The 60,948-nt window shown below is 35.9% G+C and overlaps 2 protein-coding genes across 2 annotated transcripts; one reads left to right on the top strand and one right to left on the bottom strand.

The window, feature by feature from the left end:
* Window positions 1–561: 561 nt before the first annotated feature.
* On the bottom strand, window positions 562–25,186 carry LOC140157052 (phosphatidylinositol 4,5-bisphosphate 3-kinase catalytic subunit alpha isoform-like). The gene is made up of 18 exons (XM_072180116.1): window positions 25,131–25,186; window positions 21,098–21,830; window positions 19,828–20,037; window positions 19,136–19,383; window positions 17,271–17,504; window positions 16,568–16,762; window positions 15,053–15,352; window positions 13,910–14,022; window positions 12,594–12,675; window positions 11,708–11,872; window positions 11,202–11,305; window positions 9,890–10,058; window positions 8,974–9,202; window positions 8,223–8,301; window positions 7,333–7,503; window positions 6,465–6,582; window positions 5,623–5,771; window positions 562–5,028 (listed from the first exon to the last, which is right to left on the bottom strand). Exons 2-18 carry the CDS (start codon window positions 21,441–21,443, stop codon window positions 4,764–4,766), a joined length of 3,177 nt encoding a protein of 1,058 aa, XP_072036217.1. The 5' UTR covers window positions 21,444–21,830; window positions 25,131–25,186; the 3' UTR covers window positions 562–4,763.
* Window positions 25,187–43,068: 17,882 nt separating this feature from the next.
* Window positions 43,069–47,900, top strand: LOC140157051 (cytochrome P450 2U1-like). Its single transcript, XM_072180115.1, has 3 exons — window positions 43,069–43,664; window positions 44,262–45,206; window positions 46,733–47,900. The coding sequence occupies exons 1-3, from the start codon at window positions 43,301–43,303 to the stop codon at window positions 46,912–46,914; spliced, it is 1,491 nt and encodes a 496-aa protein (XP_072036216.1). The 5' UTR covers window positions 43,069–43,300; the 3' UTR covers window positions 46,915–47,900.
* Window positions 47,901–60,948: the final 13,048 nt, after the last annotated feature.

The raw sequence follows: 60,948 nt of genomic DNA, 5'->3' as shown, positions 1-60,948 counted from the left end.
GAGAATAATTATTTCAGTGCAATGCGTGTGTAAATGCTTCTTTGGAGCGGCAACTTCTGTGCGATTTGTACTTGCCAAGCGCAACATGCTCTTTTGGGTTGCATTTTTTTAACACGCAGTGCGTTTGACGCAAAGCATCGACCCCCAATGCCACAGATTTGGTTAGTACTTCCAATTGAAAACTTTGTCACATTGGAAAGGTATTGTAGCGCTATACGCTTAGAGCAAATTAAAACATAAATTTGTTTTCGATTTTGATCCATACCCTATGCCCATACTTTACTTTCTGATAAAATGCCCCATTTTGTGTTATCGTACTGTCAAAAGACCTGTTTTATTAAAAAAGAAAAAAAAAGAAAAGAGGAATATTTTTGAAATATTATGAATACGTTGTAAATTACAAGATTTGTAATTAATGATGATTAAAATAAAATGTTCGCAAATTTTAATTTGAAAGAGTCATGCCATTCTCATTGTATTGTCTATGATGAAATTACAAATTGTTAGCGTGTGTCTTCACGGACCAACCATGTTAAACAAACAAAAACACAAACAAGTAAATACTATTTTCCATTTTTAATTTGCATAACTGCAGAATTATGCACAAATTGCAAATAATAACAACATTAATTAAATGGGCTATTCCAGCTGAAATCCATACACCCACTACAATGTAAGATATGACCTTAATCTCTCACACACAGGGGGTGTAGATTTCAAATGGAGTCATCCATTCAGTAACTCTATTTGAAATTCACACCCCCTGTGTGTAAGATTAAGGTCATCTCTTCCATAGGGGTTGTGCTTTCAACTGGAATAGCCTAGTGCAACATCACATAACAATTGCAATGCTTTTATAATAAATTATATTTGCAAGATCTGGTAAAAACAGGACACTGTATTTTCTTCAAAACTTACACATTTCGTTCCATTCATTTGATTATACAAAGCAGGAGAGCGACTATTCACCCCTTGCATGGTTCCGCCATGTTGGGTAGAGCCTCAAACTCAACAGACATAAAAGGAAGAATTATGTAATTCTACTGTATAAAGTTATGTAATTGTTGTATAACCGATTCAATTCCGATTCATGTATGTTGCCCGTTTCGAAGCTCTACCTAAAACTTGATGACCATGAAAGGAGCGAATAGTCCATCAACTCAGAAGTACAACAGAGATGCCAGTGACTCATTGCCAAAAAATCTGAAAATTGGCGAAGTGTAATGAGCGAAGGGAGTGGAGCTCTCGTGCCATACAACCAGGGGTTCAGGAGCCCGCTTTTTTTAAATACAAAATCAGAATTTTTGGAGAAATACTAAAAAAATCAGAATTCTGATTAAAATCGAAAACTGGCATCTCTGGATCAAATAAATAGACCTCGGAAACTTGAGGTATGAGAATAATTATTTCAGTGCAATGCGTGTGTAAATGCTTCTTTGGAGCGGCAACTTCTGCGCGATTTGTACTTGCCAAGCGCAACATGCTCTTTTGCGTTGCATTTTTTTAACACGCAGTGCGTTTGACGCAAAGCATCGACCCCCAATGCCACAGATTTGGTTAGTACTTCCAATTGAAAACTTTGTCACATTGGAAAAGTGTTATCCAATCAGAGACTGATATTTAAAGGTTGTCAGCAGACAGGTTTTTTTTAGCGGCAAAGGAACACAAGCTGGATGAGATAAGGCCCCCAGAATAACACTGTTGTGTTGCCCTTACCCGACCGACCCAATTTTGGCAAAATTATGAGTCGGATGTTTTTCTTTTTTTTAATGTGCCTTTAATACGAGATACAGTACTGCAAATTGAATTCCAATGTTAGAATATTAGTTTTTTGCTACTTTTTCAAGTGTCAAACTTAGCCATTCAGTGCAGTCTATAAAACGTCTCTAGATGCAAATTTATGTAGGTTTGTACTATTTAAAATACATGCACCATATCGTCAGCCTGCTACGCTAAATGCCCAAGTCATTCTTTCATGTTTCTCATTTGCAATTTTGATTTTCTGAATAATAAACCCATAATTCATCAAATTTCCAGCAGCATTTTTCATTAACTTGTGGAATACATCTCTTTTTATTATTCAGAAAATCAAAACTGCAAATGAGAAACATGTAAAAATGACTTAGGCATTTAGAGTAGCAGGCTGACGATATGGCAACTGAAGCGATTTGATTTTGACATATTTTCATCATTATTATGTTTTGTTGAATCCAAGTGTGTAAAAATATTGGATCCAAAACATAATAATGATAAGATTGGATTCTTTACGCCCAATATTTATTGGTCTCGCTATGACTTGTAAAATATTGGACCAATATTTTAAAACTCATAGCTCGACCAATAAATATGGGCTCAATCGATCCAATTTTATATCACATTTTTCTTTTGTTTGTAACCATATGGTCAGTATGGCTTTATGTTATAAGTTTATCACTGATTTTTTAGCAGTGTCAAAAACATTACACACATTTACACAAACACAATACGGTGCATAATTTATACAGCAAGAGTGACTGAACAATCAGCCCTCATTAATATTCATGAGCTATCATGAATATGCAAGAAACACAGGTCCAATGCCAGCACAGGAGGGGGCACATGGGGAGATATGCCCCCCTCCACTCTCAAAAAGTTCAAGAATTTTAGGAAATGACCATTATGGGTGTGAATTTTAATTATAAAATTAAAAATTTCTAAAGGTTTTTTACCACTCTAGTACCTCAACTCAAATGGGACAAATCGGTATATGCACAAGTTACCACATAGAACGGGAAGGTGGGGTTGGGTTGATAAATCACTTTAAAAAAAACCCAGCATTATACAGATAAAAAGCAAAGATGAATCTTAGTAGCACCATATTTACATAATAATAACTCTTTTTAACACCTGTCAGAATCAGCTGTCAATCAAATTAATCAGATTAAACTGGGTCTATAAGGGTCAGTCTATAATTTGATGGGTTAGTGCTATAAGGCCCAATCTGAAATAGCTGCCAGGTGCATATCTTTATATTAGATGTGTACAATATGGAATGCAGAAATTATCATATATCTATAGGGCAGCTATTGCAGATAGGGACTTAAGGTCCGGTCATACTACGCCGCAATTGCTTTGCGTTGCCGATATATCGAGTACTTTTAGCCGCAACATGTCGCATTTTCATTGGTTAAAATGTATTTGACTTCATTGCGATACCGCAATGCAGTATTTTGCAGTATGATGCAGTGCGGCAACTCACCTCAAAGCAATTGCAGTGTAGTATGAATGGGCCTTTACACTAAACTCATACATGTATGAAAATAAAACAGTAGCCTTTTTAAGGATCTTTACCTCAAGAGTGAAGACACACCTTAGCCTTACATTGTGCTATTCCAGTTTAAATCCATACACCCCTTATGGAAGACATGACCTTAATCTCTCACACAGGGGGTGTAGATTTCAAATGGAGTCACTTACATGCGAGTCAACCATTCACTTTTACATTATACTTTTTCTCTTTGAATGCTACCATGTACAGAATACAGCTCTTATATGTTAACAAAATATACGTTTCAGTACTGATGACTTAATATACAACATAATAGCAGCAGGTAGGGTAAAATACTATTCAGGTTTACTTTCAGCAACAGATTATTAGAATAAATAAAGAAGTAAATAAATAAATAAATAAATAAATAAATAAATAATTAAATAAATAAATAAATAAATAAAAGTAAATAAATAAATAAAAATAATACAATAACTAAATAAAAAATAAGCAAAATAAATAAATATATTAGAATAAAATAAATAAATAAAATAAATAAGAAAAATAAAAAAATAAATAAAATAATACAATAAATAAAAAAATAAAATAGTACACTAGTTTTGACCATCATAATTATTAACAAAGCATAAATTTTAACATTTCTAAAATGTGCAGTACTTATAATTAAATAAATATTCATAATCTTGCATTGTTTCTCATGTCAAGTTTTACATCATATTGGCAAGTGCACCTTGCTATATAAGAACTATTCCCAGAGCATTCCGCATAAAACCAAGCTTCAGTCTTTGGTCAAATCACACAATACACATAAGCAAACTCCATGTTTGATGGCAGGCATGGCATATCCAGTCTATTGAGCTATTCCAGTTGAAGTCCACACATCCCTTTTGAAAGACATGACCTCAAAAGGCCTATTCAGTGATTTCAAAATTTATTTTAAATTTTAAAAATCATCAAATTCCCAATTTTGGCACATTTTGGTCATAGATGTGCTAACATAGCCTGCTGGCGGTTAAGCCGAAAGAATTTGTAATTCATATACTTGGGTACCGGTAGAGAAATTAACTACATTATATGTATTTGAATGGGGCTTCAACTTTGTCAATACTGCTTGTTTTGCCAATTTGCCTAGCTTTTTGCCAATTTTTTCATAGCAAATATACCTAATGATAATATTAATGACTTATCCTTCACTTTAGGCAACTTCAATTTTTTACCCCTTCCCTGGGATCACTGAATAGACCTTTAATCTCGAGCTCCACACAGGGTGTAGATTTCAAATGCAGTCACCCATTCAGGTAGTCCCATTTTAAATTCACATTCCCTGTGTGGGAGATTAAGGGCATGTCTCCCAAAGGAGGTATATAGATTGTAACTGGAATGGCCCATTTGGGTCAACCATCATCCACCTTGGACATCCAAGGTCGAACATATGTAGCATTCTGGATACAATCAAGTTTCAGACTTTGGTAAAATCAATCAATCAATCCACATATCAAACTCCATGTTTGATGGCGTGACATATCCAGTCCACTTTGGTCGACCACCCTCCGCCGTGAGCGTCGTTCAGTTGCTTGAGGAAGTACTCCATGGCTTCGCTCTCCGTTTTCTCGATGGCCAGGGTCTTGCGGAGGTAGCCGATGTCGTCCATGGACGGCAGCCCGGGGATGTCTGTGGCAAGCATCATGGAGAACAAGCTGATGAAGAGGTTGGCATTTTGTCGGAGGATGAGATATGCTTGGCAACACAGCTCCTGGAATCTGTAAGATTGTGATCACAATAATAAATAATACAACTATTATTATTATCAGTGGATCACAGGTATTTATTATCATTATCAACTTGAACAGGAACTATTAGTAATATAGGAAAATATAAGAATTCAAAATACTGGAAATATAAGCAATATAGGGCCATTTGAAGCCCTGATTTAAGGAGAAAACATTCTCTCTTCATATCTACCATCTCAACCACTGGCTGATATGTTCTTAACAAATCGTCGGTCACATCACATACTGTTCTATACGAAAACTGACAAAACATGTTTTACATACAGAGCTATACAATACTGGTTTTAGATCTAGCCTCAAACTTACCTAAAAGGATATTTTTTTATGAAGAAGACACCTGAAAGTTACACCTGAAAGTTCTAATATTGGTGAATAATACATGCCAATCTTTCGAGTAACATTGTGTAACATGGTATTAAAGTTATGTCTCTGTATGTGAAATGATTTTGTTTAAAATGCTATTAAACTTAAAGGTCTGTATGTGATGTGACCGACGAAATATCAGTGACTTCAAATCAATTGGTAAAAATTGATGGTCATAGTTTCCCATATATATGAGCATACCTTTTGAACTCTGGACTCTTGCTGATGTCTACTCCCTTGGTAATGACCTTCAAGAAGTCTTCAGTTAGCACAAATGGTACACGCTCTCTCTTGATGCCATACTTCTTCTTGATGTGGCCTAAGAAGTGGCCAAAATCTATGTGGAAAATCTGCCAAAGGGACAAACAAGAAAGTTCACAATGAATTTCTGCATTTGTAATCAAATTGTCTGAATACTGAATTTGACAATTGCATGATTTCGGATGTAATCTATCAGGCCATAGACAACTCTATATGTGACCACAAGTATTGATAATGCGTAACGTATGCTTGTAGAAGTGCACGTATATAGCGTGTTGCAAGTGTAGACCTAGTGGTAATTATAAATACTTGCACATGCTTGCAGTACTGAAGACGTGAAGTTATACACAAGTATAGTTCATATTAGAATAAGGAGAGTTTTCATAACATAAAGTAATTCATAGTTATTAAAATAATATTTAGCTAACTAAGAATGAGCATAAACGATAGGAATTATTGTTTTTACTATTCTGCCATGTGATATATGACAGGCAGGTCCAATATTTTATTGTAGTGGACACTGGCACCTATTGTTTACTCCCTAACTATTATATACTTCGTCCTAATTATTGCTTCTGTCCATTGCTTGACTACAGAAAATCAAGCTGCTCACCTAGACTAATTAAACACAAAAGTATAATTGACAACTTAAAGATTTGAAGGCATCTAAGAGTTTTAAATGTGAGAAAACTACTTTGGTTTTTTTTTTCAACATTCTAACATAATAAAAAAAGGTAAGGATAAGACATTTATTTAGTGGTGTGGACTCGACATGTACCTACCTGTCCATTTTCGCTGACCATAATATTGTCATTATGTCTATCCCCTATACCTAATATGAATGTAGCAACACAGTAACCTGCACAGGATTTGGTAAATGTATCAATAGCTATATCATATCTGAAAATTAACAAATAAAAAACAAAAAATCATTAATGGGTGCAACTAAAATGACAATACTTGCAAACTTAATACCATAGTGAAACAGCTGAATCTCATTGTCAGCAACATGCTTGAATTGCATAATTTGTATTTTTTTTTAAATTTCTGATCAATAATTACACAATTATAGAAACAAATTCTTTAAAAAAAATTAAATCTAATTGATATTGTTTGGTGACACTGCAATGCAATATCTATGCTCATGATCCAGTAGCTCAATTCCTGTAGCCTGCACAGTGCAAACTGTGCCAGTGCCTACTAGGCTCTCTTTCTTGCAGATTTCAGGGGGGAGGGCACCAACTGCACCCCTGATACATGCCTGATGTGGACATTCTGGTCTTCTTTTCTGAGGACAAGAGGCTCAGTGTCATGGCATAATATGCAGCACTTTGAGACATTTAATATTTCAAGAACTTGGTATTTTCTCTTTAGATTATGCTATTTTGGCACAATACACAAAACTAATTTCACAGTATCCTGTACTGTTAAATAATGGGAGATGGAACACCTGCAGAGAAGTCCCCAATTATCCCTCTCTGCAAAAGTGAAATTATTCCACACTACCTGCATGGCCATTCTCCTCTATGGTTGTGAATCCTGGGTGTTGTAACAGGACATGGAGGGCAAGCAAACTCAATACTTTTGCTGCCTTCAACTTTTTGGATTATGACAGATTTGAATTGAGTAAAATGAATATGCATCACTTACTGTGCCCCTTTGTTTTTCTCTTTGACCCAGTCATGTAGCACACTGCTCTTGAGTTGCAACGTTCCCATAATGCCTTGTTTTCTTTGGATCTCATAGATTGTGTTGGAGTTCCGCACTACCTCCAGTATCCCTGTCATGTTCCCGGTTGCTAGGCAACCATATGGAATCATCCTGGAAGAGCAACAAAATATGAATTTTCATCACAAAGAAATATTGTTTGTAACATTAAGAATTTGATCGATTTTTTTCCTATGGTTTATTTCAGATTGATATTATGTTTTTGGCCCAATTTGTTTCAACTAAGTTTTGAATCCAGGTTTGCATTAATTTGATTGGTTTAAACTTGATTGTTTCAAATTGGACTGTTTTCAATCAATTACTTTTCAAATTGCAGGGGTGGTAGTTTTGTTTAATAGAGGAGCATATATTCTTAATTCTGTTACTGTTACTCCAAGATACCGGTTACTTGACAGACTAAAAATCACAATAAAATATGATGTGTCCTAATTGAGAGCATGAGGTATGTAATGGTTATGTATTCATTTGTCCATGTTACCCACTGCAATGGATACAAGTACATATTTGCCTTGATATTGACACAAAAACTAGTATTTTCTCTTAAGATCATTCTATTTTGGCATAATACAAATACCAATTTCACAGTATCCTGTACTGTTGTATAATGGGCGCTCGGTTGAAAAAAAAAACCAAAAAAACCATTCAAAATCGCACCTTAACTGGCGAAATCTATATGCAATATCTGTCAAAGGGACAAACAAGTTCACATTGAACTTGTTTATTTAAATGTATATCAAAATTCAGATAAATTATTTACACAGGATACTGTATAATGCTATATTTTCATTAAATAAGACCAATTATTCTCTTACTTGAGGTCCAGTCCTGTAACCTGCCACATCTTATCCATAATTTCTATCATCTGTAACGTCAACATATCTTGACGAAGATCTGTAAGAATAATAAGCAAATAAGAGACCTTTTACAAGACTGGGTAAGCTGAAAAGAGCACAAAGAACTGAATTATATTACAAAATAGTGATTGAATTCAAATGCACTACAGATAGATATGAAGATAAACTTGTATCACAAAACTTTCAACATTGTTTTAATTCGAAAACTGCAAGCATTTTACCAAGAAGTCATGAAAAGCACAAAATAGGTTCTGAATTGGACTCCAAATGAAAATTAGGTTGTTCCATTTTAGCTGCCTCAATTCCAACTGCATGAATCAAACTTTTACTGAAATAAAACTGAATTCTGTTTTAAAACTGAAAATTCTCATGCCTGTTGAATGTTAAATTCAGCAAGGAAGTATTTAGCTCTGTTTCATGTGGAAATCAAACTGAATTCTGTGAAATATCAAAGTAATTTATCCTTATTTACGTGAATCTTGTTTGGCACTTTAGAATCTTCTATACTTTTTCCAATGTTTTTGGGTCAAAATATTTGCATCTGGAATGACTCAAATCATCAAAATTCCATATGTAATAGCCTATTTCCTTATGCTGCAAGAACGCCCTCTGGAGTGAAGCATAATGGTGAAAATAAATTAAGCTTTTGAGAAATTAAAAAAAAGATTTCGGTTTAATATGAAAACAAATAAAAAGCATTGTATCCTACCATCTCCTCGTTTAAAGATAATCTTGATATCTTCATACAAAGCCTCCGCCATCACATCCTGATTCTCCCACACTAGCCACAGAGGGCGCTTTGCTGAGGCCTTGATGCGACATCCCTCGACTTTGAGCTTGCCCAATGTGAAGGAAGGATTGAGAGGTAGTGGAAAATGCTGGAGGGCATCAATGAAATCCGGCTGGTTCATTTGGTCTGCCAAGTACTTTAATCGATCCTGTAGGAGGACAAAAGGTACATTGAGTGGTCACACTGTTTAGTTTTTTCTCTTTCAATAGTGACTCTTCCCTGTAATGTTGCTATCGGTGGGTCACTGCTCCTCTACACAAGCTTGTTACTATTCCAGTATAAGTCGATATGTATTTCACATGGAGAAGAGCAACTTGAGATAAAGCACTTTCCTCAAAAACACAACATGTAAAAGCTGTGCTCGAACCCTTAACAGCTCTACCTTTAGACCACACATGATGTCACAGGACAGAAGAATATTTAAAATTGATATGAAAATAAGTTTTGAGAGTGGGTAAAGTTAAGATTTATATATTAACTCTGTAATTTTGTGAGGAGGGGACTGTCTTTCATTTCAACATGTTCGGTAACTATTCTCGAATAATTTGAGACATCGCCCTCAGAAATGTTATAGTAAGGTTCCTTAAAGTAAGTACACCATTATATCAATATACCGACACCCTTGGTATAGCCATCAATTTCCAGTTACAATGGATAAGACAGTCACACACACACACATGTAAATGCAATGTTAGATACATTTGAAATGCTCAAATGTCATGCAAACCATTTTTTTCTTCAAGTAATGTAGAAAAGTAACAAGCACTAAATACTTTGATGCACTTCCTGGTGATCCTATATCATAAGTTCTACTATGGTAATATTACATACTTACACTACTAGTATCTGCTTTACGTTCGTTGAGTGATTCTGTAAGCATAGTGAGTTTATCCAAAGCTTCCACCTGTTTCACTAACAGTTTGAGGTATGGCCCCAGGGCCCTCAGGTAGGCTTCCAACATCAAGCCAAATCTCAGTGTTACCTTGGGTTTGTGCATCTCAGATCTGAAAGGGGAACAAAAGATTTCTTTTTATTTAAAATACAAAATCTGTTAAAATATCTGTTAAAATTGCAAGCACTGGGTACCCCCTTAGCCTCCCTGCTCAGGGTTATGGCGAAGACCAACGGCAGATCTAGTGAGCTAGCACCAGCAGTTAGCATCGGTAGTGAAGGCGGATGAGTTACGACCTCCAAAGTCAACAACAGTCCACTGGCGGATGAACAGAGGAGAAGGGAAATGGTGGTCATCTTAGTCCACCCTGTAGAAGGCTACAGTATTAGCCTAGAGGTAGAGGGTGGTCATGTAGTTTGGTGTGCTAGGCTATCGGTCGGAAGGTTGTAAGATCATGAGCTTTCTCATTTGTCCTTTATCCCACTCATTGTGGCCCTAAAGGTGCAGACACCACAGTGGGTGCATAGTATGCTGTGGTTCGGAGAGTCACATAAAATGGTGGTCCCATGAACCAGAAGAGTAATATCTGGACATGTAAAAGTTGCAGGCCTTTTCGTAAAGAGCAGGGGATCAGCCCGGGCCTGTTGTCTGTCACACTCAGCATTGAGGTCAACTTGCGCTGCCCTTTGGGGCTTGGCAGCAGTGTTCGAAATATGCCTCAAAGAGTTACAGGCCAGCCGGGCTTGACCTTAAAAAGTTACCGGCCAGCAACAAGATGCAAGTTAGAAAAGTTACCGGCCAGTCCAAAAAGTTACAGGCAAATGGCCGGCTGATCGGCCCTATTTCGAATGCTGCTTGGCAGCATATCGACCGTGGCAAGCTTTGAGGAATCTGAGTATTCAGAAAGCGTGGATAAATGCTGTTTTATTATTATTATAATTAAACAGACCTCTGAATCTACCATGTTCAAACATGCACACAGGAAACATTATAATGAGTGCATGATTTGTTGTGCTATGTGTGTAATGGCTAATGCACACATGTGACGAGCACATCAAAATGGGGACTTTGCGGCAAAGTGCTTTTCAAGATATAGATTAAAATAGAAAAAAAAAAGCAAATGAGGTGTCATTTTAAAGCGTGCAAAATGCTTTCAAAGCAGTAAATATTGAACTTAAAATTGACTTCACCTGCAAAGTTCCCACTTTTTTTGTGCTGCATCACACATGTAATTTGTTTCACCTTTTGACCTTACCTGAGATGCCAGAAGAAGAAGTGACCAATTTTCTGATTACACAGCGCCCTCCTGAGTAGAAATCTAGCCAGTGGGTTGTCCAAGTATGACTCGTACTTCAGAACCTGAAACAAACATTATCAATCTTCATATCATTCAGCTGAACTTTGAATCAATATAGAGTTATTGAAATACTAGGTTTGGAACATGCAGTATACTGTCCCGAGTGATTTTATTTCTTTTAAAACTAGTTTTTGACCAAGCAGCATAACTATAGGACAGTAGAACACTTTCTAGAATATGATGACCTTTGAGCAATATAAATACTAAGACATTTATAACTAAATTTTAGTGTGTATGTATCTGTGCACTTGTAATCAGTCTCAAAAGATGACATCCACTTCATTTACACCTGTGGAAGTGGACACTTTCAGAGCGAGTAGGGCCACATAATTATGTGCAAATGGGTTACCAGGATATGCACATCGGCAGAGACAGAACATCCATAACAGGGATACGAAGCGTACCTGTACAAGTTGTAATAGATACTGTGAGAGTTGTTCATCTGTGAGGATCTCCTCCAAGCATTCTACGGCAAATGTCCTGACGCCGAGATCAGCGTAGCTACAATCTAACAAGCCCAGAGCGGTTTCTATATCTACAGTGGGCCAATCTTTAAGTAGCACATACAACTATGGAAAGAAAGAAATAGTAAAAAATTGAAAACTGAAGAAATGTCTACAACATAAATATTTATCTCTAAAGTTATCAATTTATTATTATTATAATTAAAAACACAAAAAAACCCAATTAGCTTCTAACAGTTACATTATTAAAGTCTCCTCAAGTCTTTAGTAATTGAATATAAAGTAATTGTGCATTTAAACTTAAAAATCAGCATTTTTGGATTGCACTTCATCAACAAACAGACAAACTTCTGATTGCCAGGAATTTTGCTCCAAAGAACGTAAAGGCTGGTTACATGTCTGACAACACTGCAGGGACATGAACCCAGACCACAGCAATCTCATAGTCAAACGCTTCGCTAGTCCTAAGATTTGCTAGTTTGACAATTGACTTTTCGACTAGCAAACCCTTTTATTTTTCGGACTAGCGCACCTTTTTCTAGACTACCGAACCTTATCTTCTGATTAACAAACATAATATATATACAGGTAGGACTAGTTAACCTTATGTGAGTGCATCATGCAAGTCAAGGCTAGTGCATCCTACAGGGACTGCCTTTTGAGGAGAGTGAGAGCAATCACTTTCTACTGCTCTTCTTACATCTGATATAGGAGAGTGATTTTTAGCTTAGTTGACAATTTTCTCCTTACATTCTATTGTAAATGCTTTAAACAGCTCACCCTACTCCTCTACACCAACCTGTCCTCCCATTTGTCATCAACCTACCTGTGCTACGTCATCTCTACTACTCCATTTGACAGCGTTGAGAAGCTTTGGCAATGAATCGGCATAATCTGCACATTCTCTCCTATTGAACATCAAAAAGATAAACAAAATCATGAGAAATCAGTTAGCTTTAAAACTAATATTGCATCTACCAGTGGAAAGATGCCCTTGTCACAGCATTAAAAAAAAACACCCCAAAAACATGTTTGTTTGTTTTTCCAGTTCTCTAGGTAAATGGTCTCCATTAAGGGATCTGGAATGAGTGTTTTGAGCGTTTCGACAGTATTTTTTGTGGGACATGAGAGCACATCAGACATATCAAATTGCATTCTAAATACAAAGAATGTCTTTCTGATATCAAATAATTTTCATTTTTTGAAATTCACGATATAATACAAATTTTATGACAAATTATTAAAATTTGATATTTTTCACATTTTTGATATATAACAGTCCTCAAAGTAAATTTTATAAATCTAATGATATATTGCCAAATTTGGGTGCTACAATGGACAAAAATGTTCACAAAAATAGGGAGCCTCCCTAATAAATAGGGAGGGTTGGCATCTCTGATAACAGTCCTTGAAGTAAATTTTATAAATTTAATGACATATTCTTAAAGTGTATGTAGCTGGGAGGAAAAGCCGACGATCAATTGAAAATTTTGACCTTTTATATTGAAGATATGGATTTTTTCCCAAATTAAATTAAGTAAATTAAAAAGTAAATTTTATAAATCTAATGATATATTCTTAAAGTGTATGTAGCTGGGAGTAAAAGCCAATGATCAATTGAAAATTTTGACCTTTCATATTGAAGATATGGATTTTTTTCCCAAAAAGACCTAATTTTTTTGGTGTTTTGGGAAAAATCCATATCTTCAATACAAAAGCTTTCATACGGCTTTTCATCCCACCTACACACACTTGAAGTATAAATCATCAGATTTATAAAGTTTACTTTGAGTACTGTTAAATATCAAAAATATCAATTTTTAATCATTTGCCATAAAATGTGTATTACATTGCGAATTTCAAAAATCATTTGATATCAGAAGGACATTCTTCGTATTCAGAATGCAATTCAATATGTCTGATGTGCTCTAATGTCCCACAATAAATACTGTCCAAATGTTCATACCCCACACCTTAATGTAATCATGTTTTTTCAGCCTGATCATTTGTATTTATTGTAGTTTCCATTTGTAGGCCATTTATGTTTGTAGGAATATTGTTGAAATGAGCTGATAATATCCCTCCGATTAGGTTTGTTACCACCCTCTGCGTTATGTAGTGATGTAGGGCTACATATCTTACCTCAATCTCCACACCAGTTCTTTTTCTTGTTCAGACATCTCATGTAGTCTGTCTCTTATAAGCACCTCTTTTAACTGTTCTTGGTCCTCTTCTGTAGGCTCCTCTCCAACATTCTAGGGGAAATATGAGAAAGAGATCCAAAGTTTATATGCACAATTGTGTGTGCGAGTCTAGCTGTCCAAGAAGAACACAAAATTGAGATAATAGGTTGTCATGTTATCTTATCCACCATATTGTTATACAAGCATTTGTACAAAAGAAACTCTAAATACTTACAATAAATCATGGCAAGTATGTGCTTCGCTCAGCCCTCGAATTAAGGATCTGAAGGGGCACGGCAACTTTTTTAGGGCAAGTTGATAATTGCCTTGGATTTTCAATGAAAAAGCAAGGCAGCACGGCAGTTGGTAATATTTCAAAAGGCCACCATGGCAACTGTTGTAAATTTGAGAAGGGCACCAAGGCAATTTCTCAAAAGTGAAGAAAACACACACAAAAATAGATAGATGATTTTATAATGAAGGGGCAGGGCTGGGGCACCGACAGCAACTTCATTAGAGGGCACGACAAGTGACTGCCTTGGGTAAAGGACATATTTTGAGGGCATTACGGCAATGAGGATGGGCACACACGGCAAAATGCCATGGGTGCCGTGGGTTAATTCGAGGGCTGGCTTCGCTATTATAATGCTGATATAAACAAAACAAGTCGCTATGCTTATAATTTGCTATTATCAATTCTCTCAGACATTCTGATCAACAGATGTGAACCCTACTCACCCAGAGCAAGTACTGTGCCATTGGGGAGACTGTGCAGCTTTCAAAAGCACACTCAAACCATACACTTTATATAGCCTGTTTCAGTCAGTTCACTCTCTTTGGTAAACACAGCTGCAAACAATAATACACACAGAAACACCATCCCCAGACACACACACACATTATATGATGCAAAAATCTGATTTAGTCCACAATTTGTGGTATGACCACAATGTTATATTGGAATTCACTTAGTTGCAAGTCTTTGCTATGGAAAACAGCAGCCTCACCCCTGCCATGCTTGAGGCCTTTATGTTTTCAGCATTGTGATCCTGTACTACAATTTGTGGACTGAATTAGATATTTGCATTATGTGGCCACCGACCTGCATTGCACTTTCCCTGGACGAAGTAAACTCTAACTCCTCTTGCAGAGCCGAAACGTATATTGCATGCTCCCTGATTTCCGAGTACACCGGGAATATCAGATGGTATCCGAACCAATCAAATTCCAGTTCTAGGCACGGTGCATCCTTATTTGGATTGGATCCTGTCTGTCCAAACGGATTGAGTAGGTCATCATTGCCTTTTGGTGGGGGCCATAGGTAGAGGCGTATGTTGCCCGATTGAAGGCGGTTTGTGTAGTCAAATAGGTTGACGTTGCCCCACGCCAAGGCACAAATTTCCTGTGATGTCAAAGAAAAGAAGATTCAAACAATATTGTATGAGACGATTCAATGAATGCAATAGTTACCGTTTTGAAAATTGAGTTACCAACTTTGTAATGGTGATCATGGTGAAACATCTATTTTTGATTTTTTTCTGATGTTTCCCACTATATTTTTGCCTATATTTCACTAATTCAAAATTTCCAACGGAGCCCCAGTAAATCCAATCATGGTACAATTTCAAAAATCACCCCAAATCATTCCGTTTGTTAACAAGGGACAGTCTGTGTAGCTCAGTGGTTAGATCATTGGACATACAATCCCAAAGGTCTGTGGTTCAAGTCTCCGCACAAGCACTAGCAGGTGTGTCCAGAGTTTTTTCTCTGGTTTACCTGTCTATGCATGCTATATTTCCATTATTAATTCATGTTGAAATGTGCTAGTGTGATTCTTCTTTCCCCTGTACATTGTCTTTTAGTAAATTGATGGGCTCCAAGTGACCCCCATTATATCAAGGCTTCTCAATAGATGGCGTGTGGGCCAGATCCAGCCCACAGACTAATGGTAGTCAGTCCTTGAGCAACACTTAAAATGTACAGAAAATATTGTTATTTTAGCCTCAATTATAGTCAATTTCATGCACAAAAACTGTTAATTTCTTCCATTTTCCATTCATTGAAAAAAGGGAAAAGTTACCATTTTAAGCAGTATAGCTGTCCTATCAACCTCCATTGTCGATACTTCAGGTCCAATAATTATTTCCAAGAAAATCGGTCACAATCCATTGAGCCAAATCAAAACAAGCTTTCACGTGTGCAATTGTTACGATGTCAGCGCCCTGGAAGTCAGCAGAATTCTCCTCCGTCAATCTCTTACACAAGTAATACACAACACGCACAAGCTATCGTTTCACCGCTATAGCGAGAGCCAGTCGGACAGCGCCTACGTGCTGCCACAGAGGACGCGAAACTAGCGAAATATAATCGCTTGAGGCGCTATTTTTTTTTCCCCTGTTCCAGGCGGGTATTTTCGAGAGAAAATAGATACAAAGACACAGAAAAAAACGGAGAAAAAAATACATTTTCGTAATCAGAAAATTACGGGGAAAATACGGAAAATACAGAGATTTTTGGGGATGAAAAAAAATACGGAGAAATTACATCCCTGATGTTTGTTACTTTGTAAAAAGTACCACGATTTAAAGAAATATATTATTTCTAGTATAAATCTCACCTCTTTCTTCTTGTCTTTGCGTTTTCTGGAAGAACAAATGGATACACACAATCTAGCACTACGTGGGATGTCATGTATGGCAAGTTCATAGGTCAACCACTGATTCCATCTCGGATTCGAACATGGCACCTGTTCTGATAAGACAAGTGAGCACAGTGGCTCTGAACCATGGAATATTCCTGTCCTCACATAGATCTGGAATAAAACAAAATAAAGAAGCAGACTGTGTTTAGTATCATCATTTACCACTAAAACTTGAAACTGCAATTTTATTATGAACTTGCAGGATATGTCATATTCTGATCGCTTGTGATAATATGTATTTAAAAACAAGGAAACATACACAGATGTATTCTTTGTGCACACACACACATTTTTAATCAAAATATTTTTGAATATATATTTTGGTCAAGATTATCGAATACCGTATTTTTTGGGAGTTGCCGAACCATCATATTTTTCATGTTTTACCATAATAAATATGGTGAAACCGTACTAGTATATTTGAAAGTACACTGCTATATGTAGGCCTATTGTGCAATGCAAAATACAAGAGACTTACTACCATGAGACACTTTCATGCAAAAAGTGTTGCTCCTGGTCATGTTACATAAGAGGCTAACCCGGATCTCTTTCATTGTAACCAGCAGGCAAATATACAGCCTAAATTCTACTTATAGTTCCCTTGTATCAAGTAACTCACCTTATCCAACTCCTTTACGTTCACATACGTAGCACAATTGATTTTAATTCTAAGCGATTCGCTGATTTCCCACAGACACCGTGTCTGTACATTGCTTCCTGGTAGCACCGCTGGACCACGTCGCATGTAGGCAGGAATGGGGAAGGCTACCTCCGGTAGACTGTTGAGTAGGCTATCCTTGGACATCAGCATCAGTTGAGGGCGCTTGTCCTTCAGGAGACACTGTCTGATATACTGAAATAAGAATTCAATGTCATTTTAAAGGTCATCACTATTTAGGAATATTTGAATACTGTGCAGCTCATCTACGATCTGAGCAAGACTTAATTAAATGGACTTTAATACCCCCAAAAGACTTTCCTCGCATAACATTGCCCTGTCTGGGCTCTTCTCACCTAAAACTGGTACTTTACAGTAGGTTTCTAATAAATTGCGGTGGAATTTACTGACCATATAATATATTTAGATTTAGAGTCTACATGCACATCAAGTACCTCAGCAAAGTTACCCAACACTGACATGAGGGTGGGTGTTTAAGTATAGTCTAAGTGTAAACTTTACAAAAAGTACGACTTGAGATTCAAGACTATTTATACACATTCAAGTACATGCCATATCCAATTCAGTACTATACTGCCCTACCATGGTGAAAGGGCCAAACTAACAAATTGATTTTTTCGTGATAATTGATTAAAACTGTACTCAGCCTGACTTGTGCATGGTAACCCATCCTACTTGGGATGTAGTGTTTGTGGGTTAGAATAGAAGTGTTTTATGTTTTCAATAGGTAGGCAGGCTTCCCGTTAGTGTGCGTCATTGCGTCCAGACGCGTATTTTACAAATTTGGACGCAAGTTCACATGGCTAATCAAGTATTTTATGTCCATGTGGGCCTTGAGACAAAACTTTCGAAATTTAATCATTAATTGATGATAAAAATAAGAAATTGTTTTATTTTTACGATAATAAAAGCCCCAAAATTTTGACCAACCTGCTAAGAATTGAAGTAAATTCTGCAACGTTTGTAAATGCAACGTCAGGAAATCGTGCACTTTTTGCATGCTTTCCGTCGCGATCGCTGTTTGATGGGGAAAGTCCCAATTGATGCAATTGTTTGTTTACAAAGCATGCTGAACTGACGACGTGCAGTTAATGTTTATTTAGTTATTTATCACAACCTGACAATATTCAGTTTTTAATATTTTAAGTTTATTTTTCATAAATAATCTACGTTTCCTTTATTAGTATTATTGTTATGATGAATAAAAGCAATTTTAAAGACAAAATCCAAATGATAACCTTTTTTTTGTATTATTTGTGGCAGCGCGTGTTTTAGCTTTTATAGCATCATCAACAACACGTGGATCGAAGTAAAAGTAAAACCCGGAAGTAAAAGTACGAAAATTTGCTAAAGATTGACAGACTTTGCGCATGTTTTTGGAGCTGTTTCTGACCATGTTTCGGACAAAAACTGATGCAGAAATGAGAAAAATTATCATTGCGACTGGAGGTGGAATATCACGGCGAAAATTGGATTTTAACAATCAACATTTGATGAGGTAGACCGGGTACGTTTGTTAGCAACGAGGGGTTGCCGTTATGCTTTCCCGGTATGATTGATCGTGAATTTCAGATGGGCGCGCACAAAAATCTGTCTGGACGCAAGTTTTTTCAATCTTGTCAGCAAACTTGCGTCACACATGACGCACATTTTAAAACCCTTAACAGGAACCCTGTAGGTAGGTATACTGTAGTATCCATTGACCTTCCTGTGGTGAAAACTCCTTTTCTCAAAAACTGTTAGTTGGGCCCTTTTGCCATGGGAGGGCAGTATAAACATTGTACGAAACACAAAGAATGCATTACCTTGTACTGTGAAATGAAGCAGTTCTCCAGCAGATATTCTTCGCATCCGCACACCTTCAACACGTATGTGGCCCTGTACTCTTCCACACACCTTTGCTGTTGTTGCATGCTAAGCTCCATACTTTCTGTACGCTTCCTGATGGTCTCTGCAATGATCTCTTCAGGGAAGCAGTCATGGGCAATCTTGACGGTGTATTTCTGCTGGTCTCCGCCAACGGATACCACCCATATGGAGATGATCACACGGCCTATGAATAGGATAGAGATGATTCAAACACTTATGTTTAATTTAGATAGGGCACCTTATACGTCCAAATTACTCCCATCTCGCCGGAGTGTTAGGTTTAAAGACCCATGAGAGCATTGTTGGCATGAACTGACATAATAGGTTATCCTTGTTCTATAACTTGCATATCCTATCAGCGACTGCTATAGGCCTACCTTGTTTAGGATTTTCAAAAGAAGTACCTGCATATGCAACCATGACTTTTTCAAAATAGCCCGCTAAAGTAATACCAATGCAGGTAACTCTGAGGTCGTGCATTGAATTAGTTTGAATAAGAAATACTACGGGAACCAGCGCCTTTTGTTAGAAGTCACACATGAGTAACATGGATAACCTCTATAGACCTTGTTATATATATTGTAAAACACACATAAATAATTGAAAATGTTCAGTTACTCTTATCTACCTCTATCAAGTTTCTGCATGATGTGTTTTGGCAACTCTGAGCTCATCTCTAGGTTTGGTGGATACACATACATGGCATGCTCAAATTTTCCCTGCGCTTCTCTTTCCTCCACTACCTCCTTACACAGCTGCAGGATATTCCGTCTAAAGTCTATCACTTCTGGGTCTTTTACTTGGTCAAATTCATAGACAGGTGTACCAGTGGCCAATCCTGAAGAAAAAAAAAAACCCAAGTGAACAAAAACAGTGATAACAAAGAAAAGTTACGTAATTTAGCAAAAGTCACATTCAGGATACTGTAAAAGTGGACATTTGTGTGTGTAGTTTTACGAGCTTTGCCAATTTTGAACAGTTTTGATTCTCTTTTTAATTGGAGAGTCAAGGTTTCTTAAAATGAACTATACCCAATTTAAGGAATATATTCGCACATTGTTATTTTTGTGTTAGCTGTGTGGAATGCAAAAAAGTGCGCAGATAAATGTAGCGGCAAAACTTCCACTTTAACAGTGGTTTCCCAAGATTAAAACAGTGACGAAACAGTACATTACAACTTCCCTCTATGAATGTTTCTCAGTAGTATTACTGTCATACATTTTCTAATCTAATATGAATCTGAAGAACTTGCACCTGCACTCATATTAATTAACAGCATAACCAGTTGAGGATGCATTTGCTCCAACATATTTATTGAAAATGGAAGTGACAAACCGCCCGTACACATGCGTATACTCTGCAGGATTAGGTTGGAGCACACTATTCCATACTGGAACAGCCGTAATATGCACACCTATTTGCAACTTATCCTTTCGCACTGGTGCAGTTTATGGTGTACACATCAGCCGGGTTCTAATTGGCTAATTGAATCACATCATCATCACCTTATTCGCAGATTAATCTACGTAGCATTGTGTCATGTGATGCTGGTGTGACCTAATTCTTTTTTACATTCATGATCGGTTGGCTAGTGCGAAAGGTCAAATCACTATTAAGCTCTAGGTGAAAATGACATACTGTTTTGTTCAGCATTGATCATCATCATCATACAAGAATACAATATACATACTTTTTGCCCTTGAACATGGATGAAGCAAACCATTCAATATAAAGTCTACGCCTACAAGGCTTTATCCATTTTCAAGGGCCAACAGTAAATATGAGGTGTTTCCTGCATGTACTTTTTGGCCCTTGAACATGGATGAAGCAACCTCTTCAATATAATTCAATATAAAGTCTACAACTACAAGGCCCAGTGATGATGTGTAATTCCTTACCTATATCATAATTCAACATTTTCTCTTCCCTATTCCCAGCAGGTTCCACCACTTTCAAGATTGGCTGAAACAGTCTCAAATCGCACAGCCTCCTTGCCTCGTCATACAGCTCCTCTTTCTCCGCATCCTGGGTGATAGTCACAAAGATATAGGATGATGCTTCACCCAGCAGATTGGCTAACGGATACCTCTTAGCCTCCTTCCACAGCACAGCCTTTATGTTCTCTAAAGTGGCTTCTCGCACACATTCCATAGGAACTATTATGCCAGTAGGGAGCAAGCATTCCAGCCGTATCTTGGCTGGCATGAAATGCGAGCCCCATAGTTCTCCTGATGACGGCGGCATGATTGCTCCTCCTTATTTCACCTAAAAAATCACAGACGATACTGCTCAACAACAAGATCAATCAGTCACAGAGTCATGCCATGTTAGCTACATTATTAGTGTTGTATGAACTCAAAACTGCAATATAAATTTAGGCTTGACACACAAATACCACTGAGGTAGCAAAAAGTGCACTTTTTACATTTTCCCAAATGTGTTGTGAACTTGTGAGCTTGGATCTCAAAATTGGCAAATTCTAGTGTCTTTTTCAGTACTTCTTCGCCTTCATTTCTTTCACATTTTTGTTGTCAGATAATCAAGTATGCTGATTGGTGTGTCCAGGTTGAAAATATACAGATGTACCACAAACTTCCTTCAATGGCTGCCACTCCACAGTATGTCAGCATCCTGTTAATAAAGGAAAAAATTTAAGATGTTCAGGTAAATCTAAACTGGTCACATAACAAGAACAGGGTTCGATTTACTTTGAAAAATGTGAGTAGCAATTTTTTAGCGAAAACCTTATTAAGGTGATACGTCTTATAATATTAGCATATATGTTTACATTGTAAAAAATGTGTAACCGTGTAAACTTATGTAATTTTTTTTAATTTTAATTTTTTTATAAATTTTTAAAGGATTTTTTTTTTTTAACGGTTAACAATTTTTCTAAACGGATAGTGCATTTAACGGGCGGTTACACGTGAAACGTTTAAACGTAGACACCCTTAGTTGAAAGACAGCTGGAATGCTAACGAAATTCGAGTTCCAGTTTCTTGTTACCGGACCCGGTCCAGGAAAATTGCTGGTCAAATAATTCATTACGGTATAGGCCTATTTCAAAATATTTCATTATAATAAAAAATGATATTTTGTCAAGGTTTAGAAAAACAAAAACTATTTTAAACTATTCCTCATCAAGAAAAAAAAATTATTTTTCATTTTTCATGATATCACCCCATTTTCTTACACACCCATTACCAACATTTTGTATTTGCATGACACAAGACCAAACATGTTTATCTAAGATCATATGCAAACTTGAGCAAATACAAAACAAAAGAGAAATAAACTGCAGTACATGTGCTTACAGTTATAGCGAAAACAGGATAAAAGTACTTGAGGTACTAAAAAATAATGAATGAAAAAGTCCCTACTCAATCTTATTAAAAAATTAAATTGGGAGAATCCTTGATTCCCGCAAAATTTACGTATAACCTTCTGCTGCCCAAAACAATGATTGAAAAAATTGTTCACGCAACCGAATGGCTGTTTTTGTTGTTTATGACCCTCTATTTATTGTACAGTATTTAATGATTAAAGTAACTAATTTTGGGGTTTCGGTTGCTTTTAAAAATGAAGTAAGCTATAACTTTAAAATTTTAAAATAAGTACCATACAGGGTTGTAGCTATGCTGGGCGGTGGCGGGCGGCCCTGCCCGGCACTCTTAATTTTCACCCGGCACTCAAAGTTAATTTTGAGAGCAATTCTTATCAAATTTTTTTTACCATTTCACCATACCCGGATGCAGTACATTGTACAATATTGTTTTTAATATTGTACGCGTATCGCGTACGCCATTGCGTGTCACCATGGTCACGGCAGCTGACAGCACTAAACATGCATCACAATACAACAACACAACAACACGGCCACCTTACCGGCTGACAGGAGATTTTATAAACAAGTAAAACCACAAACTTAAGCCTAATTTGTGGCAATTCTGGACGATGAATAACCTATGAAATATAATCCACGTCTACAAAGAAACATTTATATTTTCCGAATTTGTCTTTGGGGAAGGAAAGAGCAGAAAACAAGAAGATCAAAAGTTAAGCTTACATGTACATGTACATGTAGGCTAGACTAGTCCTGCCAGCAAGACTTCAGTCTTTATCATATAACATAATGACATCTACTGACGAGTTACAGTTACTGGAACTAAGGCTAGACTCGCTTGCCAGTCATATACCAGATTTAAGCAACTTTGAAATTTGACCCCTGTGTTGACCTTTAACCTTGAATATGGCGGAGTGCCGGAAATATTTTTGTTAACATCTTGAATGTATTATAGGACCATAAAAGGAAGCTAAAAAGTTGGTTTGGTAGAGTCCTGGGGGGGGGATGCACATTAAAACCTGGTAGATACCCGACTAATGGTACCGGTACCGTGTCCCCCATATCCGTGTCCCAATATCCGCCCACCAGCATGCTCGTTAGCATAATTAATCACAAAAATAATTAGAATTGGTGGAGAAGGCTGGCTTTGGTGTCAAATGAAAGAAGAAAGAATAGGCTTTAAAATGATATCAAAATGAAAGCTGTAGGTGTTCATCTTCATATCAAAACAACTAAAATCATTTCATATTTTTAACAAAATGTCACACCACCCACTTTTAGTACCCCCACCTGGTAACGCAGCTGGCCATATAAAAGTGGTACCAACCTTATTACATGTATATGTGCTTGCTAATTTAAGACTCGGTTGAAACAAAATTAAGGATCAAATGCATTTTAGTGTCCAAAAAGGCAAAATTATCTTCAAAGTTCTGCCGAAATCTGCACCCTTGTGAAGCCGAATGGTTCAGAATTCGAATCGGGAATAAAAATATATCCGATCTTTGCAATCAAAAACACAAAATTACAACTTTAAACATTCTATTGGCAAAAGACATTATTACCAAACAATATAGAGTAGAAAATTTGACGTCAATTTCTCAAAATATTAAAGAAATATGCTCACCAGACATTGAGAAAGTACGCAATCCAATTCCATGCATTCAATAAACACGTGGGAAACTGAAAATGCATTTCATGATAATCCCCTCTAGTGTAGGCCTACATATACGCATTGAATTTTCATTTTACCGCAGAGAAAAAGCCTGATATAAATAATAATACTAATATTGAATCAAACAATATGGCTTATTTTTGTGTGATGGAATAAGGCCAAATAAAAAAATAAACATGTTTCACGTCCCCTCCCGCTTCCTTTTTTGAGGTTTCCTCAAATATATTTTTATTTTTTGAAATTCAGTTATAACTTTTCAAAAAATATGTCTAGGAAGTTGGGATGCATTCTATAGCCTTGTTAAGATACAAGAAACACTTTAGGAAGGTTTTGTGATCATTAGAGGGGTGTAACTCTCAGAACAACAAATAAAAAAGGGCCTCCTCCTCTTTCCAGGCATTATTGTATACGCTAAAACAGCTCTAAGAATGGGTATTTACACCAATTTTGCGATAAAAAATAGAAAATAAAAAGCCCCCTCTTCCTCCTTTTTTTCGAAAACCCGGACGTGAAACATGTTTTATTTTTTACTTGGCCTAATATATTATATTGCACTCGATAGAAAAATATTCTTGTATCTCACTCAAACTCAAACAAAGCCATTCAATATTCATTGATATTAAATATAATGCTACTATACACTATTGTATATCACAATGACATGACACAATAGACATGAACATGGTGAAGCCATACCAATGCAATGCATTTCAGTGAATGACCATGGCATGATCAATGATGACAAAATCAGCATGATCAGTAAGCTTACTCAAAAAAAGACAAAAAAATTAATTACAACGTGGAATATTGTAACATAAAACTTGTAAATACCGAGCACCGAGTCCATTAAATATTCATATAAATTCTCAGATAATTCATTTGTCTGTAACGGTACCTTTGTCTTTATTTACACTACCTGATTTGAGCGAGAATCGTTTCCACTTCGCCGCCATGTTGTGAAAGTTGTTTACTAGACCAGAATGCTTTGCGGTAATTAACTCATTTCCAGATGGCAAGGTTTCAGTTTTTGTGCCGCGTTTTTGTTCAGCTGAACTGGTTCTTTGCAGGTGTGAAAAACAAATTTCTAAACAAAGTTTTTAAGATAAATAAAATAAATAAATAAATAAATAAATAAATAAATAAATAAATAAATAAATAAATAAATAAATAAATAAATAAATAAATAAATAAATAAATAAATAAATAAATAAATAAATAAATAAATAAATAAATAAATAAATAAATAAATAAATAAATAAATAAATAAGCATAAATAAATAAATAAATAAATAAATAAATAAAAAAAAATAAATAAAAAAATAAATAAAAATAATAAATAAATAAATAAATAAAATTAAATAAACAGGCATTAATTAATTAATTAATTAATTAATTAATTAATTAGTTAGTGCTCAACCATTTGGGAGCATTATAATAACAAGGAACAAAATTACATTGCAGTTTTGTTCCTTGTTTATAATTATAAATATTTAATACTTGTTCAATATTTTAATTGTTTTTATAAATAAATAGATAACTAACTAACTAACTAACTAACTAACTAACTAACTAACTAACTAACTAACTAACTAACTAACTAACTAACTTAGAACTAAATAAATAAATAAGAACAAATTAATGAATTTATAAATAAGATAAATGAATAAAAATAAATAGACAACAAGTAAAGTAAACAGTTTAGAACGCAAGTTCTATACCGTTTTTCGACCCTTATCAACATGATCAAGATGATCAATTTGATTAGATTACGATTTTTAAATCTAATGGATTGAATTTCAACGCCATTAAATTAGATTTTTAATCTTAATATGGATTAGTATTGGATTAGTGTCTATTAGATTAAGAATTTTAAGCTTTTAAACGTAAGCTTCGATTTTCCCTCTTCATAATTAAATCTATTACATTTTTAATACATAGGTAGAGATTTTAATCTATAGGAATTTACCGTATCCGTACCACCTTTACATGTATTGTATATGCACCCAGGAATTTGCTGATGTGCGAAATGGGGGGGGTCAGAACAATTTTCAATTTCAGCTTAGTGGGTCACATTAATATCTTGGATCCGCCCTTCCAAAGAAAACAGGCAAACACCCGAATGAAAAAATTAATCATTTAAACAAACAATAAGGTATTTGAAACTATTCGTATGCTATGTGTTTACTCCAAGTTTGCAAAAAGGCAAACAGAATATCCATACATCATATTATGTTAATGCTTGTAGGCTACATGCCCAAAAACGTTCACCTAGATGCAGTGGGATGTTCTACTTAGTTCTATTTGGGGTTATATTCTCGCCACTAAGTTTTCGATATGATGGAAAAGTTATGCTTTGTCAATTAGAAGAAAACCCGAAGCTTTCATGATGCAAATGCAGTCACGGTGATTTCTTCAAAGAACGCTTGGATCACATCTATACAGACCAAGATTCATGATGCGATTTTGTAGAATCTGAAAATGGCGGCCGACACTTGTGCGTTGGACATGCAAACATCGTCAAAAACCGAAGAAAAACTCACCCATTTAAGTAAGTTATGTATATATTGTATGTAGGCCGAATTTCTGAGATACCACACACTAACACAAAATCCACACATCCTACATCCACCCCACGCAGCACACACCCAAAAACAACACCAAAAGCTACCAAAAACCACTAAACACATCCACCCTTCACACAAAAAAAACACCTCAGAAAATCTCAGATAAACTTAGTGTTCTTACTTAGTTGTTCTTAGATAAATTAGACAATTTAATAAACCAAGTGTCGCAAGTAAAAACTTTATTATCGGGACTTATCGGGAGATTGTAACTCTATGATGTGCCTCCGGGAGATTGTAACTTTATGATGTGCCTCCGGGAGATTGTAACTTTATGATGTGCCTCCGGGAGATTGTAACTTTATGACGTGACTCCGGGAGATTGTAACTTTATGATGTGCCTCCGGGAGATTGTAACTTTATGACGTGCCTCCGGGAGATTGTAACTTTATGATGTGCCTCCGGGAGATTGTAACTTTATGACGTGACTCCGGGAAATTGTAACTTTATGATGTGCCTCCGGGAGATTGTAATTCATGATGTGCCTCCGGGAGATTGTAACTTTATGATGTGCCTCCAGGAGATTGTAACTTTATGACGTGACTCCGGGAGATTGTAACTTTATGATGTGCCTCCGGGAGATTGTAACTTTATGATGTGCCTCCGGGAGATTGTAACTTTATGATGTGCCTCCGGGAGATTGTAACTTTATGATGTGCCTCCGGGAGATTGTAACTTTATGATGTGCCTCCGGGAGATTGTAACTTTATGATGTGCCTCCGGGAGATTGTAACTTTATGACGTGACTCCGGGAAATTGTAACTTTATGATGTGCCTCCGGGAGATTGTAACTTTATGATGTGCCTCCGGGAGATTGTAACTTTATGATGTGCCTCCGGGAGATTGTAACTTTATGATGTGCCTCCGGGAGATTGTAACTGTATGATGTGCCTCTGGGAGATTGTAACTTTATGATGTGCCTCCGGGAGATTGTAACTTTATGATGTGCCTCCGGGAGATTGTAACTCAATGATGTGCCTCCGGGAGATTGTAAGTTCCCTTTATAATGTTAACGATAACTTAATTTTGCAATCGAGATCGCTGATTTGAGTTATTGGAAAGCATAATATGACTTTTCCAACATAGCAGCTCTACTAAACATGCTAAAGCTATACTAAGAGCTAGGAAGATAATCAACAACCTCATCTTCTCATCTCATGGCCTTATTCGCACATCGTCCCCACTTATTCGCCTTAAATGTTTGCTATCAGTCATATCAGTGGCCTGATCAGTGGAAAGCCAATATTTTGCGCATCTTGCACCAAATTCGGTATTTCAAAGTTTGCCATTGCGTCAATAACCATTAATTTTTAACTTATGACTTGTTTAATCTCCAGATGTAGTGAGTGAATGGTACTATCCAGGATGGCCTTTTGGTTCTCAAATAGCCCCAACCCCAGCTTGCGGTGACCGTATTGAAATGAGTCGTAGTTTGTGGCCACTTGATTATCGACTTTGGGGATTGCTCCTTGAACGTGACACCGTGGTGATCTTTGGTGAGGAATCGAGATCAAACTGGGGTGTAGGAGAAGACCTAAAAATAACAATGACGTCATTGTTTGAAATAACAGGATGGTCTGCCATACGGATCAATAACAAAGAAGATGTAAGATTTGACTTGAAAGGACACAATGTTCCAAACAAAGAAGTTGTGTGGATGCGGTACAGGGAATTTGTGGAGACTTGGCCGAAGCATATGTATAAAAAGACCAATCATAATGAAGCATTTGTTAATTTTTGTCGATATGGAAATCGGTTCAGTCACCAAGCAAATGTTTATCCGGTAAATTTCCCGCAAATGTGGAGTGAGAAATGTGTTATAATGTAACAATAACTTACAAGAATGCGTAAACAATAGTAAATGACCAAAGTACTATTCCAGAAAGTTGATACACACCCCTATAGAGTTTGGATTTCCGGACTTTTTGTCCAGCGACCAGCCGAGATTGTTGGAAAATCCGGCAGAAAATAGTTCAAAATCAGATACTTTCAAATTATTTGTGAGCTCATTTTGAACATTTTCATGATTTTCATTCATTACTTTTCCATGCTTTTTCAAGTAATATTCAAGTTGGCAGCTGGAATGGCAGTCGTTTTTAGATAGCAACTAACTTGGAAATCCAAACATTTCTTTTATTGAGTTACTCCTCTCACTCAGGGGCTGTGTACTTATTTTCTGGAATAGCCCAATGCCAGATCAAATCCTCTTTTGGCTCATAAAGCATGATATGAATGTAGGGGTGTTACTGACGTGACGTCCTTGAATGTTGCCACGTCGGAACGCTTGTCGGTGAAATCACGTTTGTGTCGTTACATTCACATGTTTGAGCCCTCCTGTTCCGATGGGGACCAAGTCGCAACTACAAAATCAAGTACGATATCAATTTTCAAGATTACATTTCAACTTTTAAGGCGAAAGAGTACGACAGTGGCACGAACATGTAGATGGAAACTTAAATAACCATTAATACAATGTACAACCTGTATGATCAAAATTATTGGAATCCATAATTTTTGAATAGCCAGCCTCTTTCAAATACAACATACCCTTGGATTTGAAATGTCCAGAATGTATAGTTTGTGCATGTATGGCTTGTTATACGAAAATGATTTGGATCTTATCTTAAAGGAGTATTTCGTGATCCTAGCATCTTCTTTTTATGACATTTTTCAGTAGATATCAACGAAAAAAGCTTATTTCCAAAATTTCAGTTGCTTCCGATTTTGCGTTTGCGAGTTATGCATGATTATGTGTATTGCACTGACAATGTGTTGTAATTTCATTCTGGTGCACCAGAACGAAATTCAAATTTCACGATATCTTTGCTAAACGAAGTAATCTGTCAGAATTTTTTGGTACATTAACATTATTCAGTCAGAGGTTTCCAGTGATATAAAAATCTCAACTTTTTTTGAGAAAAGTGGGGGGATGATACTGTGGATCACGAAATGCCCTTTTAATAGAAATGTTTTGGATCTTATGTTGAAATTTGATGCATCAGAGTCAGACTCATCCATTATTAATAAAAACTGTCTGGTACCAATCATTTTGATACAGCTTGTATATTCAGGGCAACTGAGCAATTGAGCAATTAAGGGGTACTACACCCATTGATTTTTTTTTTTTTTTTTTTTTCATTTTGTGAAGAAAAAAAAAAAATGGACAAAGTGGTATGCAAAATGAAGGGGCAAATCTTCTCGTTTTATTGGTGCATCGGTATCAACGTAGCTTACATGCTTTTAAAAGTAGAAGCCAAAAGGTGGTACATCACTGATGATTTAAATTCACTTCATTTTGGAAAGCTTACTATCAACGGATTTCGTTAAAATTTTGGATATGTGTTAATAACACGTTAGGGAAATAAAGTTGATATGTAAAATGGGAATAAGTGGTTCCTGATTTCTTTTATGACTTCATGAACTTGGTGCTCCACAACTATCAAAAAAGGAACTGGTTAAAATGCTTCTATTTTCAATGTTGAGCTATATTTTGTATTTTTAACTTGCGACATTATTTCACTGAAACTTAATTAAGCCACAGGTAACAGGTTACCACAACCATACTACAGCAATGTTGAAAAAATTGTATTTCTTGTCACCTATACCACCATATTGGGTAGTTTTCCGTAAGCTTAACGTTTGTGATTTTGGTAACTATTTTATATTTATTTGTGAAATCCATCGCAACTAGGCATTCTAAATTGTACTCACCATTTACATCCCAAGGTATATTAGTATATCCACCTTGCACTTCTCGATATATATCCAGTTAAAGACAGAATATCAAAATTATTCCTCATTATGATATCACAAACTCTCACATGTGTATTCAAAATTGATGCTTAAATTTGACCTGAACCAATTGACCTATAACCTGACATACGGTGACCTAATAGCCTTTTCTTCTCCTAACAACACATTATAATATTATGGACTAATGACTATACATCCATTGTGTAAGTGTTTATATATTTTGCATGCACCACTAGATTTTCTATAGAGAGTATAACAAAGGATTTAATGTATTCTATTCATGTACCCTACTTGAACATGCTGAATAGAATAAATCATGGTTTGTTATGAAACACGCATCTGAGTAACTAGGATACAGTAAACAAAATATATATAGGGCTAAAATGACTTACTACAATTGTTTAAAAGCACTTTTTTCTTCTTTTTTCATATTTTTTTTTTATTTCACATGATCCGTGCATATATCGCCTAGCTATAAATGAAAAAATATTTATTTAGACCAATCAAACCAATATATGGGTGTAGTACGCCCTTAAGCTGAAATAAGTTTGTTTTGGTTGCTGAGTTAGACAAATATCAGCAATATTATGACAGATTGAGACCGCGACAAACAAAAACATACTACATGCAATTTTGTTATTTTTAGGTATATTTATGTTATGTTTATTTAAACATTGTTAAAGGGGCATTTCGTGAATCACAACCTCATTAAAAAGTTGAGATTTTTATACCACTGGAAACCTCTGGCTATATAATGTTTATGTACAAGATATTTCTTTCAGATTAATTCATTTAGCAAAAACATCGTCAAATCTTTATTACGTTCTGCTTAACCAGAACGAAGTTACAACATAGTGGCCCATGGAGCAGTGCTATGCACATATCGTGCAAACTCGCAAACGCAAATCGGATTCAACTGAATATTTTGGAATACGCTTTATTTGTGGATATCTAATGAAAAATGTCATAAAAAGAGGATCACATAATACTCCTTTAAGGGTAGACGAGGTATTGTTGGTCGTAGGGAGAGAGCGTGGCGCAATGGTTAGGGTACTTGCCTTTAGTGCATGAGGTCCCGGGTTCGATTCCCGGCGGTGGCGATTTGCTGGGATATTGACTTGGAAAAAAAAAGTCTGAAATTAATTGGCAACTTCTGTAGATTAAATTCAGACTTCCGCTCTCCCCATGGTTCATTTAGAATTGGGTAAATGAATCATGAAAGTACTCCGTCCTTCGGAGGGGACGTTAAGCCGTCGGTCCCGTGTACAGAGAGCCATACCTGTACATGTATCTCGCAGCCAGTTTCGAAAAGAGTAGGGTGTTAACCCCTGACTGTTCCCAACCCGTCCCGGTGTTCAAATGGACCCCAATGGAAATAAGCTTCAATAGAGGCTTTCTTGGGTTATCCAGGGTTGTCAAAACCCGAACAAATCAAAGCAACCTAAAAATCGACTTTCATTATCTAGATCAATATATTATTGAAAAATAACACCTTGATGTCTTGCAAAAGTTCATTTTACAAATCGTATACTTTGCAAACTTGCTTAATTAATTATTGTTAATGAGTTATGTACGTTTTACAAAAGTGTTATTGTTTCAGCCCTCTTTACAACGTAACTCAAGAACCGCAGCGCCTATAAAAGTATATTAGTGATATTTTAATTCTTCTACACACTCGCTATGAATTGAGCAATGCAGTTTTTGCCAAAGCTCACTACCATTCGTAAGATGCTGTGAACTACCAAATCAAAAACAGTTTAAAATAATTAATAACCTTAATGTAGGTACTTTGACCATACTGACAGTAAAACAATTGCAAGGAAATCTACTTCACCATTATTTTATATAAGGTTATACGAGGTATTTTCGATTATCTGAATCAATATATTATTGAAAAATAACACTTTGGTGTTTTGCACAAGTTAATTCTACAAATCATGTACTTTGAAAACCTGCTTAATGTATTGTTGTTAATGTGTTATGTACGTTTTACAAAAGTGTTGTTGTTTCAGCCCTCTTTACAACATAACTCAAGAACCACATGACCTACAAAAGTATATCTGTGATATTTGAATTTTTCCACACGCTCGCTATGAAATGATCAATGCAATTTTTTGCTAAAGCTCACTACCATTCGCAAGATGCTGTGAACTACATTTTTTGTTGCTGCTTCGACCAACAATACATCGTTCTCGATATCAATGTTATCATGGTTATTTGTTTCGCTACCTTTCTATCTCTGATCCCTCGGACACTCATGCAACCATCATTCAATACTATACAATGATTCGTTGAAATGAATTTTAACACGAATGATGTTTTCTTTGAAACTTTTAATCAGCAGTTGTTTCAAAATGATAGAATCATAGGGAGGAGAAACGAGTTCTATCCACGCATACATTTGACCAAAAGGGTGAACATTTACCTGTAATGTGTGGGCTGAAGCATCATGTATCTTGATCTAAACCGATGGCTTTCCTGGATAACAATTATGATGTGTCCACATTAGATTGGTTGCTGACATCCATTTTTGCTGGCAGTTCAGACTTGTACGCCTTTTTATCCAAGAGAGCCGTCGTTCAAGATATTTCCTTAGCAATTTGCAAAATTGCTAAGGTCTGTTTCTGTCAAGTTCTTTCTTTGTTTCTTTCTTTCTTTCTTTCTTTCTTTCTTTCTTTCTGTCAATCTTATAATGAGCCACCGTAGCCATATGCTTTGAGCTATGTTGACCATAGTTGGTCATTAGGACCATTGGGTGGGGGACAAATGAAACATGATCAACTTCAGGTCAAAGGTCATCCACTTCCGGTCAATGGTCAAAACGTGATTTCACTAAAATGCTACTCCTTCCACAAATTACACAGCACGATGATGGCACTTTGGTACATGCATCAGCTATACCCAGTGTCTAAAAGTTAATGTCCAGAATCGGGGTCAAAGGTCATTAAGGGATACTTCCGGTATATGACCAAATACCTAAAATGCTGATGCTGTCGCAAATATATATAGTACAACAATGTTACTTGGTCATCAGGTACAATAGCTGGTGGCACAAATGTCACATGACCAACTCAAGGTCAAAGGTCATGGAAAGGTCATTATGACCGAAAATGTTATTTCCTATTATTTTTACTAAAACTGCTACTCCTTACACGAATTACACAGCAAGATGACGTCACTTGACACATGCATTAGCCTTGAGGTCAAAGGTCATACGAAGGTCATTATGGCTGATGTGATTTTCTGTTCTGTTACTAAAAATTCTAAGTCATTCCTCAAATTATAATATAGCATGACATTACTTGCATACATCCATTGGGGTCAAAGGTCATTGGGTCAAAGGTCATTGGGGTCAAAGTTCATGTAGGTATTACTTCCAGTATGAAGCAAAATACCTTAGGAAGTCGCACTCTAATAGCGCATGACCAAAGTTGCACAGAAATATTTACATGAATCTTGAATAATTTTTGGTTAGGCCGAATAAAAAAATAATCATGTTTCGCGTCTTCTCCCGCTTCCTTTTTGAGGTTTCTTCAGTTTATAATTTTATTTTTGAAATTCAGTTATAACTTTAAAAAATATGTCTAGGGAGTAAAGATGCTTTCTATAGCCTTGCTAATATACAAGAAACACCTTTGGAAGGTTTTGTGATAATTAGAAGAGGCCTATCTCGTTGAACAAGATATAAAAAGAGGCCTCCTCCTTTTTCCGGGCATTATTGTGTGCGCTAAAACAGTTCTAATTATGGGTATTTGCACCAATTTTACGATAAAAAATAAAAAGCCCCTCTTCCTCCTTTTTTGAAACATGTTTTTTATTTTACTTGGCCTTATCAAAATGATTTCACATACTGTAATATTATGGAAAATAATTATGTAATATGATTTATTATTATAATTATAATACTACAAACATCTGTTCATACATGTATATTCCAAGGAATTATACATAATATATGCTGGACCTTTTGAACTTGCATATGCTATAGGTGAGCTAACAAATTAACCTTGGTCTCTAGCCAAATTCCAAAGTTATAGTGCATTTCAAAAAGACCTCAGTAAAATCAGCATAATATACTACTGCTTACATGCATTCATGCTATATAGCTGGGCTAATTAGCTATAGGCCTAGTTAATTAGCTATTGCTAAGGTCGCGTATATGTGTATGCGCAATTAGCTCTAGTTGCAACTGTTTCAGCCTCTACCATTTGCAAGCAAATTTCATCTCTTTTCGCCAAAGAAAGAACTACGCATCACACTCACATCTCCTCCTATGGTGAATTTGCCAGTTTTGAAACACCTGCTGCATAAATACATCAAAGAAAACGCCATTCATGTCATAATTCATCAAAATGAATCATTGTTTTATACTGAAAGATGATTGGATGGGTGACTGGATTATCGGACACATAAAATTAAAGAAAACAAACAAACAAACAATTAAATCAATCAAAACATTGATAACGTGACGTTGAAATCGAGTTGAAATTACTACGACGAAAAAAATTTCAAGGAATTTGCATCAGCGTTATTTTATTTAACCATAATACAAAGAGCTAGTTTGATTCAATAAAGTAACGATAGAAGTAGTAGTAAAAGAGAATGAAGTTTAACTATATAAAAAACTTTTTTAATCGTTAAGGAAAAAATATTCGAGCTAGAAGAACATGATGGGATTTTATAAAAGGTTAAAATAACTCCTCCAATAAAATTACTAAGCATTTCTTTGTAACCTGCCCTACATTTTGTTGATTTGAAAATTAAAAATATTCTGTGAATAAACGAATCGCTTTTTCTACTCTCCCAAAACAATATCTGTGGTCAAAAATATCACATTTTCCAAAAATGATTCTTTCAGAAAAATATGCTCCTTTCAACATTCCATACTTGTGATGTACAAAACGTTCTTGATATCAACGTTATTATTATGATTGATTTAATGGTTTGTTTTTTATTTACCTTTTTATTTCTGATCCCTCGGACACCCATGCAACCATCATTCAATACTGAACAATGATTCGTTGAAATGAATTTTAATATGAATGATGTTTTCTTTGAAGCTTTTAGTCAGGAGAAACGAGTTCTATCCACGCATACATTTGACCAAAAGGGAGAACATTTGCCTGTAATGTGTGGGCTGAAGCATTAGGCATTTTAATCTAAAGCGATGGTTTCCTGGATAACAATTCTGATGTGGCCACATTCCAACCTCTAAATTCAAATTTCTGCTGGCATTTCTAGACTTGCACGCTCTAGATATTTACAACTGTCTCAGCTTCTACCATTTGCGAGTAAATTTCATCCCTTTTCGCCAAAGAAAGAACTAAGCATCACACTACACATCATACATCTCCTCCTTTAGCGAGTTTGCCATTTTTGAAACACCTGGTGCATAAAAACATCAAAGAAAACACCATTCATGTCAAAATTCATCTCAATGAATCATTGTTTTATACTGATATAACTGAGTTATCGGACATATAAAATTAAAGAAAACAAACAAACAATTAAATCAATTAAAACATTGATCACGTTAATATCGAGAACGTTTATAGGATGTTGGAAAGTGAGATTATTTTTGACCGAAGAATGATTATTTAGAGAAAAAAGGAACTTTGGGAGAGTAAGAGAAGTTTCCTATATTCACAGCTTTTTACATTTTTCGAGTAAAAGAAATGACAAGTTATGCACAGAAATGTTTTGTACTTTTATTAAAGGGGTATTTTTAAACCCTTAATAAACTGATAAGTGATAGGTTCAAAGTGCATTGCACCAGACGAAACCCGCAGAATTGTTGCCGTTCTTTTCTTCATTGAGGTCATCAAATGTACAAATGAGTCATCATTTTGTATTATTGGTAATTCAATTTATAAAGAATAATAATAAAATCTTAACAATTGCCACCGTATACACCAATCTTTATTTTCATTGTGTTGACTTACACTTTTGCACTTTTTACCTTTTTAAACGCCGAAAAGAACCCATAAAAGTAAGTAATATAATCGTCATTAAATTTAATGTACAATATTTTAAACCTTTACAATTTTAAGTTGTAAAATTCTTGTGCATGTAATGAATAATCCGCAAAACAGTGTTAATCTCGTTAAACTGTAATTAGTAATAGCTAATTGTTACAACAAATGATTCACGAAATAGGCTATTCCAGAAAATAAATGCACACTTTTAAATAAAAGAAATGTCGGGATTTCCGAGTTTGCTTTCTGAAAACAACTGGAATACTAGTTGCCAATGTTACTTAAAAAACTTGGAAATGCAATTAAATGAACTATGAAATATCACGGAATTGTTCAAAATGAGCCTCTCAGATTGAAGATGTTTGATTTTGAACTATTTTTGCTGGATTTTTTGCTGGACACTTCAAATGTCTGGATTTCCAACAATCATGACTGGACAAAAGTCTGGAAATCCGAACTCCTCTATTATAATAGTGGTGTGCATTTTCTCAAGGTGTGCAATGCTCAAAGCTGTGCCGTGGTACAGGCGCTGGCTGAGTTTCGGTAAAGATCTTTTTTGTTATAAAAAAACCCACAATGTCACATAAAATATGTATTTGTTTATGTTTTATATTCAAAGTGAAACATTTTAGTTGATCACCATTTACTGCATGTAAAACTGCATGAACGTCAAGTTCGTGAAATATAAAACATGTTAAGTTAAAATCTAACCAACCGTGAGAATGAAAAACAAACTGGAAAGTTGTCAGGTAGTGAACAATGAAAACGCAGACCAATCGTCAAGGTAAAGGGTTACCATTAGGTGAACAATCAGTACGGTTTATTTTATTGATATAGTGAAATCATAAAGCTGCCTTTTTAATAATAGATGTTGAACATGTTGAATAAAATATAAATGCATCAATAATTATAAGCAGTGTTCAAGGAACAAACATACTCAGTTCTAACAAAACGATATTAGTTAATACGCTCCTACTATTGAAATCAAAAGCGAAAAACGAAAAACTTTTACTCGACAATCGTGGTTTTAAAACATTTGATATAACACAAAGCAGCTATGTATGTAATTTCAATCAGGCACTTCCATACATAACAATACAATTAATTTGTATACAAAGACGAGAGCTGCGGTAATGAACTATCAGATACGACGTATACTTGATGAATATGCCTACTAAAGTTCTATAAACTTAAGTTATATTTTTGCTATTGATATCATGGTGATTTTGTTGTAAATTTATGACCTGAATGACAACGATGTTTCAATCTGTAATAGTCTCGCTGGAATTACTGTGTGTGATGTACATACATGTAGTGTCTTCACAAAATGTTCATATGTTCATTGACTCAACGTCCATACACGAAGGTTCTACCGTTAGCATACTCTGCCAGCTATCTGATCTGTCACCTGGTAATACAGTGGTACTACAGCAAGAAGGTGTCGCAGGTGACGAGATTCAGTGGTTGCGGGATGGTGACTTCAACACTGAGAGTAGAGTGGGGGATCCGAGTGCATCTGTTATAAACCCAGATGCAGAAACGGAGTCTCATGTTTTAACATTCAATGCCATCAACAGGACCAATGCTGGGATTTATACTTGTCATGCTATTCAATTGAATTCAAACGGAGGAGGTGCTAGTATACTTGGAAGCGACACCGTTAATGTCATTGTTAATTATGATCCTCAGGAGCTGTATCCTATATGTACTCATAACAAGGAATCCCGAACGGATCTTGATATCAATATTGGAGATACTCTAGAACTAAGGTGTGTTTCGGGGGATGGAGTACCTGGTATCATTCTTAAATGGAGTCATATGCACTCATTGTTTGAATCCTTCCAAAGACACGTTAGAGAAGATGGATTAGTGGAAGCATCTGTTAAAATGACTGTCCATGATGAGCTGAATGGGACATATTTCATATGTGAGATCCACAGTGCCTCATTTTCAAAAACTAATCGCACCTGTTCAACTGGACCAATAAATGTAATTAGAAATGTATCAACTGATGACCCAAAAACAGTCCCGGATGTAGAAACTCCGAACATGCAGAAAGGGTTGATTGTTTCACTAATTGTTACCGTGTCTATTATTGTTGTACTTGTGGTGCTTTCAATATGTCTTGCAATCTATTGTTATAGAAAAGGCATAAGAGATAGTAAATACAAAGATAACAATGGTAATACCCCAAATGCAACAGGGTCAATGCCAACTGCAACACATGAAACACAAAATCGGCACAATCAATCTGCAGCTGCACCACCACCAAGCGCAGAATCTGTGAACCACTACGAAAGTACTCCTCCAACACCAAGGGTAACTAAACATGGCGCAAGTACATCTTCTGCCGATAATCAACCACCCGATTCTCGTCCAAATCATCCGTATGAAAGGACATTATCACGCGGGAAAGCAGCTAGTACATCCACAAGTGTTGGCAATACCCAGGGCAATACATACTTGGATGTACTTGAATGACTCTAATGTAATGTTCTTGGATGAAAGAGGACAATAATTTTTTATGGACGGCATCACCCTCATCTCCTCAACTGACTTCAAAGAATTGAGATTCTTATATCATCTTAAACCATTACCTAGGACTACATGGTGTCTGTGTGCATTTGACAAAGACATTGTCCAATTTCAAAGTGCATTTTCTATTTGGCGATTACAGCACAGTGCGTACGTGTTCTGCTCGTACAAGTACTCGTACTCGAAAATTCCGCCATTACGTTTTGTTACCTAGAGAGATTTGATCATGGCTCACTTCCTTTTTCAACCAAATCGACGGTAATAACTCTTGTAGTGAGGGATCAGCATTTAACATGTTTAACCACAAATTGAATCAGGCAAAACTCACTTCCTGGAAACCGAATACCACACAAGGTCATTTTTATGTAACTCATTGACCCATTTGTGTTATATACTAGCTGCCTCTATCTATAATGACATCATTATGATCTGGTCAACGCATTGACAGATACGCACCTCAGGAGGGGATTCAATTTTTGATTAATTCTCTCCAGGTAGTGAAACGTAATGGCAATGTCCGAATCAACTGACATTTTGGAAAGAAGCCTTTTCGTGGATATTCATTGAACCATTAAAGAGGATGTAAAAATCACAAAATGCTCTTCATGTGCGATTGTAATTAAAAGCTAGTGTTAGAAGTAACAAGGGCCATTTAGATATGTGGGTCTGAAATCTATGCCCTCGTCAATGTTTACGGGCTCGAACTAAATAATTTAGCATCATAAAGGTTATAAAGACAGTGTTTATAGAAGAAACCCAATATTTTCAAGAGCCATTCGGGTCTGAAAACGTACGGGTAAACTGGGATTTGGTCCATTATACCTTGTGGATTGTGTCGTGTACGTAAATGAAGGCATTGTTGGGTCCAGAAAATTATTTTTTTATGTATATTACTGGGTGGCAATAAACGTGTGTAATATACCAAATCACAAAGATGGAAATGTTAAATTTGAAGAGTATCATTTTGATGAATTTTATTGAACCTCAATTGCCTTATGGCGAATTTTACAGGGGGCCCCATCAAGATCTGGTACTAGGACAATCCCAACCGATTTTGTGTTTAGGTTTGTTAATTAAGTAGTCAATATAATTGAGAATACACTGTAAAAAAGTTACTCAGAACCTGATGCCATCTGATTGCGCTACGATTTATCATCAATATTGTCAAACATGTAAAAGGTTGAATCTTATACACAAATCTGTTTTTGTTTTATAATAATTTGTTTTTGCAATAAAACTATAAATTTATCTGAATATAATAACCGTAAACTTGTCATTGGCTCTAGTCGGTTTTAGTCAATATTCTCCTTTTTGATTTTTGAGTTATTGTTAACGGTGTACTATCGAACAATAAGTATTTCGGCGGGATGATTTTGCTATATTTTTAGTGTATAATATACTTCTTTGATTTGATCTGATATCCCCATGAATGAGCATTCATAAAAAATATTTTATTGCCGATGTAAGAAACCACAATTCAAACAAACGTATTATGAAGTTACCATTTGTTGTGAGGCGTTACTATGACAACATGACTCATGGTTAAAGGCCCATTCAGTGATCCCAGCGAAAGTGTACAAAAATTAAAATTGTGTATAAATTGCCTAAAAGTCAAGGTCATTACAATTGCCATTGGGTATTTTTGAAATGAAAAGTTTGTCAAAACAACTTGAGGAAATCAGTAGCATTGGCAAAGTTGAAGATCCATTCAAATAGCGAAGTTCGGCTTAACCACTAGCACACTATATTAACACAACATATACTAGTGGCAAATGGTGGTCATAGGCCACAAACCTAGCTGGGGTATGTTGGTGTTTTGCAGGAATCTGACCCTGCAAAATGTATCCAAAATGTTCCCCTAGTCAAGAGGTTTGTTGTCACCGCGTTTGAGCCCCGTAATCCTAACAGATGTCCAGATAATGTAATTCTAAGATTTGACCTCAGATGACCTTTGACCCGACCTCTGCAAGATATTCCATGATGTTCCCCTGGTCATGAGGTGTGTTGTCACCGATTTTGAGCCCCGTACCTCTTACAGATATCCAGATAACGCAATTCTAAGATTTGGTCCCAAAATAATTACCTTTGACCTGACCCCTGCAAGATGTTCCATGATGTTCCCCTGGTCATGAGGTGTGTTGTCACCGATTTTGAGCCCCGTACCTCTTACAGATATCCAGATAACGCAATTCTAAGATTTGGTCCCAAAATACTTACCTTTGACCTGACCCCTGCAAGATGTTCCAACATGTTCCCCTAGCCATGCGGTTTGTTGTCACCAAGTTTGAGCCCCGTACCCATTACAGATGTCTAGATAATGAATATTTACCCCGGATGACCTTTGACCTGACCCTTGCAAAATGTTCCAAAATGTACACCTGATCATGAAGTTTGTTATCGCTAAGTTGTCCAGATAATGCAGTTATAAGATTTTACCCCCTGAATGACCTTTGACTCCAATTCTGTGTACAAGCTATGGGCCACGGGTATAGCCGATGTGCAAGTGACATCATTGTGCTATGTAATATGTGGCAGAAGAAGCATTTTGAAGCTATTTGGTAATATACCGGAAATGCCCCCTTAATGACCGTTGACCCAAATTCTGTTTACACCCTATGGCCACTGGATATAGCTGATACATATGTGCAAGTGACGGATATCATTAGAATAGCTAGCTGGGGGTGTAAAAGACTTAGCCTAGGCCTTCATCAGTCCAATGTATCTGCTGGCCATGCTAGTGCTATAACTGCTAGTCTATGCTAGCTGACTATGTAGGGAGCAATTATAATTCTTGAATATAAAACTCATTCATTACCTAGGGCTATGCCTTTGCTTTTACCTACACGTAGGTCCTATAGGCATGCATACATGTAGGTGTAGTCTTGACTGAGTCTATGCTTTCGCGCATGGCTATCATTTCAATAGTCTGAATAGAGTCTCAATCATACAATGTCAAAGCCTGAATTAAAGCCCAAGCCCAGTAGTCTTAAGTCTAAGCCCAAGTCTTAGTATAAGGGCCTGTGTCAGTCTCTATAGACTCTGCTGCTAGCATGAGTAAGTCTATATTGCAGCTGCACAGAATGTATGTATGCTGGCCATGAACTTGGAAGCTGCATGCTGTGATTGCTGGAATGTTCCCGGGGAGTGTTCCTTTAAGTAACATGCGCTAAGCATGTGATATACATGTCATACCAAGCTAATATGGTGTGAAAGTTTGATTAGGGACCGGTCACTATTTCCACCAGGGGGGAATGGAGGATTTCAATTCTTTTGAAGAAAAATTTCGCGTTTCCCCTTCGCTTCCATTCAAAAATTCCACCTTTTCCCTTATTTTATGAAATTTCTCCATTTAAACTTAAAGCCATAATGTCTTATAATATGAAATTGGTTAATTTTTTTCAAACCTGATTTTTTTTGCATATTTTTAATGTTTACATGTCCCAACTTGCTCCTAAATGGAATCGACCAAATGTGTTGTCTTTGTAGGTCAACAGAGCAAAGTTCCACATATTATCATGTTTTAAAAATTATGACAATATGTCCTCCCATAGAACTGTGTGTTAAATGTCCAAAATAACCAGTGGGGTTTCTTTCACATTACCTTGTTATTTCAGCTTAAAATGGACAGCAACCCTTCCCGTTAGTTATTACTAATATTATTTCCATATTTTGAATAAAGTATAACAAAATCAAACAACTTTGACGAAAATCGTACATTAAGGCTTTAACATTCCCCCACTTAACATCGGGCTTAACATTCCCCCTCCACCACCCCCCCCCACCCCGTGTAAATAATGACTGCTCCCTTAGTGGTTTTGAAATGTTTTCAAAACAGTTATTTGGGTCAAAGAAAGTATTATTATAGACCATTAGAGCTTATTAATCTATACCATGGTTGAAGAATTATTCTAAATAATATTGGTCTTGCGTGGGCCAGCATCATCAATCTATTCATGTTAAAGTCATACACTCTGTGAAAGTTCAATTCCAAGGTGCCTATTATTATTAACTATAGAGCTCAGATACTGTGGTTCTAGTGATAGTGGGGATAGTGGTTCTAGTGATTGCCAGGAGTGATTGCCAAAATATATCGACATCCCTTCCAATTACAAACGATGCATCTGCTATATTTCTGAAAACTAGCAGCTTCTAACAAGGATATTTTAATTTTCAAACAAAATTGTTGATGCTTCTTTAACAAAATGGTCTTTAACTACTATGATGATTTGGTGAATGTGAAGTCAGTTTTAGTGTTCGTGTTGGTGTTTCTGTTGGTTGTCTGGTGGATGCAGCAACCTCGCAATTTCCCACCAGGACCATGGCGTTTCCCAATCATTGGTTTCCTTCCTCAGCTGATGTGGTCTATGGTCTACAAAAAAGAGGAATTGCATATGCTTGCAACACGACTGGGACAGAAATACGGAAATATTTGCAGTTTTGACTTATTTGGACTTGTGTTTGTGGTGCTCAACGATTTTGATGTCATAAAGGAAGCTAGCAATAATCCACTTAATTGCAACAAGGGGCACAATAATGAGTTTGAATACAAAGCATATGGCAGTACACGTAAGTAATGTATTATGTTCATAACGTAATCGTGTTTTACATAAAAATTCTTAAAATAAAATTAATTATATTGTTTTAAAATTAAAACCCATTTTCATCGGATATGTGTGGTATGACCTAAAATAGTGAACGTAACTGTGCAATAATTACGAGCCCCACACAGTGTCAACACCCTGTATTATAAATATTTTTTCCATACAGCTCAATACTCCGTTGAAATCAATATTCTATTATTGACACAGATAAAGAAAGTTTACATATGCATTGTGTTATAGGACTTGCACCTGGAACTTAAAAGATGATGGGTGATGATGTCACAGCTCATTATAGTTTGTCACTCGGTCTGTGGTAACTTGTTGTAATGTAAAGTAGCGTTTTTGGTCTGAAAGGCCATTCCGGTTTTTGTTTTTGTCTTGTTTTTCAAATTGCCCAAATTATTTTACTTCATGCTTATACGAAACGAGAAAGCCGATTCTTGCCCCATGGTCCAGTTTTGTAATTCGATCGATTGTTATTTTAAAGATATTGCAAATATCATAAAGCAGGTGATATGAAACCTAAAATGTCACCATTATTATTACTTTTAATTACTTGCAGTTCATTCGTATAAGCACATGATGGAATACAGGAAATTTGCTTTGCATACTTTTCGAGGATTTGGCATCGGAAAGCGCAGCTTTGAGGCTAACATCACAGCGGAATCCAAGATCCTCTTGCAGGAGTTGGATGCTCTTGCGGGCAAACCTTTCACCCCACATCAGTTCTTCGTCAACTGTACAACAAATGTACTATTTGCTGTCGTGTTTGGAAAGCGTCATGATTATGATGATGAAAACTTCCGCTATCTTAGTGAATCCAATTCCCGTGTAGTGCACCTTCTTGGCGGGGGCGGGTGGTCTGTCATGCTTCCAAAATACTATCCGAATAATGACACTATAGAAATGCTACATCTTATGAAAGATGTTCTGGATTTCGTTGACAAACGTGTTGAAGAACACCGGGCAATTTTCGATGTCGAAAACCCCAAGGATTTCATAGACGAGTATCTGAAAGCAATGAGAGCTGCACCAAAACCAGATGACCCCTTTTCATATCTCCAAAAGAATAACATGCATGCTTTATTGTTTCTGATGTTTAATGCCGGAGCTGACACCACGTCCACAACTTTGGATTGGTGTTGTTTGTACATGATGGCGTATCCTGATATCCAGAAGAAAATTCAAGAGGAAATGGATTTCGTTGTTGGCCGCAATCGACTACCACAAGTTTCTGATCAAGAGCAACTGTCATATACCAGGGCAACTCTTCTTGAGATACAACGTCATGTTTCTTTGTTACCACTGAGCGTTTTACATACGGCCAGTGATGACACCTCACTTCATGGATACCGTATTCCGAAGGGCGCAACTATAGTTTCAAATATATATGCTGTGATGAGAGAGCCCAATATATTCCCAGAGCCTGACCAGTTTAAACCTGAAAGGTTCATCAATGATGAGGGAAAATATTTTGAGAGAGAGGAAGTTTGTCCCTTTGGAGTCGGTAAGTAAACAGTTTGTATGCTTAAATTAAAAAAGTGGGCTGTAATTTTGTTCAGAAGGGTGTCATGAATATGTCGGTGACCGAAGTCAATTTTTTATAACCCCCCTATCGTGGGCTGATTTTTATGACCCCCTATCAGCGCATGAAAATTTTGATTGTAAAAGAAATAACTTGATTGTGCAAAACTTTGGATGGAAAGTGTGAAGATAGTCACAAGCTCTTTAGAATTTTTCTAACCCCCTATTTTTGGTGTAAATTACCCCAGTTTATTCATGACACCCCCATTCCGAAAATAAGGTAACCCTAGTGTTGTGTATATATATGGGAACCTGAACCCCCCTAATAGCTTTCCTCCAGGTGCACTAAAACGCTGGGGCTAATCTCACGCTATCTCTTGCGCTCATTTGAGCGAAAAATAATTTGACCGATACCTCCCTACATGCATGGTATGATAAGAATAATTTACTGACCAGAATACAGTAGTCAAGATAATCGCACAAGACCGTAGACTCAAGAGCTAAATGCAATAACTCCACGCGGTCAAGTGCGATTATCTCGCCAAAAGCACTTCTACGAAGTAAGTATCCTGCATAAACCTTTCGAGTGCATCAGATATAATAAAACAATGAGCAATTAATTGCTGCATTGGTATTTTAGTTCGAAAATTTAGGAAATAAACATTTTAAATTGAAACGCTGTCATGTCAGTTCAGTGACTGCATAAGTTAACTACCACACGTTGAGTGCCATTAGGTTAACTACTGTTTACCGATGATTATGATATAAATGATTGCCCTTTCAAGTATATGACGCAACACGTAATTTAAGCCATTAGGGGTCTTCCTAGTTGAATGTGTACGGGGATGTTCCACTGTTTGAGGTCCCGGGGGGCGGGGAGTCTTCCTAGTTGAATGTGTACGGGGATGTTCCACGGTTTGAGGTCCCGGGGGCGGGGAGTCTTCCTAGTTGAATGTGTACGGGGATGTTTTGAGGTACCTTTCAGCAATTTTGGTATATCGATGGGTGGGTTTTCAGTGGAAACCAATTGGGCGCATTTGGGCTAAAGTAACCTTTAAAGTACTCAATTTGGGTGCTTTTAGGTGCTTTTTGTGTACTTTCTGTGAACAATTGGTATACTGATGGGTTGCAAAAATACAAATACATGCAAAGCGCTCGGAAATGTGCAATTTTAAAATGGGTAAAAATGAGATTGCATGACCAATGAGATGGTAGGCCTACCTCGCCCTTTAATGCACGGAGATGTATTTTTTAACTTTTTCCAGCAAGTCAAGTCCACGACTTCTTTTGGAAGAGGCTGTGACCCCCAAAAGGGTTGCAACCCACAGTTTGGGAACCACTAACATAATATGCAAAAAAGCTTCTTCTGAATATACGGTATGATCCGTGTGGAATAACCAGAATTCTTAGTTTTGACATTCTATAACATTAAATCGAAAAATCAGGTGGAGAGTTGAAGGTAAAAATACAAAATATAACATTTAAAATACGTATGTCGTTTCCTTACAGGTCGCCGCATCTGCATTGGTCAGACCTTAGCAAAAATGGAGTTGTTTGTCTTCTTCACTCATCTCCTTCACCGCTATTCACTAGTCAAACCAGACGATGCGCCACCAATAACCTTCAAAGGAACATATGGACTGACGTTTGCACCAAAACCATATACTATTAAATTTGATCTCAGAATGTAATTTGTAATGTAATCTGATATCAAGAAAGTTGATAAGTTTCCTTGGTTACCACGTGAAAAGAAGTAAACTCCATGAACCATGGGGTCATTTCCGGTATGAGGAAAAATACGTGCAAAATACTTCCTCTCTCCCACCACAGATCCTGGCTCCCACTAATACATGTAACACATAGCTCATCATTGTCATTATTCGGTGTCTATTTCTCATGTTCACATGGGTCAAAGACATACAGGACAGGGCTCATATGGGGTCAAAATTGTGACTTTCATCTTAAAATTATCTGGCCACATATGCATTGACATAAGTGTATATGGGGTGTTCACAGATTTGAGGTTAAGGTCATTAAAGGGTCATTTCAAATACCTTCACAATGCCTCTTTTCTCACAAATAACATAACACGATGATGCCCCTTGCACATAAGCGTTGACATTAACTGTGGGGTGATCATTTCATTTTCATATGGGACACCCAGCTGTGTTCGTGATCTTGGATCACATCATTTCTAGTTTCATATGTAAGCCTTTATCAACTAGACCTGTTATCAACTGTCGTATGTTAACTTAATGCAAACTATAGATGGCGCTATTTATCCTAAGTCATATTTCTTAATTTGCAAGGGGTAGGTACATCAATACCGTCTTTAAAACAGATGGAATAGGTGAAACAAGCAGCAAAGAAATTTTATAAACATATTTCATCAAAAAATAAAATAAATTGGTTGTATTAAAAGCTCGAAAGACTAATTTTCAGTAGCTAAATAGCGCCACCAATTTTGTCATAAATAGATATATTTTATATCCGAAAAGCTTTAAAATGCTGTAAAAGTGAATAATTTGCAAAAGAGGAGAAATTTAAAGTTGAAAATGACTCAAAAGCATCTGTATACATTAGTATGATATCGCTTTTAGCTGTTTAGGCCTAAAATTGGGTTGTACATGATGTTTTGTTTGAAAAACTAATAAATGATCACATCAAACAGCCGTGTCGTCGATTAACCCTAAATCCGACATGCAAAATAAATTGTCCTTTTTTTGCACTTTACGACACATATCAAAAAGAAAAAAATTAACTTTCCATGCTATTTTATCCGAATAAGCTTACCGTAAGATCATGTTTTCATCGGAAAGTCGAAAATTACCTCCCGAAGTTGACCTGAACCCAGAAGTAGAAGGAACCAGAAAGTATGTTTACACCAGAAGTCGGCTATCGTAACTCATATCGGCATGATTTTAAGCTTATCTATCAACTTTTTTCAGCATTTTTAAATCTCATTACGAGTTTCGATACATGTCGATTGTCGTATTTTTTCCCAGACGAAGTGTTGAATTAGAAATCATGTGTCGATAACAGGCCTATTTTATCAACCCACCGTTTTAATGTTCTGCACAGTACCATCTAGACCTGCATGGAGATTGGATTTAAAAAAAATTGATTCGTAGTTGCATTTTAATACTGAAGAAATAAACCCATTTTTACATCTAATTAGGGGTATAATACTAACACCTTAAGATATTCCACTCAATTTTTGGCCCCCGCATATATATGTGGGGCTTATGTTATCATCCAGATGGTTGCCTGGTTGTTTGTTTGTTACTTTGTTTGGCTGTCCGTGCAGAAGAAAATTCAATAATCCACTCTACAGCTCCAACGCACTCACCGATTCACTTCAAACTTGGTACAGTGATAGGATATGATGGCATGATGCGCTATATAGTTTTGTGCAATGTATATAATTTGCATATTTATGAATATTAATGAGCTCATTTGCATATTTTGCCTAAATTTTCATTAATCCACTCTGCATCTTAAACGCAATAAGCAATCAACTTCAAACTTGGTTTGGTGATTTGGGGTGATTTGATATGGTTGCCTGATGTGCTGTATAGTTTTGTGTCTTGTTATTTACATATTTATGAATATTAATGAGCTTATTTGCATATTTTGCCTACATTTTGCCTACATTTTTATTAATCCACTCTGCAGCTCCAACGCAATATGGTAACCGATCAACTTTAAACTTGGTATGGGTTTTGTGTCCTGTTATTTGTATATTTTTGAATATTAATGATCTTATTTGAATATATTGTCTAAATTTTCATTTATCCACTCTGCAGCTTAAACGCAATAACTAATCAACTTCAAACTTGGTTTGGTGATTTGATAAAAAAATTATGTTAGCCTGATGTGCTGTATAGTTTTGTGTCATTTTATTTGCATATTTATGAATATCAATGAGCTTATTTGTATATTGCTTATTATTTTTTATTTATAAACCTTTGTTATCTGCACAGCTTTATGTGGGGCCACCTTAATTACAAACCGCGTAATTCTAGTTTAAAATATATATTTGTAGGGGAAAATTGGAATATTGTAAGGTCAAACAGCGTATTTATACCGAGCAAAGGGCTTTTTGACCCGCTTTTTTTCGGGGTACAAAATACCAATCATAATCCGATCCACCGTTATCCAGCATGTTTTTGTTTGTTTGTTTGTTTGTTTGTTTTATTTCTTCTTTAACCTGGGACACTCAATCAGTTGAAAACACAATTAATCATCTGTTCTTCCTTGAGGCTCATGTTTCTACTGAGACCAGAAAGCTGTGTCTCACACGATGCATGGTAATTTTCCTGTAAACCGGAAGAACGATGTAAAATGAAGGGCAAATCTTCTCGTTCAATTGGTGGCATCAGTATCTATGACGCGTACATACTTCTAATGGTATAAGCCAAAAAGTGGTACATCACTGATGTTTTAAATTCATTTCATTTTGGAAAGCTTACTATCAACGGATTTCGTTAAAATTTTGGATATGTGTTGCTAACACATTAGGAAAATAATGTTGATATGTAAAATGGGAATAAGTGGTCCCTGATTTCTTTTATGACTTCATGAACTTGGTGCTCCACAACTATCAAAAAACGAACCGGTTAAAATGCTTCTATTTTCAATGTTGAGCTATATTTTGTATTTTGAACTTGCGACACTATTTCACTTAAGCTTAATTATGCCATAGGTAATCAGTGAGTACATTTCTATAGATAGTATGTTCAATACAATAAATTATGGTTTGTTATGAAACACACATCTCAGTTACTAGGATACAGTAAACAAAAAATGTATAGGGCTAAAATGACTTACTAAAATGGTTTTAAAACACTTTGTATGTAGATATATTTTATAAGTTCATGACATGAGCTGATGAACATATTTATGTACTTTATAAATTTGCAAGAAAAAGAAGAAGAAGAGGGGTACTGATGAAAATCAGGGTATTATTCCCCCTTAAGGAGTCTGGTATGAACGTTTAACGTTTCGATAGTGTTTTGGGATATGAGAGCACACCAGACATAACGAATTGAATACGAGGAATGTCTTAACTCTTAATTCAGATTTTTTTAAATTCGCGATATAATACAAAAATAAACAATTGACCAAAATAAACAGCTTTAATTACATGGTTTAAAAAGGTTACGTTGAATTATACTGGCTGTTTGTACGCACTAAGAAAAAATGATTATCTTGTATTGATTGATTATTTTGTAAATATTTCGGTATTTTTAAAACCATTTTGGATGCATTTTTGAGTATTGTTTTACTAATTTGCATTCATTTTGGATTAATTTTTATTCATTTGGACCCATTTGACTGATATTGAATCCATTTTGTACCCATTGATATATTCCGCTATTTACAAACACCCAGTCTACTCAATCTACGCAGAGAATTGGTTAGTGACGCACTCGTCCGTGACAAAACAATAGAGAGCTAGAGGTGACCTCATTAACACACACGGCTGAACACGGTGAGCATGAACTTTAAACTATGACTGGTATCAGGACTGGTATATAATATATAATAGGGACCTATTATTATTCCTGCCATTATCAGAATATCGGGTACACTGGGTGAAATGCTTTGATCATGTACACGTCATCAGGCACACACCGGCGACACCACAAAACACCATATCGACATTTGTAATCAGATATATATTACCGGTGATTATATATATCTTATGATGGGGTTCCAGGATATTTTTTGTTTCACTAAGAAACGTTTTGTATTCATTAGTGTTGTTTTATTAACGATCACTATCCTCTACATGCGTGGTCTACCTTTGGATAAGGAAGCAACACCAAAGCATGTTAGTAGACCTACTCAACATTTACCACTGAAGATATACAAACCTGTCTCTACGGAAATTGCATCAGAGTTTTCAAGTGAAGGACTGGAAGGCATGGTAAATGAAGACAATAACTTCGAAGCATATTTTTATGGAAATACGAGTTATTCTCAGAGTATGACGCATAGTGACATGGGAGACGCGTCACCACGTTCTTCCAAGACATCGTGCGATGTAAACTGGATAACGAAATCTTCTTACCTGCAGCAGTTAAAGTCAATATCAGCAGATTGTCCAAACATAGATCGACGTCAAAATATACCTTATTACGTAGAGTGCGATCCAGATCTAAAACAATATATCAATGCAGTTCTTGGCAGATTACGAACAATGTCAAGTAGCTTATGGAGTTTGGTCAAAGAACTAAATTTGTTTCAAAATTTAACTTTACCTGCAAAATGGAAGGCTTTGAAGGACATGTTAAATCTCTGTGGCTACGAGCAGCGTCTTCCAGATGTCATCAATATTGGAGTCAAGAAGTCGGGAACATCAATGTTTCAAGCATTATTTATTAAGCATCCTCAAATTGTTAACTCACTGGCTACTGACGTCGCGGGCGAAGTTCACTTCTTCGATAGGAATTACCACAAAGGAATTGGTTACTATAGATCACGTATGATGTTTGCATCATCAGAAATGTTATCCTTCGAGAAAACCCCGAAATATTTTAGGACAAAGGATGCGCCTTCTAACATGGTCAAAGATTTACCAGACCATGTTAAATTTATACTTTTAGTTAAAGACCCAGTAAAACGATCTATTTCTGAGTTTAAACATGAGTCCCAGTTAAAATTAAAACATGCTAATTTTAAGACCCGTGGTTTCCAGAAAATTCGAAGGACGGAGCAGAGTGAAGGAATACGCTTCGAAAATGAAGTACTACGGCAAGACGGTGAGGTCAATTTAGACAGTGAGATAATTGATACAAGTTTGTACGCTAAGCATTTTAGCAATTGGCTTGATTATTACCCGAGAGAAAGGTTTCTCATTATTGATTACGACAAATTGCTGCAGAATGTATCATTTTGGCTTCAAAAAGTTGAACAATTTCTAGATTTACAACCATTTTTTCAACACAAAATGTTTCGATTAAACAAAAACCGTCGACTGTGCTTTATACCACCACATGGGCTCAAATCAAAGAGTGTTTGTCCTGGTTCTGGTTCAGATGGATCCATACCGAAAGCAAAGCCAAGCAGAGATACTTTATTGAAACTTTGTCACTTCTTCCAACCGTACAATAAAATGTTCATGCCCCTTACAAACATGACTTTCGACTGGAGATGTCAAGACGAATCCATATAAGATGCAAGCTTTTGCAGGCTATAACATGGAGTCTTGACAAAGTTCTGGCAATATAATAGTTGATCAGGGGACAAACCAAAGATCGATGACGTCCTATAAACGTAATTAGTTTCGTTTCTCAGCCGACCCCCTCCCTCCCTGCCAGAAACGTAATAAAGAAATGTTGAAAATGTTGACATAATAATAATAATGACACATTTTTCAGACCGATGTTTTTGTACAAACGTAATCGGATATTTTTACCCCCTCCCCCTAAACGAAACTAGTTTCGTTTATAGGACGTCATCGATCTTTTGGGTTGTTCCCTTAGAGATGTCTTCAACAATCGATGACTCAACAATTTAAACATGCTTTTCGACAGGAAATGTTTGCGACTGGACATGTTAAAGATTAATGAGAACCGCCAAATTTGCTTTATATCGTGTACCACCACGTGAGTTCAAATACAGTAAGCAAAAGAATTAAGGTAGCAGGGGGTAGCAGTTGTGTTCACCCCTGTATATTCTAAATAAAGACAAATGTGTCAAAATTAAAACAAGCAGCGATGTCTGTACTTTTTAGCTCTGATTTAAGACCTTATTTGTTGAAATTGGTTGAGAATTAAAGAAACGGTAGTCCAAAACATGATGAAGATACGAAATAAAAAGTTGCACTTGTGTGTTCTAATCAATGAAAGCACGATGCTAGTTTTTCGTGCTAATCAATGAAAGCACAGCGCTATAGTTATCTTGTTCGCGTACGCTTTGTGTACAAATCAATAGGGCATGTATATAATGTGGCAAACTGCAACTTTTATATTTGCATCTTCCTTGGGTTTTTGGATCGTCATGTCTTTATTTCTTGGACAATGTCAACGAATGAGGTCTTAAATTCGAGCTGAAAGATGCAGCTATTGACGGTTGGTTCCAATTATGACATGTTTGCATTTGCTTAGGATATACAGGGGGTGAACGCAACTGGTACCTTAATTTTTAGGCTTACTGTAATACACCTTGCATATATAATATTCGACTAGAGATATCCAGAGTGGAGTGATAGCTTTAAACAATATTGTCTCTGATACAAATAGACATGTCTTTGTCAATAGACGACATGTCGTCACGGTGCCGAATACATGATTTTTTTTTATTTGTGAAATCTTTATTGAGGGATTTAAACTACTTCAGTGGCAAGCACTGCTTTCCAAGCAGGCCCTCATACAACAATATTTACAACATTTTTACAGAATATTTACAAAATAACATGATGTTTAAAATATATACAAGAACATGAATAATAATGTGAAAGAAAGAAAATAATGCATCTCAAGTACATGAACGATATAAATCAAAAATACATACAATATGATAATAAATGATTATGATTTAGCAGAAATAATGATGCTCGTCTTGAATTGATGCAAAGACAGAGTTTCAAGGTTTATACGATATGATGGTGGTAAGTTATTCCATAAATTTGCAGCTCTTACAATAAATGTACGTTTACCACTATTAGAATTATATTTAGGCATGATCAATGTGTTAGAAGAATGACTCCTTGTTTTGTGATCATGAGCATTATGGACAAAGTCAAATTGATTACATAAATATTCAGGACACATATTTTTGATACATTTAAAGGTAAGAATAATCATGTGATTAGACCATCTATCACAAAGTTTAACCCAATTTAAAGAATTTAACATGTCATCTACTGGTGTTCTAATATCAGCAAAGAGAATTGTTCTAGCTAATCTGTTATGAAGCACTTGAAGCTGATATTGATTGGTTGCAGAACAATTAGACCAAACACTGCTGGCATAGTCGAAATGTGGAATTACAAGAGCATTAGAGAGCATAACTAAGGTTTTATGAGGAAAGAAATACTTAGCACGTTTTACAACACCAATTCTCTTGGAGATATTTCCAGATACATAATCAATGTGTGATGACCAAGACATATTACTATCAAACTTAATACCAAGATATTTGAAAACATCAACTCTTTCAATAATTTTGTCATCAAATGTGAGAGTTATGTCCTTGTAATGATTAAGCGTATGATTAGTTCCAAAACCATAAACTTAGTTTTATCAGTATTTAATGTGAGCTTATTAGCTTTAAACCAGTTAGCAACAGTTTTTAGGTTAGATTCAAGTTGCATTTTTAGGTCATCAGTATTTTTTGCTTTACACATAAGAGAAGTATCATCTGCATACATTACTGTCTTACAAGTTACAACATCAGGTAAACAATTAACAAAAATTATAAATAGCAGAGGACCCAAGATTGAGCCTTGAGGAATTCCAGTATTATAAGTTTTGAAATCTGACAGAAAAGAATTCACATGCACAGCTTGAGCCCTATTACTTAGGTATGATTTAAACCAACCAAGTTCATTACCCTTAATACCATAGTCAGCAAGTTTATTAATTAGAATTTCATGATTTACCGTATCAAAAGCCTTTTTAAATCCAAAAATATAACTCCTGTTGCAAAACCATTGTCCATATTATTAAGAATATAATCTTGAACATCTAGTAAAGTTGTTGTTGTAGAATGATTGGATCTAAAACCAGATTGAGAATCCGAAAGAATATTTCTACTACAAAGATAATCATATAATTGGTTATGAACAGTTCTTTCAATAATCTTTGAAATAATTGGCAAGACAGAAATCGGCCTGTAATTGCTTACGTTATTCTTATCACCAGATTTAAAAATTGGAGTGACTTTGGCTTTCTTCCACTCATCAGGAAATTTGGAACTGTTTAAAGAAATGTTACAAATATGAGCAAGTGATTTTGACACATAAGGTGCAGCCAATTTGAGCAGTTTTACATTGAATTTATCTAAACCTGGTGACTTATTATTATCCATATTACATATTTGGTTATATACAAAATCATAGGATACAGAATAGAATTTAAAACTCTCACTATGGTTACATCGAAATATACTACTTTTCCCATCATTACATGGGCAGATGATATCAATATTATCAAATTGTTTACTAAGTTCTTCACCAACTGAGGTGAAGAATTGATTAAATGAGTCAGCAGTATCTTTACCTGTAGCAATATTACCATGCCCATTTTGGCTTATAATGTGAGGCACATTTGGCTTACCTTTTTACTTGGAATTACTTTTTAAGTGTTTTCCATAACTTTTTGCTATCATGTACATTATCATTAATTGCCCTTTCAAAGTGCTTCTTCTTCAAATAAAATTTCATATTATTAACTCTATTTCTAACTGACTTAGCCTTTTCCCAATCATCAGGGTCATTGGTTTTATGAGCCTTGGCATAAAAATAATCCCTATCCTTACACAATTTAAGAAAATTACTGTCTACCCATTCAGGGAGATGCCCCTTTATACGCTTAGTTTTAAAAGGTGCATGTTCATCGCATGCTTCATTAAACAATGATTGCCACTTAGATAGAGCGTCATCAACATCATCAATACAGTTTACTTGTTCCCAATCAATATTCTGAATTGTGTTCACAAAGTGTGATTCATCAAAATTTTTGAAGTTTCTTGATGTGACAGTTCTTGGAGGCAATTTAATTTGTTTGTGTTTACGAACAACATATACTAATGAATGATCACTAAGTCCTAGACTATGTACACCTGACGAAAGGACCAATTCTGGACGAGACACAAAGATCAAATCAATTATAGTTCTACTTTTATCAGTAATTCTAGTGTAATCATTAATGAGCTGAGACATTTGGCATTTTTTTGCAAGATTAGATACTTTTTTAGAGTCGCTCTTTTTTAGAACATCCAAATTAAAATCACCTAATATATGCACATCATCATAAATATCATTGCACTTTTGAAACAAAACATCCAATTTATCAATATAGTCAACAGTAGAATCTGGAGGACGGTAAACAGTACCTACAGCAATAGGTTTGGTGTTAGGTAAGTTGATTTCAATAAAAATTGCCTCTACCTCATCATCATGAATATCAACATTTTCTTTAAAACATAAATTTTCTTTTACATAACACATTACACCACCATGAGCCATCCCATTACTTCTATCTAGACGACAAAAATTATAGCCACTTATCATAAGTTCAGAGTCATCAATACTTTTATCTGTCCAGGTCTCACTCAGACAAAGAACATCAATATTGTTTTCATGCACAAAAATATCCAGATAATCGAGTTTGTCAATAATACTTCTAATGTTTAAATGAGCCATTTTGAGACCTTTTTGCAACTTGCACTTTAAATCAACAAAACATTCACCAAAAGGGAGCTCGTCATTAGCAATTCGTGTAAAACAGCAATTACATAACCAATTCATAGAAGTATCTGTTAATGTCGGTGATCTATCAACACATTGGGCATGAAAATCAAGAGTACAATTATTGCAAGATATACCGTAGAAACCCGTCTACAAGGAATAGTAGCGACTGTGATGATAGCCAATTTCACGCTAGCGCCCTCCACAATATTATATCATTATGGAATTTGAGCAAATCATTTACCGACACAAGCAGGTATACAATGTATTATTTTATCTTTATTTCGCATCTCACGAGCATAGCTCACTTGGCAAGGCATAAGACTTTGGTTCTTTAGATCGGAAAATGGTGAGTTCGAGCCTCATCACGGTCACACAAACTTTTATAAACAAAATATTGTTCAAACATTTCATTTATATTTTCTTGCATTTTCTAAAGACTCCTTTCGTGATCATTTTTTTTTCATATTTAGTTTAATTTATTCTATTGTTTTTCTTTTATTGTTTCTTTTCTTTGTCTTTTTTTCTTGTTTAATTTTATTTTTTCTTTATTTTTCTTTGATTCATATAATATTGGCAGGATAAGGAGAGGAGGGAACTAAAGACCCATTCAGTGATTTGCTCATCCGGACGATCGTAAAAATCATCAAAATTCACCTTTGTCATTGTCATAGATGTGGTAACATAGCCTGCTAGTGGTTCAGCAGAAAACCGTGTGACACATAATATACATTTGGCTACATTTTATTATACGATAAATACGAATTTATTAAACATGGTAACAAATATTCTCTAGCAGATCGGTTATACGATGGAACTGGTAGGCATAGGCCTATTATAAATTCGGGATATTAAATATCTTCCTGACGAGACAGATCTGCGCATGTGGTCAAAGACGATTCCTTACCAGCCACAGACCGTCCGCTGGAATTAGTTGACCATGAACCATTCGCTATAATGGCTGTTGGTCGGACCTCTCATCTCTCCACATCGATTGTGACCTATAATCCCCGACATTGCCCTTATGAACTCACATCCTCCTGTTTTATTCCAATACGCTGGCGAAGTTACGTAATAATCGGATTAACTACCATAGCAATAGGTGAAAACAATTTTTGAATATACCGCGTTACACTGATACGTTCAGGCGGTACCTCTTCATTGAACCATATCATGCTGCACCTGTAAGATTAGTATCTTTGAAAAGACCAGTATTGTATTCAATCTATGATTGCAGACATACACAGTACAGGTGATGAGTGTAACCTGCTTGTAGCGTAGCGCCATGGAGGTATATAAATAAATGGAGAATGATCGCCAGAATTCTAATCTCCTAAGTGGAGATTATCCCGTTACCTCTATTCAATGAGTCACCAAACTTGAATTGACCAGCCACTTCAGCCAAGCTATTGATCTCCACGATGGTTATGAGCCTCTACCATGGTTCATTGATTGTCACTCCCAAAATTTCCTCATAGGAATTGACCCTACATTGACCCGTACCGGAAGCCTTGTAAAAGAGACTGTATAATGACGTCAGCTAGTCAATCAGCTAGTTCAAAGTCACCAGTTTTGATAGCTTATAGTTTCAATGTATGATCGTGAGAAAACCCGAAGAAATTCGGATGTTCTGTTCTCAAGTTATGAAACTGTTTTCTACACTAGTTGTGCCGTAACTTGACAAATATACTTAGTTTTCATGTTCATATATTAAGCTTTTAAGGGGTCTGAGGGAGTTCAAAGATAGTGCAAACGAAAGCAAAACGTTTTTACCTTCCGATTGTGAAAAAATTATGTTGGGCCAATTTGGGCCATTTGAGTTACGAGCGAGCAAAATTTACCGGAAGTACTTCGGAATTCAAGCAAAGTGATGATCAGACAATCTTTTCTAGAGAGAAATTGATATACGGAATGTATAGGCCCTACATACTTTGTTTAAACAGTTTCTCATAGTTTAGTGTATGATAACGTGATTTTGGTTGAAGCTTCGGGTCAAATTGATTGAGTGCCATGACGGATGACATGTTATTGTTTTTAAACTTTTAATTCTGTATTGTCATGAAATCGTATAGGCCGCCTAAATCATCATCATTAAACTTCTCATTGTATAATAAATAATTATCAGTATTTAGGCCTAAATGATTATTAATATTATTAGGAGGCTATCATTTTCTTTGGAGGGAGGGGTTCCAAATATACGGGGGGGGGTCATAACTTTTTGGAAAAAAAAAGTCATAATTCAAATTTTCATGACCAAAATGTAGGGAGTCACAAGATGACAACAGATAAGGTGTTTCTTTTTTCAAAAAGACTGATTTCTTGATGCAATTTAAGCACTCAATTTTTGGCGAAAGTGGGATTTTGATATCAAAATTTTATGAAACATGAGCACTTTCCAGTTTCCAATAAGTATAAACTTCATTTTACCCCATTGAAATCAATGGCCAGTGAAACAGACTTCACAATGTAATCAGCTTAGCATAATCAATATAAACCTGAAATTGCCTATTCAACAATAATTGGTCATAACCAACGTAGTACAAAAGAGGCTTGGCTGGATCATTCTCCATTTATTTATATACCTCCATGGTAGCGCGATATGTTCAAAATTGTTTTCACCTATTGCTATGGTAATTAATCCGATTAATTACGTAACTTCACCAGCGTATAATGGCCGAATAAATTCTGACCATCACTTGGCTTGTTGGATTCGTCTATACTACAATTCGCTGTCGAAGTGACGTAATAATCGCAATAACTACCATCAAGCAGATTGCACTAATCACCCGCGTATGTCACCAAACATAGATTGAATACCACTCTTTTCATAAATTCTTTGACAACTATGGTTCAATGCATAGGTGCCACGTGAACGATGAAATGCAGGGCTATATATTCGAAATTGTATTCATCAATTGCTATGGTAGTTAATCCGATTAATTACGTCACATCGACAGCGAATAGCCTATGAGTATGGGTTCAAGTAGCTTCAAGTGGAACAAAAAATAGTGTATGTCCATTGCTAGCTATGGTAATTAATCATGTTAGTGTTTACATCACTACTTCGGTGAAGACAAGAGAAGTGTGCCTTCTCTACCAACGCCTGTGATACAACAGGTGCAAGCGAAACAAAATTGAATGACCAGAATAGTTTCCTTTGTCAGATGAATTGATTGAAGTTTTTGAAGACACTCTATTCTTGATGGGACAATAGATTCAAATATGGAATAATTATTATTCCTCATCTATTTTTTTTATTGAAAAAACTGCAATTGTGGCAACAGAACAATATTTATTTTGATTTCATCACAAGTCTTTCATTCTGGCGAGGGGTAGAAGATGCATATATTAAGTTCGTAAAAAGGAACAAGAGTATTAACTAATTTGAACACCCCTGCAGTAAGTTGGAACAGGTTCTTGTATACAACATTAAAATGCTTAGATTAGATTTGCTTCATATATTTTCCAGCACGATGAAAGTGTTCTTGTGCGGGCTTCTTGCGGTCGGAATGCGTCATTATGGCAACAGCGGGCTAGTCGTAGGGGAAGGTACAACCCCCACGATGAGAACGCAGTTGCCATTGTCGACCGTTCTGGCTGCAAGAAAGCTAGTCTAAAAGAGACGCGGCCACGGTGGTGGCCAGTCTTTTTTATGACACACTTATACACATAAGTAGAAACAAAATCGTGCTTAAGCCAAAAACGCACCCTACCTACCATTCCTCAAGAATTGGGATGGCACAAAGGTGCAATATAGGTTTTTATTGCAAAGACGAGGACAGACAAGTAGTTACAACACCTCTGTCTAACCGTGGGTTTCGCTATTATTTAGAATAAATGCTTTTACTAGTTTCTATAAAACCACAAAATTACTAAAAAAACTATAAAAAAAACTAAAAAACTATAAAAAAACCCAAAAACACACCTAAAATTAAAGGTAGAAAGGTAGATTTGAAGAAAGATAAAAAGAACATGTCAAAAGTTAAAATTAAACGAGAATGAAAAAACGGAACCGGTGCCCGGACCATGCTCTCTTCAGTTCCAAAGTCTGACGCTCTATCAATTGAGCTATACGATCCTGATATACGAAACAGTCGTTATTATGTCAATACAATTGATTGGTGTTACAACATACTTAGATGGAATGCATAGCCACCCAGTGCCAGTATATATTTGCTCAAACTCCAAATACAAAAAGCAACCAATTTTATTGAGGGCGTTTCTTAGGTATATCCTTGTAGACGGGGTTTTACGGTATGTTTAGACTTACCAATTTTACAACTGCCATGCTCCTAACCTCGTGAGC

The sequence above is a fragment of the Amphiura filiformis genome, chromosome 7 (assembly GCF_039555335.1).
Source record: "Amphiura filiformis chromosome 7, Afil_fr2py, whole genome shotgun sequence".
In the NCBI taxonomy this organism is placed as follows: domain Eukaryota; kingdom Metazoa; phylum Echinodermata; class Ophiuroidea; order Amphilepidida; family Amphiuridae; genus Amphiura; species Amphiura filiformis.
This window is presented reverse-complemented; position numbering and strand designations above follow the sequence as displayed.

What these genes read in the sequence shown, in the direction of transcription:
- LOC140157052 (XM_072180116.1), bottom strand. Translation starts at nt 21,443, where the DNA reads ATGCCGCCGTCATCAGGAGAACTATGGGGCTCGCATTTCATGCCAGCC. An exon ending in ACGTAAAGGAGTTGGATAAG is followed by an intron (nt 16,763 to 17,270) that starts GTGAGTTACTTG and finishes GTTTTATTCCAG; the next exon opens with ATCTATGTGAGGACAGGAAT. An exon ending in TATCTTTAAACGAGGAGATG is followed by an intron (nt 8,302 to 8,973) that starts GTAGGATACAAT and finishes TTATTCTTACAG; the next exon opens with ATCTTCGTCAAGATATGTTG.
- LOC140157051 (XM_072180115.1), top strand. Translation starts at nt 43,301, where the DNA reads ATGGTCTTTAACTACTATGATGATTTGGTGAATGTGAAGTCAGTTTTA. An exon ending in CAAAGCATATGGCAGTACAC is followed by an intron (nt 43,665 to 44,261) that starts GTAAGTAATGTA and finishes AATTACTTGCAG; the next exon opens with TTCATTCGTATAAGCACATG. An exon ending in AGTTTGTCCCTTTGGAGTCG is followed by an intron (nt 45,207 to 46,732) that starts GTAAGTAAACAG and finishes GTTTCCTTACAG; the next exon opens with GTCGCCGCATCTGCATTGGT.